At 38.9% G+C, this 70,948-nt stretch overlaps 6 protein-coding genes across 8 annotated transcripts; 4 read left to right on the forward strand and 2 right to left on the reverse strand.

Annotated features, from left to right (window-relative positions):
- Window positions 1–14,203: 14,203 nt before the first annotated feature.
- cplx3b (complexin 3b) lies at window positions 14,204–21,144 on the forward strand. The gene is made up of 3 exons (XM_051869451.1): window positions 14,204–14,923; window positions 17,928–18,015; window positions 19,982–21,144. Exons 1-3 carry the CDS (start codon window positions 14,766–14,768, stop codon window positions 20,204–20,206), a joined length of 471 nt encoding a protein of 156 aa, XP_051725411.1. The 5' UTR covers window positions 14,204–14,765; the 3' UTR covers window positions 20,207–21,144.
- A 34-nt stretch (window positions 21,145–21,178) lies between these two features.
- si:ch1073-459b3.2 (growth arrest-specific protein 1) lies at window positions 21,179–27,122 on the forward strand. Its single transcript, XM_051869449.1, has 2 exons — window positions 21,179–21,283; window positions 23,490–27,122. The coding sequence occupies exon 2, from the start codon at window positions 23,904–23,906 to the stop codon at window positions 24,666–24,668; it is 765 nt and encodes a 254-aa protein (XP_051725409.1). The 5' UTR covers window positions 21,179–21,283; window positions 23,490–23,903; the 3' UTR covers window positions 24,669–27,122.
- ulk3 (unc-51 like kinase 3) lies at window positions 25,205–38,300 on the reverse strand. Its single transcript, XM_051869447.1, has 16 exons — window positions 37,961–38,300; window positions 37,736–37,876; window positions 37,531–37,651; window positions 37,333–37,428; window positions 37,115–37,258; window positions 36,822–36,904; window positions 36,297–36,452; window positions 34,656–34,761; window positions 34,540–34,580; window positions 34,364–34,466; window positions 34,219–34,283; window positions 34,049–34,127; window positions 32,294–32,334; window positions 30,734–30,781; window positions 30,593–30,656; window positions 25,205–29,512 (listed from the first exon to the last, which is right to left on the reverse strand). Exons 1-16 carry the CDS (start codon window positions 38,057–38,059, stop codon window positions 29,496–29,498), a joined length of 1,404 nt encoding a protein of 467 aa, XP_051725407.1. The 5' UTR covers window positions 38,060–38,300; the 3' UTR covers window positions 25,205–29,495.
- Window positions 38,301–39,101: 801 nt separating this feature from the next.
- On the forward strand, window positions 39,102–50,799 carry tars3 (threonyl-tRNA synthetase 3). Of its 2 annotated transcripts, none has more exons than XM_051869445.1 (19): window positions 39,102–39,452; window positions 40,721–40,810; window positions 40,910–41,097; window positions 41,203–41,326; window positions 41,404–41,528; window positions 41,607–41,724; window positions 41,868–41,932; window positions 42,013–42,091; window positions 43,249–43,395; window positions 43,865–43,963; window positions 44,061–44,227; window positions 44,642–44,804; window positions 45,028–45,165; window positions 45,243–45,320; window positions 47,690–47,790; window positions 47,868–47,972; window positions 48,253–48,325; window positions 50,206–50,320; window positions 50,436–50,799. In XM_051869445.1, exons 1-19 carry the CDS (start codon window positions 39,153–39,155, stop codon window positions 50,582–50,584), a joined length of 2,424 nt encoding a protein of 807 aa, XP_051725405.1. In that variant the 5' UTR covers window positions 39,102–39,152; the 3' UTR covers window positions 50,585–50,799. The 2 variants fall into 2 exon arrangements, with proteins under 2 accessions (XP_051725405.1, XP_051725406.1); XM_051869446.1 differs by having other exon boundaries at window positions 39,103–39,452; window positions 40,724–40,810.
- A 452-nt stretch (window positions 50,800–51,251) lies between these two features.
- Window positions 51,252–55,762, forward strand: tm2d3 (TM2 domain containing 3). Its single transcript, XM_051869448.1, has 6 exons — window positions 51,252–51,421; window positions 52,028–52,123; window positions 52,215–52,375; window positions 54,675–54,849; window positions 54,953–55,028; window positions 55,236–55,762. Exons 1-6 carry the CDS (start codon window positions 51,313–51,315, stop codon window positions 55,399–55,401), a joined length of 783 nt encoding a protein of 260 aa, XP_051725408.1. The 5' UTR covers window positions 51,252–51,312; the 3' UTR covers window positions 55,402–55,762.
- A 6,731-nt stretch (window positions 55,763–62,493) lies between these two features.
- On the reverse strand, window positions 62,494–70,364 carry larp6a (La ribonucleoprotein 6, translational regulator a). 2 transcript variants are annotated; one of them, XM_051870685.1, is made up of 3 exons: window positions 69,670–70,364; window positions 67,308–67,506; window positions 62,494–64,199 (listed from the first exon to the last, which is right to left on the reverse strand). In XM_051870685.1, exons 1-3 carry the CDS (start codon window positions 70,260–70,262, stop codon window positions 63,111–63,113), a joined length of 1,881 nt encoding a protein of 626 aa, XP_051726645.1. In that variant the 5' UTR covers window positions 70,263–70,364; the 3' UTR covers window positions 62,494–63,110. The 2 variants fall into 2 exon arrangements, with proteins under 2 accessions (XP_051726645.1, XP_051726647.1); XM_051870687.1 differs by lacking the exon at window positions 69,670–70,364 and adding an exon at window positions 66,394–66,490 and having other exon boundaries at window positions 67,308–67,505.
- Between the last annotated feature and the right edge of the window lie 584 nt (window positions 70,365–70,948).

Here is a 70,948-nt window from a genome sequence, read left to right on the forward strand (position 1 = left end):
GCAATGCTTCATGGGATTGTAGTTCTTTTTTTCTTCAAATTTAAGTTTGTAATGTTATGATTCACGGTTGGCTTATAACACTATTATGAGCAGAAAAATCCCTATGGGAGAAATGAATGGGAAAAAAACCCTTCCGGATCCAACGCTGCTGGAAAAGTGGGCGGGCACTATAGTAATTATAATACATCCATATGCCATTGTTTGGTCTAGAATAGATGATCGTGGAATTGTCATTCAGGAATTGCTGTTTAACATGTGATTGTAGAACATGCTAATTGAGGAGGATTTCAAACGCTCTGTAATTAGCAGTGAAAGGAGTAATTGTTCTACCTGCAGTCAGACTAGCGCTCCACATGAAGGGTTTAGTGATTCGTAGAGCGGTGTGGTTTTCGACAGTGTTGATCGTGTCATCGTGATCTGTGACGAGTGTCTTGCAGATCTCTTCATGTTCGCGAGCACACGCACACTGAGAGAGCGAACGCTTCTGCGAGCCGCCCTAAAAATATGCCGCCATCTCAGCTGACGCTTCCACCACAATTAGCGTCTATTCAGGGCCGCGTGCGCAGACAGCCAAATTTGCATTTCCGTCACGGATGTCTGCCCTGCCCAGCATCAGATAAACCCTTCCTTCTGTTTATATCCGAAAAACACAGCGGAACTCGAGGTGTTGAACTGAGCGGATGAGGCCAGAGGTCTTATTTTGGCTCTGACCTTTGCCCTCAGCCTCGTCCGCTGGCGTCAGTCAGTGTTTCTCGGGTCTTGAGGAGCTTTGATGTCATTTGTAAGGAGCGTGGATGCAGATCTGACTCCCTGCAGTCACATCCTGAGCTCCAGAACGCTGAATTTCATTTGACAGTGGATGTTAATGGTAGCTTTGCTTTGTTCAGCTGTGTGTCATTGGCTTATGTAATGTGGTTGTTTTCTCTGAAGCATAAGACTAATTGCCCTGTTAGTGTCTGCGCAAAATGGGAATCTCCTTGGCTGGGTTTGTGCATTACTAGGGCCTTATGAAATCTGTTTTATTTTTATTTTTTTCCCCAAATTATGTTTTTTTTTTTTTTTATACTTTAGGTATCAAAAAGCATGTCTAATTACGTGAAATCATGAAACTTTTACAATATAGCAACAATTTATTAAAAGAAACTATAGTTATGAACATTTTAGTAATAAAAAAGCATGTCTAATTAAGTGAAATCATGAAACTTTTACAATTTAACAACAATTTATTAGAAGTTTAACAAAAATATATTTTTTAGAGCCCTATGAAATGTTATTATTTATAAATAATTATTATTATTATTATTATTTTAGGAAAATTTGTTTTATTTTTTCACAAATTCCATGTTTTCCTTTTTAATTTTTGTGGATTCCATTTTAATGGTTTAATTAAATTTTAATAATAAAAAGCATGTATTCATAGATCTTTAACAATTGAATATTTTATTATATTTACAATAAGGCCCTATGATTTATGATTTAATATAAATTCATTGTAAAAAAAAAAAAAAAAAAAATGGTGGTCATCAAGCATTAACAATTTAATTAATGTTTTAAAAGGTAATCAAATTCAAATGTAACAGTTTCTTTAATTTTTTAGCAAACAAAATTCTGCACAACAGGGATTTACTGCTTAAATTATAACATGGAAGAAAAATTGTGATATTCCTTAAAAGTGTTTTAATAAACTGTATTAATATTATTATTTTTACTTTAAGAAGCACATTCTACTGTACAATATTAATATATTTGTCATGATTTCTTCAAGTTAAACCAAACTTTTATTTTGGCGGGCTGCGGAGAAGAGCTTTGAGTTTGTGTGTGTATCTGCCGATAGTTTTCTGAACTCTTATTTTGACCGGGAAGAGGTTAAAACAAGCGGTTCATTCATAAATCCATAAGATCTTACCTTCATGCTATGGAAATACAAACCAGAAGACAGAACACAACGAGCGCAGCGCTGAGAAGGGGCGGGGCTACATACGGTCTCTACTGAAAAGGGACGGTGCTATATAAGGTATATAATAAAGGGGGCGGGGCTAGATGCAGATGAGTGTCACGCGATCAAACTGAGACAGACTTCAGATGTACACAGCAGTCTTTAATATTCACACACACTCGTCCATATTGCTGATTCAGTGTACAGCCCTACGTCTGATGTATTCATACAAAATTTGAAGTCTGTGACATTCTGCATTATACTGTAAGTTCTGTTTTTATGACTGGATTCTGCAATTCTATGCATGCATCCTTATGTATATTCTCAGAAGCGCTGTGTTTTGTTGTGTGCAGCTCTCACATTAGCTACTGTTCGTGTCTCTAGGGTCGCAGCGTTGAGATTAGCAGGGTGCTCGACCTTGGAGACAAAAACTCCATCAGCCTGTGAGCAGCTCTCACACACACACACACACAGCGTTCAGCCCTGACATGCGGTATCACACCACTGACGTCAGTGTTTGCGCGCGTTATTAGCCTCCCCTCCCCTCGTGTCATGAAATGAGAAATACACCACACAAACTTCAATCTCGCACACACTCCAGGCGGCGGATTTATCGCAAATCCTCTCGGGGCGAACTGAAGCCATGATCTGTAGGTATGAGATGAACGAAAATAGACCTCACCTTCACTTGTGACCTCTGACCCCTCTCAGTAATATTGGCTGACTCAGTAAATTCATAGAATGATTTCAGAAGGATCATGTGACACTGAAGACTGTATATATATATATATATATATATATATATACACACACATACACATGATTGTACTCCGTTACTGATTACAAATTACACGATGAAAACTGTAGTTAGTAACGTTATCTAGATTACTAATTTTAGGCAATGTATTCTGACTACTTTTTAATTACTTTTAGATTACTTTTGGAGTAATCTAAATTAGGGAGAAGCAAAACATTTATGAATAATTTACTGCCATTGTGTGAATAATATGTAATCATGTAATCCATAAAAAAAGTAACTGTAATCTGAATTAAAATGTAATATAATCTAATTACAAGTACTACATATTTGGAATCTGATTACGTAATACAGATTATTTGTAATCAGTTACTATATAGTATACTATACTATATATATATAAATGTTCATGTATTTGTATATTTCATTAAAAAAAATTAGGTTCCTAGACAAAATGCTAATAATATATGTAGCATTTTACAGTATATAATTGTTCTCATTTGCACTATTATACAAATCGCATCTGTTATTTTGCCCTGTAAAAGCATCACAGCTCGACTCGTCAGTCGCTTCACACTCTCTGCTTGTTTCTGTTACTGTAGATGGTCAATTCTCCTCTCGCGGCTGGAGACGGTCAAAGTGTGTGAGCGTGTGCGAAGAAGGCGCGAACTTCGGGGAGACGCGGCGTGACCCGAGCACCTCGTGATGTAACGCGTGTTCGTGTGTGTAAATAATCCAATCTCAATCTCCCTGGGGCCGGCGGCTGCCTCGTCCCGTTTGACTTTGTGAAATATCAAGGGTCCTGAAGTCAGAGAGAACATGTTTCGTGCACCAGCTGTCATGGTGGATTTGCATATTCTCAGTTGACATTCAGCCTCCGCGTTCAGCCGACCCTCACCCGGCGCCTGCAGAGATCTCACTGTGAGCGGCGCGAGAGGCCCCGGGCTCCTGGGAGCCATTCAACCCCTCACCAGCACAGAGATGCTGTTCTTTTGACCTGCTCTTGTGTTCGAGCAGAATCAGATTTAGATGCTTCATGGACAATCAGACGATATTCAATGAAGGTTTAACGTCGACCCGGTGTAATAATAAAGTAAATAGAGTTGGTTTCGACTTCATGTTGATATTAAACCTTCATTAGCTATGTATGGAAGCTCGCAATTCTGACTTTATATCTCGCAATTCTGACTTTATATCTCGCAATTCTGACTTTATAACTCGCAATTCTGACTTTATATCTCGCAATTCTGAATTTATATCTCGCAATTCTGAATTTATATCTCGCAATTCTGACTTTATATCTCGCAATTCTGAATTTATAACTCGCAATTCTGAATTTATATCTCGCAATTCTGACTTTATAACTCGCAATTCTGACTTTATATCACGCAATTCTGAATTTATAACTCGCAATTCTGAATTTATATCTCGCAATTCTGACTTTATAACTCGCAATTCTGACTTTAGATCTCGCAATTCTGACTTTATATCACGCAATTCTGAATTTATAACTCGCAATTCTGACTTTATAACTCACAATTGTGAGAAAAAAGGTCAGAATTGTGAGAAGAAGTCGCAATTACCTTTTTTATTTTTTTATTTAGTGGTGGAAACAAGCTTCCATAGCTATGTGTATTTTGGGATATCGCATAAAAAACTCTGAAATGTACTGTTAATTTAATTATACCACATTCAACTGAGCATGTGTTTCTCACAGGCAAAATATGTGTACAAACAACAAAATGGTAATGCCATAAATGGCCAAATCCATGACATCCAATCAAATTACCGCATCTTTTGCGGTCACATCTTACCGCATGTCATTTATCGACAGCACATGGTTATAGGTAACAAAACAAAACAAGCTAGTAAGATTAAAATGGATAAGTGCGGCTAGAAAGAACTCGTCCCGCAGCCACAGAGAGAAGATCTACTCTCAGCAGCTCGGCTGATCCACAATCCTCTGACAGCGCTTCAGCAGAAGTGTGAGCATCCGAAGCTAAAACGCCATCTCACCATCACCAGCAATTCAGAGAAAGACCATCAAAGAGGTGCATATATGATGAGAAATACATTTGGTTTGGCTTTACATACGTTGGCAGTGAAGAAAATCCCCGGCTCTCTCATAACTGCATGAAACCAGCATTTTTTGCAGATGAATTTATTTAAAAATATCTTCTGCTTAACATCTCCTTTTATGTTTCACGCAAGGAAGTTTGGAATGACATGAGGAAATGATGACAGAATTTACATTTCGGGTGAACTATTCCTTTAAAAACTAGCCTGAATAAGAGGTCTGAATCACTCGCTGATCCCAGGAGCATTGCTGTGCTGCTGCTTAAAAAAGACCTTATGATCTCACGAAACAAATTCATATGCGTCCACGCCGTCGTGACTCATATTGAGCATTTTACTAAGCAATTGCTTGATTCCTCCTGCTCTTGAGAAAAACTGAAATAACAGGAGGATGTTATATGCATATTTTCTCCATGTTCCTGCTCTTTTGAACAGACGTTCAGCTGCAGGCTTTCATTTGTCAGCCCATATGTTAAAGATCAGCTCTGGGATGAAGATGCTCACTTTAACTCACTCCATGTTATCACACAAAATCATATTTTTCAATAACCTGCATCAGTCTGTAGTGAGAAAATGCATTTCCACATATGTGTGAAGATCTGTAGCAGGACATTTTTGTCAGCAACACTGAATGTTAACCGTCTCGTTAGTGTCAAAAGGGCAGATTATGGTTTCAGATTGCTCTGGAAACACACCAGAAAACTAGATTATATAGTGTGTTTTTTGCATGTAGGTTTCTCATGATAACAAAGTGAGCATTTTATTAAGTTAAGGATGGTAGACGGATCATATTTTGTGCAGCAGTCGCATTCATTCCACCTAAATCGTTTAATAACTTGATGATTCCAGTGAGTCTCGGCACTAAAGCCTGTGAGCGTCGCCTCATTCTGCTGATTCAAAAATCCAGCGTTTTCCTTACATTGCACATACATACAGTATGACCTGCAGACTTGACATGCTTCTGCTTTAACGTGCATCGGTCTGTCTTTTTGATGTTCTTCTGCAGATGATGGCCGTACTGTCACGGACATGTTACTCACTGAGACACTGAGGCTTCCAGACGTGCTTTTTCTCACACACATGTACTCTGGGATCATCTCACGTCCTTCTTATTTTGTTTTTACAAAGCTACAAATTATCACCTTCATTTTGATTAGTTTTGGGCTTTCTAGACCAAAAGCAAGAGTAGTAATGCTATATTTCACGATATAGTTATTTTTGCTACAGATTCAACGTAATTTGAGAGATATTCGAACAACCATGTGACTTATTTTGGATAATCTTGTGAATTTAAACTTGATAGACCCAAACCAGAAGATATTTATTACAAATTTAGGCACCACTTTACAATAAGGTTCCATTTGTTTATTTGTTTAGTAAAATATCTAGCTTCAACCAGACCACAATTTTTTCGTAAGTTGAATACGGAAGGCGGTCTGGTGGAAGCTAGATATTTTACTTCATAACTTATTAAATATGGATATTTTTCTTGCACAAATGCATCACTGCGCTTCAGAAGGCCTTTATTAACCCCCAGAGCCGTGTGGAGTACGTTTATGACGGATGGATGCACTTTCTTGAGCTTCATACTCGTTGGTTCCGTTCACTGTCATTATAAAGATTGGATGCGTCAGGATATTTATAAATATAACTCCGATTGTGTTCATCAGAGAGAAGAAAGTCATATACACCTAGGATGGCTTGAGGGTGACTAAAGCTTGGGCTAATTTACATTTTAAGGTGAACTAATCCTTTAACTCTTTCACTGCCATTGATTGGAATTTTCCAGCAATCCGTGCTTTCACTGTTATGCATCTTCTGAATGAGTACAGTATATCTGGATCAAAACACAGGCGAAGAAGAAGCAAAAAAAGCATTGCTGACGCTCATGTAAAATAACGCTATCATCAGACATATAAATCAAAACTGTTTAATGTTACTGAATGAAATGTTGAACCATGAAGAAAAAACGACTGTGAAGCTTTGATGGACTCGATCTACTCCATCTGTGTTTTGATCATCGTTCTGAATCACATCCGGACAAAGTCTTTGACAAAAACACGATTTCTCAGCTTTTTGTTCAAATTGTTGCTCTTTTATGAAACTTACCCACATTCAAGTGGTGATAATACAGAATGCATGAAGCTAGAATAAAATGTTATTGTTGTTGTCAGATATTCATACAACTAAATATTCTGGGGGGCCATGAAAGTTTTGTGAAAATGATCAAAAATGCTTTCAAAAAGGCAACTTTTTGAAAATACGCAGAGGGAAAGAGTTAATAATGCAAAAACAGCTTCACATTATGTAACAACTTGCATCACAAACAAAAGACTGAAATAAGTGTTTTACGGCATAAAAGGTTGACAGATTTCTTTCTTTCTTCCTTCTATTCTTTTTGGTTCAGCCAAGAACATAATGTGGTCGACGTCGTTCAGAATTGTTATGTTTAAACCTACTCATATAATGTGTGTGCAGAGTATTAATGTGTAGCTGTGAGCACATGATGCTGTTTTGTTAGAGAGCGTGTCAGTGTGGGTGGGCGGGTGTGAATATGAGTAAGATGTGACAAGATTGGTTCTGAAAGCTGTCAGTTATCTTTGCTCCTGTTGTTGCTTTTCTCTGTGCGCTGCTGAAATAGAACCGAAGGCTTTGCGGTGACAGGCAATCCCAAAAAGGCGATTCGCCTCTCTAGAGGACCTGGAGGTGAACATCGCTCCGAGAGTTTCACGATGTTTTCACACAGGTACTAGAGCTGCACAATTCTGTCACGATTCTTTTGTTTAAAATAGAGATCATGATTCTTCCACAAACTAAAAACAATAACAAAAATAAAAAAATAGGCTCTGACAAAATGTTAAAAGCTGCAGTGTATTTTAAAAAAGATTTAATTTGTATTAATTAAAAAAAAAAAAAAAAAAAATCTGTTTGAGTGAATGATTCAATGACTCACTCATAAAGACTTCATTACTGGATGATTCAGCATTTTTCAACAGTCACTTGTCGCCACCTACTGGTGTAATGATGCAATGATACAATCATTATTTGAAGTTACTTTCAAATCTTGATTTACTCTATTTTGATCGCTAACATAGATATCAGTGTTTTCATCTGAACTATAAACTTTTATAAAAAAAAGACTTTTTTCAAACTTTTTCAAAGAGTTGGCGAACAAATTTTGAGCATTGACGCAAAATGGCAGTCGCCAATGGGAGATCATGTGATACAGTTTCATACTTATACACTCTAAAAATGCTGGGTTGTTTCAACCCAAATTTGGGTCAAATATGGACAAACCCAGCTGTTGGGTTAAAAATTTTCCATTTTTGACCCAAATTGGGGTTGTAACAACTCAGCATTTTTAGAATGTACAGAAAAGCAGCGTCTATTAGCAACTAACAGTAAAGCGACTTGGCTGAATACGTAGTTGCATGGTTTGTAATGTGTGAAACTAGAATTAGTGATATATTTATTTTTTTGAAGCTTCCTAGTGTGAAATCCTATTTTCTTGCACATATTTTTATGGGGTCTAAAATAATGATTGCATGAATAAAATCTAGTGCGACTACCTCTTTACAAAGTATTCCTAAAGGCTCCGATATACTTCATATGAAATCGAAGAACAGTCATTTCAAACAAAATCAGGCCAAAACAAAGTTCGTTTGGAGTTTGCCAAAGCAAACGTTCTGGAAAAGTTTGCTCCGACTGGTAAACGCTTTTGAACTCCCATTGGTCCCTGACGATGATGCAATAAGTGGGTGTGGCTCTTAGACTCCGCCTTCTTTTGGATGTAAATCTTTGATTAATTTCTTCTGTTCAGTCCGTCGAGGTCAGACGTGAGTAAAAACATCAATAGTGCTTTATAGTAGAAACTAAATCTGTACTTCGAGTTGAAAGCGACACTGACACTGTGTTTTATGTTTAATGCTGTAAAGCAATCTATTGTATAAAGTGCTGTATAAATAAACATGATCAGATGCTTTCTTCACTGCTGTTTTCTCACCGCCGGCATTTTTATTGTGTTTATTTTGTTACTGAGAGGAAATCGCAGCACATATTCAACTAAATGTGGGATGTTCGCCAACAGTATATCGCTGCAAAGATATTTTAAACCTCTTTTTACCTCTAAGTGAAGAATGAAAAAGAACTTCGCCGTGACTATATTAGGGCCTTAAAACTTGGCTTTGGGGAACGCTCATCTTCATCTACTGGTCTCACTATTGCAGGCCATTGAGTTGGAGCTAAACTGTCTGTGTTTACATAACCAGTGTCTTAGAGTGACGCAGCCATGGCAACAGATACATTTCATGTTGGATAGCAGCTCCTGTAATCTGCGAAGTCAAGAACGACCCAGACGTGAGATTCTGGTCACGTGTGTGAGAGAGGCACTTTGATGTGACTTTCTTCCTACACAACACTAACACCTTTAGGCATCCTGTCAGATAGATGGGCCGGCCTGTCGTACTGCTTCTCTACAGACAGGTCTCTCAGAGGAAAGGAGTTGTGTGGATGTGGTGGAATCAACCGTGATTTTAGTTCAGAGGAAATCCAGTGTCATCAGGCGATTTTATTTGAATAAACGGGAAGGTTTTTGTTTTGGTTAACTATAATAACCCTGCGTTGTGAAATCAATGTTATTTACCTTGTATAATATGTAGATGAGACTGTGTGAACTCCTTAAAGGGTTAGTTCACCAAAAAATGAAAATTCTGTCATTAATCACTCACCCTCATGTCGTTCCACACCCGTAAGACCTTCGTTCATCTTCAGAACACAAATTAAGATATTTTTGATGAAATCTGAGAGGTTTATGACTCGTCCATAGACAGCAATATAATCAACACTTTCAAGGTCCAGAAAGGTACTAAAGACATCGTTAAAACAGTCATGTGACTGCAGTGGTTCAACCTTAATGTTATGAAGAGACGAGAATACTTTTTGTGTGCAAAAACAAAACAAAAATTACCACTTTATTCAACAACTTTTCCTCTTCTCTGTCAGTCTGTTACGCTGTTGGCGCAGTGCTGCTTTTCCGTGTTTACTTCCGAACGCCGGCTCATTATTGGTCGGCTCCTGAGTCAGCATTACATGTATGCGTCGTGCTGATCACGTGACCAGCATCGGGCAATACTGAGCCAGCATTCGGACGTAAACACAGAAGCGCTGCAACAAAAATAGCGTATTATAATGACAGGGGAGAGACAAATTTGTTGAATAAAGTGGTTATTTTTGTTTTGTTTTTGAGCACAAAAAGTATTCTCGTCTCTTCATAACATTAAGGTTGAACCACTGCAGTCACATGACTGTTTTAACGATGTCTTTAGTACCTTTCTGGACCTTGAAAGTGTTGATTATATTGCTGTCTATGGACGAGTCATAAACCTCTCGGATTTCATCAAAAATATCTTAATTTGTGTTCTGAAGATGAACGAAGGTCTTACGGGTGTGGAGTGAGTAACTAATGACAGAAATTTCATTTTTGGGTGAACTAACTCTTTAACGACTAACCCGGGGTAAAGTATGAGCAGTGTGGAACAAGATAACCCGGGATAGATTAAAAATGACCCAAGAGTGTGAAAAGCCCAAGAGAAGTGACACATCTGATCTTCTCCTTCATTAGAGTCCTTCACTTTACCTCCTCTCTGCTTCTTCGCGTCCCTCTCTGTGTCCCTGTGTCACCCAGATTTGCCCTGTCACCGCTCCTACAGGCCCTCGCGCTCGCTCTGTGCCGATTGTCCACAGGAAGTCGGCTGAAAGAGAATTTTCCGCTATTCGCATCCCATTTAGCCACAGCCAGCAGTCCTGCGGTTGCCTCTGATAATAGAAAGAGGTAAGAGAGAGAGAGTAAGGATAGAGCACACATGACAGAAAAAGAAAAGATGAAGGATGCAGGATGGGGAGGGAGAGAGAGAGAGAGAGAGAATGAGATCATCACAGGCTAGTCTAGACCAGTCTTTTTCTGGCTTGCATAACTCGCCTTATGCTGTTCGCAGGATGCTGCATTTATTCACAGGTAATTAATGGGCATCTCCATGGAGACTGAATTGTCCTTTGGGCATCATGTGTGGACCATTTTTTTCCCTCTTGCTGTTACATCTTCCCATTTATAGCACATGAATTTATCCATTACTCATCCACTGGATGAGCCTGTAATGGTAAACAAGTTGTAGAGATGTCAGAGATGTTCCAATCCAGGTTAAAGCTCTAAGATTACAAAATTAAAATTGTGTTACTTGTGCTCCTACATTCCAACATCCCAATGAGCAAAGCGAAGATGATGAGAAATCTGTTCAAACAAAAATGAAAACCATACAGGTTTGGCCCAAATTAATTTTCACTTAGGATGAACTATTGCTTTAATCATCATTTACATCCTCATAAATGTTGTTTACGTCTGTCAGCATCCATTAGGTGAATGAACGGCGTGATGGATTTGTTCTGTCGTGTTTTCAGCACCTGAACAGCTGCTGTTCTTTCGCCGGAGAGCATGTGCACACAGAGGTCACTGCGCTCTTCTGACCACTGAACCGTGCCGAGATCAGTCTGTTTTGTTGTGATGGATTTTCAGATGCAACTCTGCATTGGACTGGTTAACCAGTGGAAGCCTGCTGCATATGCGATATCAGTTATAAAGGGTTAGTTCACCCAAAAATGAAATGTCATTAATTACTCACCCTCATGTCGTTCCACACCCGTAAGACCTTCGTTCATCTTCAGAACACAAATTAAGATATTTTTGATGAAATCCGAGAGGCTTTTTTATCCCCCATTGAAAGGAACAAAATTACCATCATTCAAGGTCCAGAAAGGTACTAAAGACATTGTTAAAACAGTCATGTGACTGCAGTGGTTCAACCTTAATGTTATGAAGAGACGAGAATACTTTTTGTGCGCAAAAACAAAACAAAAATAACATCTTTATTCAACAATCTCTTCTCTTCCCTGTCATTATCTTACGCAGGTGACACAGTGAAGCTTCCATGTTTACGTCAGAATGCTGGCTCAGTATTGGCCGAAGCTAATCATGTGATCAGCACGACACATGCGTGTGACGCTGACGCAGGAACCGGCCAATAATGAGTCGGCGTTCTGACGTAGAACCTGGAAGCGCTGGTTGTGAACAACGTATGAGAATGACACAGAAGAGAAGAGATTGTTGAATAAAGTTATTTTTGTTTTGTTTTTGCGCACAAAAAGTATTCTCCTCTCTTCATAACATTAAGGTTGAACCACTGCAGTCACATGACTGTTTTAACGATGTCTTTAGTACCTTTCTGGACCTTGAAAGTGTTGATTAAATTACTGTCTATGGACGAGTCATAAACCTCTCAGATTTCATCAAAAATATCTTAATTTGTGTTCTGAAGATGAACGAAGGTCTTACGGGTCAACAGCGTTGGAATCATGAATCGAACACCAGCTGACTGATGTTTCTCAAATATTATCCCTAATTATTTAATTAGATGATTATTAATGTTTCACTATTACATATAAATTACTATTTAAAATAAGAAAATACTTTATTCATGTTATGGATAGGCTATATATGACACACTGTCAATAGAATATCTTACCATTGCCAACACATTTTCAAATGATGAATATGTGGGTTCATATTTTGACATCCCAGTCATAATACTCTCATTACAATTCTCCGCCAGATTTCGTCATGCCAACTCAAAAACTTGCATACACGAGTTGAAACCTGACATGAGATTTGATCGTATAACCACTGCTCAAGTCCATATTGAAAAATGCCAAACTTTTGCAGTCATGCGTTTGTTTCGTAAATGAGGGCTAGTGTGTTTTACAGTGTATATGTAATATAATTATAATGTTAAGTATATAATTAAAGGGAAGGAAACTGGTCTAAACTAGTCCCATCTGACTAAGACTTTAGCTCATTTCGATTCAGTGCCATTGACTTCACAAATTAGTGTTTGACTGACCGTCCTCACCCTACTGACCTCATTCATCCTCATATTCAGTGAGGACAAATGGAACACAGACACAGCTGTAGCCGTATTCTGAGGATGCATCCATGTTGTTTTATTATATAATGCATGCTTGCTCACATGTACACAGCACATAGACCATGAGATCTGCAAAATGTTTCATAGTCTGTCCAGCGCTGCTGGCTATTATGTTGATGATGAAGTTTATCGACTTCCTGTGAAGTCATCCATACAGGGTCCAAAATGAACTTTTTAGCACGCTTTCTAATGGCAGGTGAAATTTACCATCCTTAAATGTTTTATATGGGTCATGAAACAGTATTTTGCAAAAAAAAATTTTTGTAATTATATAACCATTTTAAATGAAAAAGTTGCATGCAAGTTGTGACAAATGTACAGTTTTATTAGTTTATCTTGCATCAAAAAGCAAGATAGCTTTATTTTCTTGCCAAAGCCAAATTTTTACTTGCGTTTGGCGAGTGTTAATTCTGGAACCCAAAAATAGACGTTTAATTTGCCTCTAGTGTAAAAAAGCATGCATAATTAGGCCATGTGTCGCCGTATTACTGTAAAAAATAACATTTTTGTCTGTTGACATGCATGCATATCTATCAGAACATTTGGCTGATATGAGAACAAAAATGCTGCACATTGTTTTCCCGGATAAAATTAGAGAGCTTGCCACCAGTAAAAGCCTGAAGCTCCAAACACAGACTTTTCAGGTTCTTACTATGTTATGGAGCACAGATAAATGTGTATGTGTCTTTGCCCTCAGCGAGAGCGACAGAACAGTTTGTTAGTGGAGCAGATCGGGAATGATTCAGTCCCGGGGGAGGGGGGGTGTCAGCGAACGAGAGAGAGAGAGAGAAAGTGAGAAAGAAGCAAAAATAGAGACATTATCACAATGCACAGAGATGTATAATTTGATTTTTTATCATCTTGTGTTGATCATTTTGGCGTAATGGTGGCTGTATTTATATCATTCATTCATGTAATGAGTTTAAACATTTACATGCCATTGGAATATGCATTATCCAAAGTGGCTTACAATGCATTCAAGATAAACATTTTATCATTATTTGTTTGTGCTGTACACAAAGGAAGATATTTGGAAAAATTTTTGCAAAATACTATGGTAGTCAATGGGGGCCGAGATCAGCTTGGTTACAAACATTTTTCCAAATATCTTCCTTTGTGTTCAGCAGAACAAGAAATTTATACAGGTTTGGAACAACTTGAGGGTGAGTAAATGACGACAGAATTTTCATTTTTGGGTGAACTGTCCCTTTAAGGTGTGTAAACATGAGGTTAGTAAACATTTAGACTAGGCAAGCTAGAAAGATTTTAATTAATTTAAGAGTTAAAAACATTACATTTCACTTTATTAATGTAGAATCCATAAATATGTCTCATCTTGCATGATAATCCATGTGGAGGTGATGGTGACAGCTTTATACGCATGGATGGTAATCTCTGGGATTACATTTTTCCCCCTTTCCAAATAAACTAAAATGTTGGCGACAGAACCTTAAAATATAGTTTGATTTCACACATTTACTTTCTCACTTTTTCCTCACAGGATTTACGCACCCTCCAGATGGATGCTGTTTAGACACTCTGAATGCTTTCTGCTTGCTGTCATCCCGTTAACCGACTTGGAGTCACACAGACACACACACGCACGCGCGCACCGAAAACTGAGGCGCGATGCGTTTTGACATGTCACGCGCGCCCGCAAAAAAAAAAAAAAAAAAAGCGCCCGTGACTCAAACGCGCTTAATCCAGCGGTACGTTGGATTGGGCGGGAATAGTCGGGTGAGGAAACACGGGATTGGGCGGATGGAAGAGCCAAACTGCTGCTGTGACTCAGATGAGGAGATGAATCCACATCACTTCACTCCACTTTACCTCAGCTGAGACAACCGGACGGAGTTTCCGTTCGGCGATCACGGAAAAAGAGAGGTTTTATGTCCATATTATTGGAATTAATAACAGTTTTGGACAAATAGAAGATCATTTAAGAACATTGTACTATTTAACTATGGCTTTCATGGTAAAACACGTAGTCGGCGGTCAGCTGAAGAATCTGACAGGAGGTCTGACAGAAGAGAAATCTGAAGGGGACAAATCCGATGCCGCTGCTAAAGGAATGACACAAGAAGAGTTTGAAGAGTACCAACAACAGCTAGAGGAGGAAAAGTAAGACAAACCTTGATTCATACCTCTGATATTAGCGTATTTTTCTGAAATTTGTTGATGTTTTTCGTGAGGTGAACGCTGTTGTAGAGAAGCGGACGTGCAGAGCGGGATTGGAAATGGGCGCGCATTTTTCGCGCTTCGTTGGATATCAAGCGCGCGCGCGCTCGCAGCTGCTCATTTCGCTCAGGGAGATTCCTGCTCAGTCAGATAGGAATAATATTCCACATTACAGTCGAGCGGAATTTTGTTTAATTTAGATTTTTTTTTTCTTTACCTTTTCATCACGAATTCAGTCAGGCGCTTCTGACATTGGGAGGTTTTAGTATTTGTTTATGTATAAGTTGTGTATTCGTAGTGAATCCGCAGATTCGAATTAATTATATCTGTTCTTAAACATGTGAGCACAAATAAAAAAGAACGATGATAAAAACTTATGTACAAAGTACATTGAAATAACCATTGTTTTACAACCTAAAAAACATGGTTACTGTAGTTAAACCATGGTACCCACAAATGATGGTTTTGGTACACTAACCATAGTTTAACCATGGTATTTGTAGTAAAACTGTGGTTATACAAACAGAAATCAATCCGCCCAAAAAAAAAAAAAAAAACGTTACTACACTTTTACTATATTAAAATCATGGTTAATTTTCCTAAGGGTTATATGGTATGAATGATTACCGTATTCATGTACCATGATATTTACATGGTATCCCAAGATACTTACCATGGTTTTTTAGGCATGTACCATGGTATACACAAGGTATACATGTAAAAAAAAACAACATATATTTTACCATTTATTACTCGGCTTCCTTACAAAAATTAACCATGTTTTTTTGGCGTATTGACTACTATTTGTATAACCACAACAAAACAATAGGTAAACTTTGGTTTTTGTAGCAAAACCATGGATATTCGCTACAAGAACCATAGTAAAACCATGGTTATTTTTTGTTAGGGTGTATTAGAATCTGCTCATTCTCTGAGTATGCCTCTGGTAAGTTGATTTTAATTAGTATTTTACTCCAGTTTCATTTAAACCCCAATCAATACATTTAACAGACTTGTGTCAAACACGTCTTGTGATTTGGGAAAACCAAAAAATGAGGCTGTTATAACCATCATATTATGATCAAGCACTGCAGCCAAAAAATTCTGTGTACTTCACATGCTTTGTCTTCAGAAATCATCTCATAAAGCACTGACAGCCAGTGTGGACATGAACAGGTGGCTATGTTGACACGGTTTGCATAACTGCCATATTCTGATTTCACAGACTTCAAATGTCTGTGCCGAGCTCATCCTCATGGTGGTAATCCAACTCATTTCCTCGGAGAGCAGATTTTACATGCCGAGACACCCGCATGAACAGCTAGTTTAAGACTGTTGACTTTGACAGGGAGTCGTGTGTTTAATCTCTTGAATCAGCCAAACCACCTTGATCTTCTCAAAGGTTTTTGCTGCTTATTGATATGGGGATTATTTTAACTACTAGTCGTTTGTTATAGTGAACCGAGTGGATGAGCATCACCCGACTGTCAGTGCGACTCTAAATCCCTGAGATATTTTCCCCTCCTGCTCTCGCTCGTACTCTTCTACTCATTTAGCACATGCTTTTCTTCAAAGAAACTTCATGTACACTTATTATACGGACGATCCCTCTGGAGAAACCATAAAAGGAAGGTTCCAGGTTCAGTACAAACGAAGCTCTATGACCTGGTGAAACTCCTGGTGTGTAATCCGTCGCAAGTGCACAATTTATGTTTGTTTTTGTTAAAAACAGATGCTATTGATACAGCTTGTGTTGAACCTGGAACATTCTGTTATGACCTTTGCTTTAGCCCTGGAGATTTGTATTGACCTTTCACCTCACATGACCTTTAACAATGCTTAACCAATCAGTCGTCGTAATCCATCTTGAGGTTAACTTAAAGTGCCTCCGTTATACTCATTTAAAGGCTCCTAATATTGTTTTAGAGTCTCCTACAACAGATTCGCATTCAAAGTTCAAAAAACACTTTAATTTTCTCATAATATCCACTGCAGCATCAGCTCTTTTCTCTCAGTGTCTGAAACGCTTCGATCAAAGATTCGGTCTCTCTAAACCCCGCCTTTCTGAGAGCTGCTCTGCTCTGATTGGTCGAAAAATGTTTGACCAACTATTTAACTCAACTATTGTTTAAAAATGACTATGTGTCTGGCTTAAATGAACCCTAAATATGTTGGAAATTAAAAATCAGACACATAATGACTAGAGGCAACAATAATAATCAAAAGGTGAACATTTATTAATAAGCAATTTAATAAATGTTTAATTATTATTCATTAAACTTATTAATAAATGTTAATTTCCAACATATTTTGGGTTCATTTTAAGCAAGAAATACAGTAATTTTTACACAATAGTTGAGTTAAATTAAACTACCCAGCAGGTTGAGCAAACATTTAACCCAATCGCTGGGTTTGTCCATTTTCAACCCAACTTGGGTTATTTTTAACCCAGCATCTTTTAGAGTGTAGAAATCCAGTCAGTCTGAAGTGTTGTCTACATTTTGCCATTAATGCTCTCTTTGAAGGTATTTATTCCATGAGATTCCTCGGCGTAAAGCAGTTTAATCCTTGAGAATGACGTTACACGGATCTCTCTCTGTGGACGTAGACTTGTTTTAGTTCATGCTAAAATGAACAGAAATGGCTCGTCATGACAGAGATTGTTTTTTAAGATCCATTTAGACCGTTCCTTCAAATGTCACAAGGATCATTATTCAAATAATCATACCAAAAATATCCTAAAATTAGTCCTAAAACACGTCAACCAACAATCATTTCAATTGCTGTTTAAACTGAAATCTGACAGATGATGCTTATTATCTTGAGATTGACATGGTAGACATGTTGTGTAGGTGTATAAATGATCAAAAGACCCTGAAGAACCCAGTTCATCCTCAGATTACAGTGTTTGTGTGTTTGACATGCTTCTGTTCTCATTTCTCCTCAGGCAGGAGCGAGACGCCAATTTTGCCCAGAAGAAGGCGGAGAGGGCGACGATCAGGACTCACTTCAGAGACAAATACAGGTTGCCAAAGGTAACAGTTAATCTGCCCACACCATTAAAACTTAATATCCCAACACCTCGCTCACACGCTGGACTGAATCTCATTACAGCAGATCATATTTCACCCCCAAATTAGGTATTATATTGTGCGTAAAGATAGTGGTAATAAGGTTCAATATGTTAATATTAGTTAACATGAACTAACAATGAAAAATACTTCTAAAGCATTTATTAATCCTAGTTAATTTCAACATTAACTAATACATGATTAAAATCAAAAGTTGTATCTTTTGACATTATTTAATGGATCTGAGCTGACATGAACAAATAATGAACAGTTGTATTTTTATTAACTAACATTAACAAAGATTATTAAATACTTTAACAAATGTATTGCTGTTAATGTTAGTTAATGCATGAATGAATTTACCTTATTGTAAGATATTGAAGCCGATTTAACCATCATTCTGATTTTTTGCATTGTGAAATCATTTTTTATCATAATTAATAACCCATTCCCCAATACTCAATAGTGTAATGACAAAAAGTTTAATTCTCATTACTGCGATGCAAAAAAAATTAATTGCAAAATGTTTATACGTATTTGATGTACTAAATTTAAACTGGATAAAGAAAGTTCATCAAAACAAACTTTGATGTTGGCTTGAGAAAGCCTGACCAGAAAGTTTTAAAGCTTGAAGTTTGAGGGTTTTGAAGGCCATACGGTCTATAAGTAAAACAGATATTCTAGGAGGTTGCTAGGGTACTTGGGGTGGTTGCTATGCAGTTTCTAGGGTATTCTGGGTGATTGCTAAATTAAAATGCGACAAATTCACTATGCGTTACAATGCATCTGGATCAATGACGTGACGGGTCAATTTTTTATCCAAAGAGCAATAAATAATAAAAAATAATAATAATAAAAAACAAAGATATGACATCCAAAGTATGTCAGGTAGTACAACTAGATCTCTTTTATTGAATCCAAAAGGTTTTAATTATATTTTTCTACATATAAAGGTATTTTAAAGATTTTGAAGTGTCAAAAGGTCATTTGGTTTAACCGTCCAAAGGCCAATACAGCCATTTCATTTGTGATTAAAATATCTTAAAATGTAATAAATGTATATATTTTTTATTCTGGCATGATTTTATATCATCATATATCAACATAGTGCAAAATGGTATTAAAATTATGTGTAGAAGTCGTCGCTTTGCTATGAGAAAGAATGTCCGGAAAAATGAATTTCATTGATGTCATTCGGAGTAACCGATATAAAGGGACCATTTTAGATCAAGTCATGCGGTCAATATCATGTGACAGGATGTGACATCATTCAGACACCTGCAAAGGATCACATGGTCGTGAAGCAAAGTAACTAACTCTCTCTTAACTATTTGAAAAATTAATGTTTTCACTTGATCATACGCATGAAACATCAGGTCATTCAGTACAACCGCTATAAAACATGGAAAATGTTGTAATATTTTAAAAACTTGTACTAAATATAAAATGTTTGATTGTCCTTTTGCTAGCTAGCTAGATATCAGCCTGTTAGCATTGTTTGAAAATATCGTCATTCGGTAAAACCGAAATTTTGGTTAAACCGAATGACTTTTTTGGTGACAAATTTTGTCCATCTTGTAATAAGTGACAAAAGCAGTGTTAATTGATTATAAAAACCACATAATCTCATTAACACTTAATAAAACTTCAAAATTAATTATATTTCCATTATAGGTTTTTACACTTTTAAAAATCTTTTTTGTCAATGACCCAAATACATTTGATCACTGATGATAAGTGATGTATTTTAAAAAGTTAAAACATGTTAAAATGTGAATCCGCAGCTCAGTACTCATTTTAAATAAGCTACTCTTTTACTCTTACTGGAGTAGTTTTTGGGATTTTTTTTACTCTTCTCACACTACGTTATGTAAAGTAATGGTACTTTTATTTAAGTTTGTTTTTGATAATGTTTTTTCACCTGTTTCAGAACGAGTTGGACGAGACTCAGATCCAGGCGGCGCGAGACGATGTCGAGCTCCCCACTGAACTGGCCAAGATGATCGCCGAAGACAACCAGGAAGAGGAGCAGAAGCAGTCCGTCCTGGGTCAGCTGACCAACATCCAGAACGTGGACATGGGTCATCTGAAGGGCAAAGCTCAGGCCACACTGGAGGACCTGAAGAACTCTGCGGAGAAGTGCTGCGTCATGTGATCTCCTCATCTCTGTGTCTCTCCAAACACACGCTGCCGTGTCCGACGACAAACATCCGTATCCATATATCCAGTGTGACGTGTAGCTTTCATGATGCTAATGTAGTTCTAGGAGTTTAAATGTCATCAAATATAGACCCCCCGCTCTGAGAATCTCACGCTCAGGTCGCATTTCACCTCACGGAAAAAAGTATATTTTGCATCAATCATGTTCTCATGAAAATAATGTCACAATGCAAAAAATATGCAAGTATAATTTCTTGACTTTGGGGTGAAATACGACCCTGACCTGCTCCGGTCTGAACGCATTAGCGGCGGGTTTATCACAGCAATAGCGTAACGAGAACGACTCGTCTGTATGAAGGGCTTATGGGAGCAGGAATGGAGGTAGAACCCGGATCATCCACACAAACACCTTGACCTTTCACCTTGACCCCTGATGTCATTGACCTTTCATTGAGTGGTGCTGTTTTGTGCAGGTGGTTTGGTGTCGTCGTTGTTCCCTCTTATGGAGAGTCAAAATAATGATGTGAAATGCTCTGCTGTTGAGGTGAGAGAGTCTGAATGGAGGATCTCATGTTTCGTGTCTTTTGAATGAAGTCATGCTGGGATTGATTTGGGTTTTGAGTGAAGAAGCAATAATCTGCTTCCATCTCGTGATGTTTGCGAATCAACATAAAGCAATATTAGCATCTCTGACCTACAGGACAGAGCTGATAAAAAAGGTTGAATTTTATTTTACCCATAAGATTATTGTATATTTATTTCTTTATTAATGGCAAGAGTGGTGTTTGTTTTACTTATGCCCTCGATAGTTGTTTCCGCTGCATAAGTTACGTAATTACCAATGTAATGCATTCATGTAATTATTCTGCTGTAATTTCCAGACCTGCTGATTTTTGACTGTTGAAAGTGTAATAAATATATTTGTACAAAGATTATGATGCATGTGATGTATCTGTGATGTCTTCGCAGCGCTGCAGTGCCGTATCTGACCGCTAGATGGAGACATCGGACATGAACGTCAGAGTGAACTCTTCACTGACACACTTTCACCTCTCATGAGGAAGCTTTATAGGTGGGTAGTTGACGTAACAAAAGTGTTTTAATCACTTTTTAGCTGTTTTGAAGTTCAATAGTCCTGCAGTGGGACATTTTCTCATTTTAAAAACTGCATGTGCAGCAGTTAACCAACAAATATAAATGTTTAAAACTGTTTCAGATGTTGCACTGCAGGAGCTGTTTGTCATGTCAACTACCCAGCTGTGATTTAGTGTATTTTACCGCACTGATTCTGATCTGTGGTGTTTCATTTACATCTGTTCATTTAGCAGACGCTTTTATCCAAATCACTTTACAAATGAGGAGCACAAGCCGTTCATCATAAAGAGGTGCAGGTAATACTGAGCTCCAGACACTGTTCAGATGGTACAGGCTAGAGCAGGGAGAGATTTTTACAAAAATAGGATGATATTGGGATTTTGATTTGGAGAATTTGGGATTTCCAGACAGAAATTTTAAAATTAACATTATAGAAGCACATTGACACCACATAAGATAAAAAAAAAATCGTGCTTGTAAATCATAATTATGACATAAAATGTTGAAATTATGACAAAAAGTCATAATTTCAATATTTTTATCTCAATTTCAATCTCATAATTTTGACTTTTTGTCATAAATTTGACTTTTTGTCAATTTCGACTTGTCATAATTATGATTTCTTATGTCAATTTTGACTTTTTGTCATAATTTTGATTTTTGTGTCATAGTTATGAGGTCATTATTTCGATTTATGTCATAATTTTGACTTTTTATGACAATTTTGACTTTTTGTCAGTTCTGACTTGTGAATTTTGACTGTCATAATTTAGATTTTTTGTTATAATTATGACTTTATGACATAATTATAACTGTCATAATTTTGATTTGTCATCATTTCGACTTTTTGTCAATTTTGACTTTTCATAATTTTGACTTCTTATGTCATAATTATAATTTCTTATGTCAACTTTGACTGTCATAATTGACTTTTTGTCATAATTTAAATGTTTGTCATAGTTATGACATCATTATTTCGATTTTTGTCATAATTTTGACTTTTTGTCATAATTTAGATTTTTGTTAGTTATGCTGTCATTATTTCGATTTGTTAAATTATGACTTTTTATGTCGTAATTTTGACTTTTTATGACATTTCGACTTTTTGTCAATTCAGACGTCATAATTTTGACATGATTTTGATATTTTGTTATAATTATGACAAGTCAATTTCCTCTTGTCATACTTTCGACTTTTTGTGACATAATTTCAATTTATGTCATAATTTCAACTTGTCATAATTTTGACTGTCATAACTTTGAATTTTTGTTACAATTATGACTTTTTATGTCATAATTTTGACTTTTTATTTCATAATTATGATTTTTTTTATATCAATTTTGATATTTTTGTGTCGTAATTGACATTTTATGTCATAATTTTGATATTTTTGTGTCATCATTTTGACTTTTTATGTTATAATTATGACTTTTAATGTCATTAGTTATGAGTTACCAAAGCATGATTTTTTTTTTAACGTGGCAGAAATGGGCTTCCACACAACAGATAATAATCATGTGTTGTTTTCCGGCTCACAGTTACTTTATCTTTATAGTTATCAGTTTGAAGACTTTGTGACAACTAGCCCCGGTCATTCCTACACGCTCTTCCCTCTATGCCAGCTTTGTTCTGTAACAGACTCCAGGGATGGTTGTGGTTTTGCATAGTTTTTCCACTCCAATCAGAGCGTTTTCCATCTGAATGGCAGAGAATCGCTGATCTCAAGTGCGCTATGAAAGGACAGAGCACTAAAATATATTGTTGTGGAAAGTCTCTCTATTGACGGGCCTCTGGGCTACTGCATGGCCAGTCGGACACAAAGAGGGTGAAACGGTCCAGAAAACACTTTTGTGGCCCTTTTCTTTTCCACCAGGGCGCGATTAAAACACCCCAAAAGAGGCCGAGAGGAACGGGGGCTGAAAACCCACCAGGTTTGCGTCGGTTTATACAGGGGCTTGTTCCTGGGTTCGTGCTAAAGAGAAACAGATTTGTTTTTCTGCGCTTTAAATTGAAGAAGTGGTTTGCAGATGTTGAGCTTCCAACAGAGGAATGTCTCTCTCTCTCTCTCTCTCTCTCTCTCTCTCTCTCCCGAAGGGGTTTTGTAATCTCATGCAGAGAGAGAGAGAGACCACACAGCTCGCCGGCTTCATGAAATTTATAAACATTTTATTTATCCCGTACAGGAGGTGAGCTTTGCCAAAAACAGCGTTACTATGGAATCCCGCGTTTACAACCAATAGAACAACAGAATGCGTAATGAAGAGAGGAGCAGGAGGGAGGTGTAGTTTTGGAGGAGGGGTCGCCGTGTGTAAATGCGCAGCCGAGCGTGAAAGAGCCGGAGGGACAAAGACATGCAGCATGCAGCCGTAGCAGGACTCAGAGAGCAGAAAACACTCCAAACAACATGAAAACCCCAAACAGAGGAGGATCTGTCCGTACACAGAGGACGAAATGCAACAGATCGCACGGATAACTGTCTTCTGGAGTCTTTTCTGTGATGCCTTCTTGCTGAAACCAACCCTGAACTTTTGCAGCGCAATGCTGATTATTTCTCTCACGTTTCTCTGGAAGTGCATGAGCGCTGGACGGACGCTCGCATGCGTGTGAGTTCAGACATGGAGAGCAGCTTCGCACTGATCCTGTCGTTTCTGATGACGCTGGACGCGCAGCTGGTTTGCTGGCAGGCGCTGGTCAGATGTCACGAAGAGCACGACTGTGAGCTCGCGTATAACCAGTACCTGACGGCGTGCGACGGGAACATCCGCGGGACCCGGCGCCAGTGTCCGAGCCACTGCATCAGCGCGCTCATCCGCCTCAACCAGACCGCCGGCGGGGCGCACCTGGAGACCTGCGCCTGCGGGACGGACGCCGAGTGCCTGCGGGCCAAACGGGCCATCGAGCCCTGCCTGCCGCGGACGCATCCCGGCGGCGCCGACGGGATCGGTTGCACCGAGGCGCGCCAGCGCTGTGAGGACGAGCCCAGCTGTCAGTCGGCGCTCACCGCGTACCTGTCCCACTGCGGACAGCTGTTCAACGGGAGGAAGTGTTCGTCCCGCTGCAGATCAACCATAGAGCAGCTGCTGTTCCTGCCGAACGGCGTCCTGCTCAACCAGTGCGTGTGTGACGGTCTGGAGAGGCCGTTCTGTGAGGTGGTCAAACAGAACATGGTCAAACTGTGTTCTATAGGAGACCACGGCGTCTCCTTTGACCACGACGGGACGGATGATTTATACGAGGATGAGGATTATGAGCTGAAGCCGGGGAGCGAGGTGACGGACGCTGACGCGGTGATGTCCAGTGCCTTGACTCTTTCTCAGCAGGTAGTTTTGCTGTTCGCTCTGACTGCGCTTCACACACTTTAAACTGGAGGATGATTGAGTGAAAACATGTAAGGCTGGAATACACTACACGACTTCAAAACACTTATACTGGACAACTTTGCATGTGGTTATGAGAAAAAATGGCATCATGCACTAAAGGATCACTCAGAAAAAAAGGGTTACACTTTATTTTGATTGTCAACTTTAAACATTCTACTAACTTTAAGTAAGTTTGCAACTCCATGTCAACTCACTCTCATTAGAGTATCAGTAGACTGTTATGTTCAGGTTAGAATAAGTGTACATTTAGTTGCAAAGTTACTTATAGTCAGTAGAATGTCTAAAGTGGACCATCAAAATAAAGTGTGACCAAAAAAGGTTCAGTGTGGTTCTATATAAAACTAGTGTTCTCGACTCAATTTTAAAGGAGAAATGTCTTAAATTATTGCATACTTAATTGGTTATTTCATTTTTTCTACCGATAAAGCATGTTTATGAGCTGCTTAATTCATAAAATTTGATTACAATTAAAAATGAATTAACCTTCTGGTGCTCTTCTGTTATTTTTGACCAAAAAATTTTACTTTTTTTTTTTTTAGAATTTTTTACTTCATTGAAATGGTACGAAACTTTTGACACTTGCTATGTGAACACGCACACACACACACACAAAAATCATGGACATGATTCGAAAAGGTTAAATGGTCCTGAAAAAATAGTTACACGTGCTTCTCGTGGTCAAAAATGAATGAATTTAGTGGAAACTTTTGGTACTGCGCCAAAACAAACTCTTACTGAAAGCTCATTTTTTGAGATATCAAACTCAAATTTGGAACACAACTTGTTTAGATTTATGGCTTTGATTTTCTTGTAGTTTTACAGTAAAACGTGTTTTTGAAAATATATATTTTATATATATTTTATAATATAAATATTATATTTATATTTTATACTTTTTTAAAGTTTTTACTTCAGCAATAATCTGTAAAATGTCGTCTTTGAGAAGAGACCAAAATTAAGTTTGTGCTCTAAAGCATTCAAAATTTATGACAGTTTAAGTTGTAAATTTCATTTTCAGGTCTCAAAAAGTGAATAAATGGATTATAACTACAGCGTAAATATAATTTAGTACCATAAAATCCCCTAAAAATACAAAATATTAAATAAAAAACATTATCGAACTGAAATATAGTACCTTAATTTCATTGAAATAAAAAATCAGTTATTTTTGAGCAACACGCGAAGAGCACCAGAGGGTTAAAACAAAATTAATTAATTAATTAATTAATTAAAACTAAATGCATCAAATGATCTCATGATGGAACCCCTCAAAGGTTATACATATGAGGTTCTGTTTTAGGTTCATTTTCTTCTTAGAGCGTAACAGATTTGTAAGTCGTTTTGAACACAAAAACTCTGAAACATGTGCTTCAAGATGCACAACAAATGAAAACAGTGTTTTAAAATCATCTCAAAAATCACTTCAAAGTCTGAGTCCATCCATTTAATCTGCCCAAAATCTTTAGACTGACTCTGACTTTCATCGACTTCAAATCAGGGGCAAAAATCTGGCCAGTCGTGTAGTTTATTTCAGCCTTCAGTCCTTCTTGAAGCAGCAATGTTTGTCCGGTGAACAAGCTCTCATTATCTCAGTCGGATGTTTGGCACATGAACTCTCCGCAGTGTTTATGATTTCAGCGTGACGTTCTCCTCCTTTCCTCCGTATTGTGGCACTTGAAGTGTCTCTTTAGTAAGGCTCAAGACAAACAGTGGACGTGCGTCGAGAGTTTGCGGAGCTCTTACTCTCATTGTTCTCGCAACTTACTTCAAATATTTGCCGAGCGCGGACACAGAAAGGAGCCGGTTTGGGATCAAGTGCTTCATTTAAGTGAAGAGGCCCTTCAAATGCTGTTAAATGGTCTTTCTCTCTCACGCTCACATCTGACTCGAGTATTGTTCATGTATGCTGGAAATCAACACCAAGTGCCTGAACTGTCTGTACTTTCTTGAAGTTCAGCATCAAGCTTGAAACTGTTGAGGTTAATATTTGTTTTCAGTGGTTCTAGTTTTCTTTCTTTGCATATAATGAATTATTAGTAATGTCTGATGAGTTCATGTAAACTCTAAGATCAGAAGCGCACTCTATGCAAGTACGTGAATGCAAATCTCAATGTGGCCACAAGCAGCGCTGTAGCGGACATCAGTCTTCTTCTATGGTCAGTTTTCTCTTTCAGGTCAGTTAATATCGTTGCATTTGACGAGAATCATACAAAGCAACTTAAGTTAAAGATAATTAACTGTTTATAGTGGACGTTAATGCGTCTGATTTGAGCGTTTTCTGTGTACTTGTGTAGAGTTTCTGCTTTAATATTTCTTGAATTCATAAAGGCTATTGAAGTTTCACAAACTTTGTACAGAAAAAGAATTTATTTATGCATTTTGGAATTTTTAAGAAAATAAAAGTCATGCTGAAAATAAAGTAAATTTGTCATCTGATGTCTGAAAGACGTAATATTTATTTCCAAAACCAGTGAACGTAGATGTTATTAAGGCGAAACACTACAGGCAAAAACATTGTGTTTCATGCACTGCTAAATTTTACTTCCATTCACTCTTAAAAATAAAGGGTTTTTTAGCAGCGATGCCATACAAGAACCACTTAGGTTCCCAAAGAACGAGTGAACAGCTCTTAAAACAACCATTTTATTCTTGGTGTGACAAACATTTTATTGATCTAAAGAACCCTTTTCTACAAAAGCTTGTTTCCACCACTGAATAAAACATAAAAAAGGTATAATTGCGACTTTTTATCTTGCAATTGAGTTTATATCTAGCAATTCTGACTTCATACCCAGTCAGCAATATAGTGTCGGCCCAGATCCGGCCCGCATCTGATACATGTGGATTACATGCGGACCAGATCTGGGCCGACACTATATTGCTGTCAGGGTAACATGCAATTGTGAGTTTATATCTCACAATTCCGAGGGAAAAAAAGTCAGAATTGCGAGTTTATATGTATTATAACTCACAATTCTGACTTTATTTCTTGCAATTTTGAGAATAGAAGTGAGAATTGTGAGATAAAAAGTTGCGATTGAGTCATAAATCTCCACTTCAGCAGCTTTACACACACCAAACTTTACATTTTTATTCATATCTATATTCTGAAGGCTTGTTCATATATCATTCACCTGATTTAAACTACATTTTACTCCTAAAAACATGTCTGTTTTCTGTCTGTTTATATCCAAAAATCCCCTCTGGCATTTCTGGAAAACTCGTTTGCGATTCCTAAAGTAATGAGTCAATTACGGTGTTTATTAGTTCAAATGTTTACCATGTAGTGTCTTCCCTTCAGTGTTTTCGTTTGCTTCAACTCTGTTTCTTCAGATTCTCAATCTAACCTTCAGCCGTTGCTCGGTGGAGAACTGTAATGTTTGCACGCTTTATTCTGTGGTTTAATTGGAAACGTCTGTGGAAAGCCGCACCGCAGATGCCGGAGGGTCTGCAGTCGTTCGTTTTTGGCTTTTTCTGTGAAAACAACGAGCAGGAGCCCGACTAACTGAAGGTACGCGGCTCAGCCGAGGCTCTTTCCTCCCTCGTGAACGGCCGGGAACCAAATCAAAATAAACAAAAGCAGGGGAGCTGCTGGAGGGGGAGGAGAGCCGCGGGAGTGACACTGAGCTGGGGTCGTTCCTCATTTATCTGTTTTCAGGACTGACCCAGATTTCAACCCCCACTTCACACACACAGATCGTAGAGCCAGCATTGTGTCCTGTGGGTACAATGTCCTATTCATGACGGCCACGTCAGTGTAAGGAGACGCTGTGTGTGTGTGTGTGTTTCTGAAGGATCACTCCTTTACACACACACACACACACACACACACACACACACACACAGTCCTTCCTCAGTCGATCTGATGTTGAGTTGGCATGACTTCTCCGAGCTGGAGTCACAGACAGAGCTGGCATGAACAACAACAGCATCATTGTGTGTTCGAGAGTCTCGATCAGTAACCAAACTCCAGATCTGATCAGACTAGAGGAGATTCATTCATCCCACTGACCTTTTTTTCCACAGGAACTCTCAGGTTAAGAAGCCTGTAATTAGTGCCATTTGTTAAGTCAATCGTCACTAGTTCTAGTTGAGTGTGTGTGTCGTCCTTTTGGCTCGATCAGTTGAGGTTTATTTGACTGCATTGAAACTATCAGATGAGAATTAAACATGAGAAACAATTGCTGTTCATGTCAGCGCCGGTCCATTAAACCATCAACAGATAAAGCTTTTAATTTCAGGTATTAGTAAATGTTAACATGAACATGAGTGTTTTTCATGTTAACTGACGGAACCTTATTGCAAAGCGTCAGTTGTTGTTGTTCTTCTGATGGTTTCTGCAGGCTGATTTATTCCAGAGAGGAAAGAGGAATGCAGGGGGAGGAATTATATTACTGTAGGAATGTGGAGAGGAAATGACAATTTATGGCCAACAAAAATTCATAAAGCAAGAAAATATTCACCCGGAGAGAGTGAGAAACACAGATGAACGCTTTCATTCAGATCAGACGGTGAATAAATAAATCTCACAATCATCAGGAATCAGAAACACACAAACATCAGTGAGACGTCAGATAAAACTCCCTTCTTTAAGTGTGTGTGTGTGTGTGTGTGACGTGATTTTACAGTCATGAATCTCGTTCTTTCAGGTGTGAAGCTCTTTTTCTCAGTACAATGATCTCAGATCTCGTCCAGATGAAATCAGCGAGACTAACAGCAGTTTGAACGTCTGCCAGGATCCAATCAGATGCTGGGAATTCTCTGGCCATGTGACACGCCGCATCTGTTGCCATGACGAGAACCCGCAGCTCACTGTAAACAACAGGCTGAAAGAGAGAGAGAGAGAGACGTCAGAGACTGTATCTGTGTGTGTGAACATGTTTCTACACGTGTGAGCGAAGCGAGTGTGTTTTACACATATATGCTCAGTATGAATTATTATCACCAGCTATCCAATGAAAAGTGATTCTCAGTTCATTGCAAAGAAATGATGTTCTTCCTCCGTTTTCCAGCACAAAAATCTAAACATTCTTAAATCAAGTTAAAGGGTTCAGCCAAAAATGAAATTTCTGTCATTAATTCCTCACCCTCATGTCGTTCCACACCCGTAAGACCTTCGTTCATCTTCAGAACACAAATTAAGATATATTTGATGAAATCCGAGAGGTTTATGACTCGTCCATAGACAGCAATGTAATCAACACTTTCAAGGTCCAGAAAGGTACTAAAGACATCGTTAAAACAGTCATGTGACTGCAGTGGTTCAACCTTAATGTTATGAAGAGACGAGAATACTTTTTGTGCGCAAAAACAAAACAAAAATAACCACTTTATTCAACAATCTCTTCTCTTCTGTGTCATTATCTTACGCAGGTGACACAGTGAAGCTTCCGTGTTTACGTCCGAATGCCGGCTCAGTATTGGCCAAAGCTGGTCACGTGACGCATGCATGTGATGCTGACGCAGGAGCTGGCCAATAATGAGTCGGCGTTCTGACGTAGAACCTGGAAGCGCTGGACGAAAACAACGTATGAGAATGACACAGAAGAGAAGAGATTGTTGAACAAAGTTGTTATTTTTGTTTTGTTTTTGCGCACAAAAAGTATTCTCATCTCTTCATAACATTAAGGTCGAACCACTGCAGTCACATGACTGTTTTAACGATGTCTGTAGTTCCTTTCTGGACCTTGAAAGTGTTGATTATATTGCTGTCTATGGACGAGTCATAAACCTCTCGGATTTCATCAAAAATATCTTAATTTGTGTTCTGAAGGTGAACGAAGGTCTTACGGGTGTGGAACGACATGAGGGAGAGGAATTAATGACAGTTAGTTCACCCAAAAATGATATTTCTAACTTATTTCCTGTTGAAGGTCATGTGATGTATGAATATCATCTGTACTCACAGGATCTGACAGATTCAGCAACGGCGTCTTTCTTCAGCGATTCATCCGTCTGAGTTTCCCGCATCTGCAAACACACGTGAGCTTTAGACTCTGCGACGACACTGAACATGACAGCGATCATGTGACACTGACGGTGTTTACCTTGATCAGCTCTTTGAGGTATTCAGCTCGACTCATCAGACTCTTGATCTGAAATGAGAAACAGAACTGACATATTCAACTCAGAACTGACAGAAGTGATCATGTGACCGGATGATCTAGAGACTGAGAGATCATCTCTGAACCGGAGTTCAGCACTGGATCATCTGATTCAGAGAGCGAGAGGGTTTGTGAAGGTCTGAGCGTCTGTTTTCTCTCGGAGCAGGAGGTGTTTTTATTAGCTGAGGGCCGAATATCACAGCGGTGACATCATTAAAACAACAGGTCATGTGATCTGGACGAGTTTAGGGAAGAAAGGAAACGTCCAGCACATTGTAAAAGGGTTAGTGTTGCCAGTATCATTTATATACTATTATAGTTTTTATTCATATTTTGAATTATATATATATATATTTTTTTTATTTTACCGTATTCATTTTCTTTTTTAACGTTTTCAGTAATTCTGTTGTTTTTGTCATTTTTTTTGTGCGTTTTTATATATATATATATATATATATATATATAGTTTTTATTAATTCTTATTTTAGTTTTAGTTATTTTAGTATATAGAGTTAAACTAAATGAAAATGAGAAATTCTGCCTTGGCAACTAGCTGAAATCAAAGTTTTATTTTCTTTCAATTAATTCAAGTAACATTTTTTTTATGCTTTTAGTTTTCATTACCAATAATAATCCTTTGGCAAAACACTGATTCCTGATTCAGGGCGGGAATCTTCCCGTGACATCATCATCATCATCTTCTTCATCATCTTCACAGGGCCTAAAACTAACTTTTTGCCAAACCTGCCAATGGCCGGTGACATAAGAAAATTTACTGGCCATAAAATTTCGAAAATTTCGATATACTAGCCTAACTAAAATAAATTTAAAACAATATTAAAGACAAGTAACAGTAGTTTTCAGGTAGAGACACTGAATGAAGTAATCAAACGTATAATAACACTGCATAGTCATCACTGCATAAATTAAACATATATTAATACTTATTAAAGATACAAAAGTTATTCAGTCAAGAGCAGCGAGTGATTTTCTCTTTGTCTTTTGTAGTTTGATTAACATTAAACAGACAGCAGCAGGAATATTAGGCTGCTGTCACTTTAAGAGCGAATGCACGGATCCTATATACTGATGCACATGCGTTTACTTTCTCAACTGTTTACGTTCACTTAAGATGTAACTGACTATGTACTAGGATACTCGATATTTTTTGACAATTTTGCAAGAAGATGTGAAACAGAGCTCAGTTTAGTATTCGCGCACTGTCTGAGATGCAGCTTTCTGGGTGCGCGCTTCAGTTGTGTAACGAAATGAGCTCCCTTTCGCGTCTTCTTGCACTTGAATAATTAAATTGTCGAAGCTTAAACTTTCGTGATGATGCAGCGCTGGCCCGTCAACTGTCCTGAGCATCGTTCACTTTAATGCATTGTTAGAATTCATAAAAAACACTCGCCAACGGCGATTTTTATTCGCATTTGGCAAGTGTTAATTTTTTGTGCTGCATCCAGGGCTTGACCCATCCAGAATGAACACTGATCATCTCACCTCGAGGTGGAGCAGCTCTCTGCGCCGGCCTTGAGCTTCAGCTGGAGGAGACAGAGAGAGAAACACTACAGCACACTTCAGTCCACTACAGTTACACTAAACATCAATAACGCCGATAAAAATTAAACCTTCAAACCCTGTCTATGTGCACACCAAAAGCCAATTTAATTATTTGCATGAATAAATTACATACAAATCTATTCATGAACAATGCAAAGACACGAATAGACGCAAATTCGCACTGGGCGATGTGAATAACATGATGCGATTGCAGTGAATGTGCGATATTCGCCTCAAAAAAGTTCAACTCAAGCGGGAAATTCGCATGACGTGTTGTCGCGCAAACTAATCAATGAAGAGCTTATTGACACGTCCGGTTGTATCAGAAAATGAGGAGAGCATTATTGTATACCCCGAAATTTATGACACAACTTCTTATTCATACAGAGACCGGACAAAAAAAGGAGTTGGAGAAAAGTATGCGAGGAAGTTGGGCCTGGTAAGTGATTAAAGTATGCGTCTGTTAAGCCGGGTGCACACTGTGTGATTTATAACAGTCCTTTACGATTGTTGCTTGTCAGACTGTACGAACATGATCCTCACGTCACACTGTGGGATCTCAGCTGTCATTTCCATCAGACTGTACGACAGTGAAATGGTTAGTCACCACTGAAATTCTCCGTCGAGAATTTCGACGGAGGTAAAATTTGATCGCAACGGTCATTAATCGGCTGTCAAACTAGCGATCAAAGCTTACAGATTTTAGCCTAGGATTATAGGAATCTTTTAGGATTCTCAAAATTTGTCTCAGACGACCAAATCGTGGCCAAAATCGCACAGTGTGAACCCGGATTTACTTGATTCTAGCTATGAGTTTTACATTACTATGATCTGGTCAGCACTGGCATTAGCCAAAGTTAGCACAGCCCGGGATTCCCGGTGAAGACACTCCTCATCGCACGATGTTTTTATTTGCGCGAGTGACGAGAAAATCAAGTAATCCCGTGAGTAATCTAGAGTGAGTAAAGCCAGATTTATACTCGAAGTTTGCTTGGGTGCGCACGTCAAAAGTGACGTAATTGCGGCTTCGGCGGAACCCATTTCGCGTGGCGGTGCGCACGGCATTTTCTGTTACTTTGCGAGATGAGGGCGACGCGAATTACGTGACGCGATTGCCGCAAAAACGAGATATTCGCTTCAAACGCGAATATACTTAGAAAATATACAATGGCAAGCGTGTCAAGTATAAATGCCTTATCCGTTTGGGGAGGAGCGTGCGCTGCGGAGCCAGGCAGATGTATAAATCAGGCTCTACGCGATGCGAATATTCGCTTCACTTTCGGCACACACCATAACACTCTCTGAGCAAGAGTACAAACTGAGAAACGTTTCACAACCAGGCTTATTATGTCTCGCAGATGCCTGAGTCTCGCACACCGAGCCCTAGAGCGGCTGTGTTTTGATTAGGCCGGCGCTGGCGTTAGCAGCGTGACAGATCAACAGCGGGAGCGTAACGGCCAAAAACCCTGCAGTGAAACGTGAATCCAGCAGGGTCTCGCTCTCTGAGCTCACTTCATCCTCCAGCCTTGAGTAGTTTAAGAGATAACAGTTTTCATTTGTTTCAGTATTTAATAACACTGAGAGCTGATCTTGACGAGATCCAGATGGCAGCGAGATCGTACCGCACACGCTGACCTGGCACAGACCCATCGCCACATCTGGACGTTCTGCTGTTTCATGTGTAAGTAACTTTACCCGCCAGCGCCAGCAGCAGCTCGCCCAAACTCTGCTGGTACAGATCCAGCGTGTCGTAGTCCTCCGCACCGCTCTCCTCCTGCACACACAGCCCATCGCAACTCCATTACCCATCATGCAACACTGCAGCTCACATGACACATATGCAAATGAGCCATCATAACAGTTACCCGGGCGACAGCAGTGGACGCTACTTCCAGCGCAGCCAGTAAACGGGGCTGATCTCTGGACATTTCTGTGAAAGACCAAAGATTTGAACGTGACCGGTCACTGCGGGTTTATCGTGTTTGATTACAGTAGTGCGGGACTGGTTACCTATTAATATGTTCCTGGTTGATTTCGCCGCCTCAAAACTGATTTTGTTGTCCAATCTGACCAGAGCTTTGAGCTCCTCGGCTCGAGAAACATACTGATTCACCTGAGAGGAAACAGAGAACACTTAAGAAAGAATTGATTATTATCTCAGAGTTCTCACGGGTGTTTAGAGTCACCTTCTGTCTCAGCGCTTCCTTCCTCAGTCTGTCCGTTTCATCTGAAAGCACAGAGATCGTGAGAACTGAGATCAGCGGACTCATATATCAGAGGAACAGAGGCGTTTGTGTCTTACAGTGAATGGCAGGAACGAAGTGTTCCAGTGCACTACAGTAGAGAGATAACGCAGCCGATCGCTCTCCATCCTGGTCCTTCTGCACCGCCTGCATCACCAGCGCTTTCTACAAGACAAATAATCCACTTCACACATCTGATGTCTGTCATATGAGCTCAGAGACAGAGAGAGAAAATATACATATACACTTTAAGAAAATGTGAGTGGTGCTTGCTGTGGCAGAACTCAGCACTCAGTTGATCAGTTGTTGCTAGGCAGTTTCTAGGGTGGCATGGGTGGTTGCTAGGGTGTTATTAGGCAGTTACTAAGGTATTATGCATGGTTGTTAGGCATTGCTAGAGTGTTTTGGGTAGTTGTTAGGGCGTTGCTAGGTGGTTGCTAGGGCAGTGCTATGGTGTTCTGGGTGGCTTGCCATGATATATATAAAGGTGACTTGACTAGTTGCTGGGGTGTTGTTAGATGGTTGCCATGGTGCTGCTAGGCAGTTGCTAGGGTGTTCTGGGTGGTTGTTGGGATGTTGCTATGTGGTTGTTTGTGTGATTGCTAGGGTGCTAGGGTGTTTGTGTGATTGCTAGGGTATCGCCAGGCAGCTGCTAGGGTGTTGTGGATGGTTGCGAGGGTGTTGTTAGTTGGTTTCTTGTGAGTTGCTATGCTGGAGTGTTGCTAGGGCATTGCTAGGGTGTTCTGGGTGGTTGCTAGGGAGTTGTTAAGATTTTCTGGGAGGTTGCCATGATATAAATAAAGGTAACTTGACTTGACTAGTTGCTGAGGTGTTGCTAGAGTGTTCTGGGTGGTTGTTAGGATGTTGCTATGTAGTTGCAAGGGTGTTTGTGTGATTGCTAGGGTGTCGCCAGGCAGTTGCTAGGAAGTTGTTATGTGGTTGCTAGGATGTTCTGGGTGGTCACTAGGGAGTTGTTAGGCTGGGGTGTTGCTAAGGCATTGCTAGAGTGTTCTAGGTGGTTGCTATGGAGTTGCTAAGGTATTCTGGGCGGTTGCCATGATATAAATTAAGGTGACTTGACTAGTTGCTGGGGTGTTGTTTGGCAGTTGCCATGGTGTTGCTAGGCAGTTGGTAGGGTGTTCTGGGTGGTTGTTAGGATGTTGCTATGTGGTTGTTTGTGTGATTGCTAGGGTGTCACCAGGCAGTTGCTAAGGAGTTGCTAGGGTATTGTAGATAGTTGCGAGGGTGTTGTTAGTCAGTTGTTAGGGTGTTCTGGGCAGTTGCTTAGGTATTCTGAGTGTTTGCCAGGGTATTCTGAGTGGTTGCTAGGCTGTTGCTAGGGTACTCTGGGTGGTTGTTAGGCAGTTGCTAGGGTGTTTAAACTGGGAAGTATGCAAAAGATGATGCTTTGCTTCGTAAGCACCACTAAATAATGAAGGCCTGCTTAAAATCTGAACTGAATCAAGAGCCCATGAATCAATATCTAATTAAATCAGGAAATCAGCGGCAGAAGCAGCTCTAAAATAAACACACAAGCCTGTTAATATAATCCTGTGTTTGCAGAGCAGCATCTGCGTGACACATTTGCTCAGGTTTGGTCTGACACCAGCGACGAGCAGCAGCAGTTTCGCCACTTCAGGACTAAAATAAACATGTGAGTGTTAGTGTGACTTCATCTGCGCTGACTATCTCACACTCACAGCCTTCCCGAGGCTCTCGGCGCTCGGCATGTGCTCCAGATCCACGAAGGGATGCAGGAAGAACTCGTGGAACGTGATGCGGGCGTCCGGGTCTCTCTCGAGCAGCCGCAGCAGCAGGTCTCGACAGTCACGAGAAACTCTGGCTCCGGACGGCAGCTGCACACAGAGAGCAGGGAACGTCACTGTCTAACACAACGGCACCATCTAGTGCTGACAGAGAGAATTGACAGCTCTCATTTTTATGGAATATTTAAGTGTTTATTCTGAACGATTTAACAGTGTTTTAAATTCATGTCCCTGATAATCTTGAATCAGAATATCTTCTCCTCCCTCTTGCAGCATCTCTTCTCTGATGATGAGGGCGGGGCAACCTGTCACTCACATGAGATCCACCAATAGCAAACCACAACCATCCAATCAATTCCCCACAGACAAAATCAAGCCCCACCCTACATTTGTTCTTGTTTGCGAAGCCATTAGTGCAACTTCTCTTTTTAACTGGATCCAGTATTCAGCGAGTCTCACCTCGACGGGTTTCTCACTGCGGATCTTCTCTTCCAGTTCAGCGAACGAGCGCGAGGCAAACGGAGCTCGTCCAAATAAAGCTTCTGCCCTCAGAAACACAAACATACACAAAAGTTTGCAATCATTCAGATTTTCAAATGCTTTTGAGAGAGTCTCTTCTGCTCACCAAGATTCATTTATTTATAGAAACATTTATGATTATTATCAATGTTGAAAACAGTTTTTGTGGAAACCTAGGAAGATATTTAGAGCGCGAACATCGTTGACTTTCACTGAGAGTTGCGTGAGCTCACCGTACAGAATGACCCCGACGGACCACAGATCCACTCGAGCGTCATAATGCCGTCGGCACACCATCTCTGGAGCCATGTAGAGCGGAGAACCTCTCAGAGCGTGCTGCTCATCCCACGGACTCATGTACTGCGCAAAACCAAAGTCTACACACACACACACACTTCAGTCATGCTATTATCCCTGTGGAGATGCAGTTCAAACGACATGCGAGTCTTACCTGCGAGCTTTAACACGTTTCCACTCAGCAGAATGTTCTGAGGCTTGAGGTCCAGATGAGAGATGTTCTTCTCATGGAGAAACTGAAGAGCACATGCTGAAACACACACACACACACCCATCACTTCTACACTGGCCTTTTCTCAGTGTGTATCACTCGTTTGTTTCATGTGTTTCATTTGTTTCATGTGTTTCATACCCATCTGCTGAAGGCAGCGGCGAGCGACTCTTTCCGGGAGGATCCGGCGACTGCGGATAAAAGAGGACAAATCTCCTCCTGAACACCATTCCAGAATCAGATAGATATGATCACTGTCCCACTGACAGACAGAGACAGGGATGAGGATCTGGGATCAGTACATCAACACACACAGAACTGCATGCTGGGAATGTTTGATCTGTACCTGGAAGTCTTTGAGCTGCACTATGTGAGGATGACGGACCGTTTTCAGGATCTCAATCTCGGTCAGCAGATTCTCCATGGAGGTTTTATTGAGACTTTTCTTACTGACCACCTTCACAGCCACCGCCTCCCTGCTGTCCGTCTGCAATCACACGAGCTGTCAATCAAAACATGCAGATCATCTTTAACACACACACAATATAATCAGAGATCGATAATCACTCGCCTTTCTGAACGCTTTATAAACTGTCGCATATGTGCCGCTTCCCAGTTTCTCGGTGAGAATAAAGTCTTTGAGCTTCGGCGGAGCGAAACCCGCAGCCATCCCGAACCGGCATCAATCAATCGATCAATAATCAATGATATTTACAGCACAGCGGTTTCCTCTGCTCTGAATCTGAGCCATTAAAGCGTACGATTCAACCTCGGACTGTTGACTTTAAAATATTAATAATCATAAACGATTTAATATATGATCAGATGATCTTGTACATTTCATAAACGTGTTGACATGAAGCGCAGCGGTCTGTTTACTTCCGCGCATTGACGTCACGCACCAGAAACTAAAGCGCGCTCACATCACTGACACCTGCCGGCCGGATCAGGTACTGCGACAATTGTCATAATTATGACTCTTTATGTCAGAATTTCTATTTTTAAATAACTTAGTATGGCGTAATTGACTTTATGTTTTAATTATGATTTACCAAAGCATGATTTGTTTTCTTATGTGTCATAAATGGGCTTCTATAATTGTACTGTTATTTGGGGGATGAAGTGACTGATGAAATGGGATGAAAGGACTGAAGTGTGTTTATTTCTGTTCTGAGTCACGCGGCTGTTATAAATAGCGTCATGTCGCAGCTGGTCGGCAGGTGGCGCTGTGCGGCGCTTCAGCTCATATTAATAGAATGGAGCAGGTAGAGTGGAAAGCAGCATGAACACTAGAGTGTGAAAATGGGCGGACGTTGTGTCTGATTGGTCGGATACAAGGTGTTTGCATAATAATTCCTCGATTTTTACTCTTCATTTTGTGTTTTTTTTAAATTTATTACTGCAATTATTTAGGCGTAAATTATCGTCCATTTACTTTATTCAGAATCAGCGCGAATATATTTGATAGTGATGAATCATAGTTTTTGTTCGATGTATTTGTTTTATCTCACTTAAATTAGATTTCTGTGAACATGTTTTATCCTAAAAACATTTTTCCAAACAATTACATTTAGCCTTTCCATCAAAAATATTAAATAAAATAAAAAAATCGTGAGATTTACACGCATCTCAATGGAGGACTCTGCAGTCTGGGCCACTGAGCGCCTCCTAGTGGAAGGATCAGTTCGTGTCTCTCCCTGAACTCATATCCAGTCACATTCCGCGTGTATCGGTTCGCATCCCGTCAGCTGTGAGGCGGAAAGATGGCGGAGCGCATGGCTGCACGTTTGTCCGTTCAGGAGGAGCAGATCGAGGCGTTGAGTCGAGAGATCCGCCGCCTGCAGGACGGACTGACGGGCGGATTCGACTTCAGCACCCTGGCCAGCGGCCCGAGCCTGGACGCGCTGCGCACCGAGAACGAGAAGCTGAAGTACCGACTGCTGCACCTCCGCCGGAGCCTCCGAACCGAGCAGGAGCTGGAGGAGCAGAAGCAGAGGACAAAGACCCAGAAGAACCAGAACCAGAACAAGACTGAAGAACCAAAGGAGAAGATCCGTCCAAAGGTGCGTGAGTCCAAAACAGACCTGCAGCTGAGAGAGAGAAAACAATAACAATAACAGATGATCCTGGACCAGACAGATCCATAACAACATACAATATCTATCATTTATCTATCTATCTATCTATCTATCATATGATCCATCCATCCATCCATCCATCAAATGTTCCATCTATCCATCCATCCATGTTCGTTCTATCTATCTATCTATCTATCTATCTATCTATCTATCCATCCTTCCATCATATGTTCCATCCATCCATCATCATATGTTCTGTCCATCCATCCATCCATCCATCATCATATGTTCTGTCCATCCATCCATCCATCCATCCATCCATGTTCTATCTATCCATCCATCCATCAAATGTTCCATCCATCCATCCATTCATGCATGTTCTATCTATCTATACATCCATCATACTGTATGTTCTATCTATCCATCTATCCATCAAATGTTCCATCCATCCATCCATCCATGTTCTATCTATCTATCCATTAAATGTTCTGTCCATCCATCCATCCATCATATGTTCTATCCATCCATCCATCCATCATATGTTCTATCCATCCATCCATCCATCCATGTTCTATCTATCTATACATCCATCATACTGTATGTTCTATCCATCCATCCATCCATCCATCATATGTTCCATCCATCCATCATATTTTCTGTCCATCCATCCGTCCATCCATCATATTTTCTGTCCATCCATCCGTCCATCCATCATATTTTCTGTCCATCCATCCATCCATCATATGTTCCATCCATCCATCATATGTTCTGTCCATCCATCCATCCATCCATCATATTTTCTGTCCATCCATCCATCCATCCGTCCATCCGTCATATGTTCTGTCCATCCATCCATCCATCCATCATATGTTCTGTCCATCCATCCATCCATCCATCATATTTTCTGTCCATCCATCCATCCATCCGTCCATCCATCATATGTTCTGTCCATCCATCCATCCATCCATCCATCCATCATATGTTCTTTCCATCCATCCATCCATCCATCCGTCATATGTTCTGTCCATCCATCCATCCATCCATCCATCCATCCGTCATATGTTCTGTCCATCCATCCATCCATCATATGTTCTTTCCATCCATCCATCCATCCATCCATCCGTCATATGTTCTGTCCATCCATCCATCCATCCGTCATATGTTCTGTCCATCCATCCATCCGTCATATGTTCTGTCTATCCATCCGTAACATGTCCTATCTATCTATCTAAACATGTTTTTGTGTATTTCAGCAGAATGCTGCACCATCTCGATCCAGTGCATCAGATGTTCAAGAGAAGAACAAGAAGAAGGAGAAAGTGAAGGTCGAGACAGCAGGAGAGGTGCAGTAAGAGGTTTCATCAGCGTCACAGATGTCTCTCAGTATCTCACAGCTGCTGTCACTCTGAACTCTGAACTCTTTCTCTCATGCACTGGAGCAGCTGAAGCCGTGGCCTGGTTTCGTCTCTGATCGTCTGGAGCTGTATGAGCGGCTGAGGAAGGAGAGCGATGCTCTTCTGGCCGAGCGGGCGGCGAGCGCTCACTCCATCAGCGTTCAGCTCCCGGATGGACAGACGCTGAAGGCCACAGCCTGGGTCAGCAGCCCGTATCAGCTGGCCTGTGCCATCAGGTGAGGAGCTGCTGCATTCTGGGAGGTTAAACATGTGCGTTTGCTCGTCTGTTGTTGTTGTTCATTTCATGACTGTGTTCATGTTGTTGGTTTGTGCTGATGCAGTCAGGGTCTTGCGGATAACTGTGTGATCGCGCGTGTGAACGGAGAACTGTGGGATCTGGACCGACCGCTGGAGGCCGACTGCAGTCTGGAGCTGCTGCGCTTCGACCATGAGGACGCTCAGGCCGTGAGTTGACTCCTGAATATATCTGAATATATATATATATACACACACACACACTCATTAGTTGTTTTCTGTCTCAGGTGTACTGGCACTCCAGCGCTCACATCCTCGGAGAGGCCATGGAGCGTTTCTATGGCGGGTGTCTCTGCTACGGGCCGCCCATCGAGAACGGCTTCTACTACGACATGTTCCTGGACGGACAGAAGTGAGTTGAAGGTGTTTCAGAGCTGATCTTCATCTCTTCAGAGCTTCTGTAGCGATCAGCGTGTGTTGTTGTTCACAGAGGAGTGTCGAGCACAGAGTTCAGTGATCTGGAGCTCATCTGCAGAGGAATCATGAAGGACAAGCAGCCGTTTGAGAGACTGGAGATCAGTAAGGAAACACTGCTGCAGATGTTCAAGGTGAGATTTACTTCAGTAGTTCATACTTCATCACATGGACCCCACATTAACTAACATTAACAAGGTATTGCTCACTGTTAGTTAATGCATTAACTAATGTTAACAAATGAGCCCTTACCGTAAAGTGTTTCCTCTTTTTCTAGTACAACAAGTTCAAGTGTCGCATCCTGAACGAGAAGGTTTCCACGCCGACCACGACGGTCTACAGGTAACACAGGAAGTGATGTTTCTCCATACGGCTGCTGTAAAGCCTCGTTCCGTCATGAATTTAGCCTCTTCCTGTGGCAGGTGCGGTCCTCTGATCGATCTGTGTCGCGGGCCGCATGTACGACACACGGGCAAGATCAAAGCGCTGAAGATCTATAAGGTACTCAAACAGCTTTTGATATGATCTGAAACAACGTGTGGAATTTAGTTTCTATCAGCGCTGTGATTCATCTAAAACACTGAAGATCCACAGCTGCAGTTCTACAAGAGCTTTACAGTGTGACATCCGGTCCAGTGAGATGGCAGATGGTCTCGAAGTGAAGTGAAGTGAACTGAATTGAATGGAATTAAATTTAATAGAACTGAATGGAATTAAATTAAATGGAATGTAATTAAGAATTACATTTAGTTGAACAGAACAGAATTCAATTTAACTGAATTTAACAGAATTGAATTTAATGGAACAGAATTAAATTGAATTTAATGGAACAGAATTAAATTGAATTAAATTGAACAGAACAGAACAGATTTTAATCAAACAGAACAGAATTTAACAGAAGAGAATTTATTTGAAATTAATTGAATTGAATTGAACAGAATTGAATGGAATTGAATTAATTGGAATTGAACGGAACAAAAAATTGAATTTAATTAAATGAAATGGAACAAAATTAAATTGAATTTAATTGAATGGAATAGAATTCAATTGAATGGAACATGATTCAATCGAATTGAACGAAACAGAATTGAATTGAATGGAACTGAACAGAACTTAATTGAGTTGAATGGATTTGAATTGAATGGAATGGAATTAATTTGAATTGAATAGACTTAAATTAAATGTAATGTAATCGGACAGAACAGAATTAAATTAAATTGAATGGAGTCAGAATTAAATTGAATTGAATGAATTTAATAGAACAGAACAGAATATAACTTAATTAAATGGAATTAATTTGAACAGAATATAATTAAATTGAACGGAACAGAATGTAACTTAATTGAGTTAAATTAATTGGAAATGAACAACTAAATTTAATTGAATTAAGTTGAATGGAATTGAATTGAACAGGATTAAATTTAATTGAACAGAACAGAATTCAATTGAATGAAACAGAATTGAACACGATAGAGCTGAACAGAAATGAATTGAATGGATTTGAATGGAATGGAACTGAATGGAACATAATTGAATTGAACAAAACAGAATGGAGCTGAACAGAATAGAATTGAATTGAATTGAATTTACTTGAATCGAATGGAATTAAATTGAATGGAATGGAATTAAACTGAACTGAATATGTGTCTGTTGTGTAGAATTCCTCCACGTACTGGGAAGGCCGCTCTGATATGGAGACCCTTCAGCGGATCTATGGAATCTCTTTTCCTGACAGCAAAATGCTGAAGGAATGGGAACGTTTCCAGGAGGAAGCTAAAAACAGAGACCATCGCAAGATCGGGAAGGTGCAGTATGAGAGAACATCGGAGCTGATTTACTGATCTCTCACTTTTTCATTAGCTAAAATATTTATTTAAGATTTCAAGTTATATTTCTATAATTTATATATAGATTTGGCATTTTTCATCTCGAAAGGATTTTTCCATGTGTTCTTTCTTCATTTTTAATTTTTCTTAATGACCGTGAGTGAATCTGTAAGGAGCAGTCAGTGTCCGTCTTGTTCTGCTCGGTTCATAATTTCACACAAATGTTTTTTATCCTCATTACTCGAGCTCTCTTGCCTCGTTAAACCTCAGCGCTGCACATGTCGGCCGTGTCACATGACATACAGTGGGTTATCTTGTATATTTTTATACTGTCGCTGGGGCCAGTTTGTCAGATCAGACGTGTCTCTTCACCTCCTGCGGAGGGACGATGTCACTTCCTCCTCATGTGTGAATGAAGGAGGTTGTTAAGATCTGGTGTGATTTACAGGATCAAGAACTTTTCTTCTTCCACGATCTGAGTCCAGGAAGCTGCTTCTTTCTGCCGCGAGGCGCTTTTATCTACAACACACTGACCGAGTTCATCAGGGTACGTCTGAGTAAGAGCGCAAAACAAACCACGGTTCAGCCCTCAATAACACACTAACATTCATCGTGTGTGTGTGTGTGTGTGTGTGTGTGTGCAGGAGGAATACTGCCGACGCGGCTTTCAGGAGGTGGCGTCTCCAAACATCTATAACAGCAAACTGTGGGAGACGTCGGGTCACTGGCAGCATTACAGTGAAAACATGTTCTCCTTCCCTGTGGAGCAGGACGTCTTCGCTCTGAAGCCCATGAACTGCCCTGGACACTGGTGAACACTGACACCGCAAACACTGTCTGTGTTCCAGCAGAAATATCTAAACATTGTTAAATCAAGATACATTCACTGGAGAAACAAAATGGCTGAAGATATTAAGTCTTGTTTACTGAATAATGCGTCAAAAAGAAGTGAGTTTGTGCTTAAAACAAGAACAAATATCTGCCGATGGAGTCAGAAAAATCAACTCAATTCAAACTGAAAACAAGATGATTTTCCTGACCCTATTGTCAGATTATTTTGCTTGTTTTAAGCAAAAACTCACTTAATTTTGACTTATTTTTTCTGAAAACAAGAATTTTTAGATATTTGGACTGGAAACAAGACAAAAAATCTAATTAAGAAAAACATTTTCTCTCTGCACATGCATTTAATCTATAATTATCTCCCGTTTCCTTCCTCCGTCAGTCTGATGTTCAGTCATCGGCCGCGCTCCTGGCGTGAACTTCCTCTCAGACTGGCCGACTTCGGCGTGTTGCACCGTAACGAGCTCTCGGGAACGCTGACGGGTCTGACGAGGGTCCGGCGCTTCCAGCAGGACGACGCTCATATATTCTGCACTATTGATCAGGTGCAGCGAGGCGTTTCGGCCTGTGTTGGGTGTCATGCATTATTAATCATTTTTTCAGTGTGCTCCACAGAAGCTCATGATTTAGGAAAGACCTCACAGCCTTCGACTCACAATTGAACTTTATCTGTCATTTACATAAAGTGTGCAACTTTCTGACGCTCGCTTTACTCCACCAGCACTCATCAACAGATCATTTAGAGATTGTTTGTTCATGTTGTTTCAGATCGAGTCTGAGATGAAGGGCTGTCTGGATTTCTTGCGCTGCGTCTACGATGTCTTCGGCTTCTCCTTCCAGCTGTATCTCTCCACGCGTCCGGAGAAGTTTCTGGGAGATGTTGCCGTGTGGAATCAAGCTGAGAAGGTTCCAGAATGCCATTTATCTGCTGTCTTTGAGATTTGGGGTGTTTTTCTTCAGTATTAACAGGTTTTATTTTATAGCAACTGGAGAACAGCCTGAATGAGTTCGGAGAGCCGTGGAAGCTGAATCCAGGAGACGGGGCTTTTTACGGACCGAAGGTCAGAACTCCTGTGTTCGTAAATCACCTTAACCTATGAAAGCTTGTTTCCACCACAGGACAAAAAAACAAAACATAAAAACTGTCATTGTGATGTTTTATTTTGCAATTCTCACTTTCTCAAAATTGTGAGATATAAACTTGCAATTCTGAGAAAAAAAATAAACTCACAATTTTGACATTTTCTCGCAATTGCGAGTTAATATCACACAACTCTGACTTTTTGCAAGTTATAAAGTCAGAATAGTGAGATACAAACTTGCAATTGTGAGAAAAGTCAGAATTGAGTGTGCTGCGTCACCCTCTGGGTGGTTTCTACCGCGACCACATAACACTATTTTGGTCACGAGCCACTTCCTCTACTCAACTCCTGTAAAAGGTTTACCTTTATAGATTCAGGAGGAGTCAGGTAGGCGTATGATATTTTCTTCTTAGATCATATTATCTCACGGTCTACTCTGATCACTGCCGTACCTCCTAGGCCTACAGGTTCAGATATCAACCAAGCCTACCTGGGTGGGGTGGGTTATCCTTCCGTTCAGTGCACCACAGCTGGCTCTTCAGAGGACAGCTGTGCCTGCTAATGCACTCCCACGGCCCACTCTGTTGCGACTGATTGGCAACCTTGATTGACTTTATAAAGTCCGTTGGGATATCTTTATAAAAATCTATCTTTTTCAGACAGTCAACTTCTGATGAAGGATTCTCACTCTACAACAATAAATAGACTGAGACAACACTGTCAGAGTTTGAGGGCAGTCCTCATTCTCATTTTATTATTTCTTGCAGAAGCAAAAGCTAAATACATCTCTCTATGCCAGCTAAGCTGGAAGTTCCATGGGCCAGATAAATAATTATATTTTAAAGGTTACCCTCTTCTCTACTCAGTATATGTTCTCTCTAAGAAAATCAGGTGTCTTCTCTGATGTTCTGAGGGTTGTGGTCTGGAGATGGCTTCCGCTTGCTGCTTGCTTGTAAGCTCTTTCTTCAACAGATCTTCTACACACCAGAGAGCTCTAAGGGCCCAAGTTTTTAAATTCATTTTGACGCACGTTATCTCTTCATTTATGCACATGTTGCTTATACTTGCATTAGCGTATTACCTGCATGCGTCAATTGCTGTTACTTGCGTCTATCGTCTTTTTTACTTGCATCAATGCATTTCCTGTTTGCGTCAATGGCTTTAGCAATACACACATTTTTTTATTGTACATTTTTATCAGATTTCTACCTTGCTAGACATTTGTTTCCTAACTGTCTTCATTTTTGGCAGTTACACACAACAATGCTTCTGTTCTCCAGAACCCATGTTCACCCACACACATAATGCAACATACGTCATCTTCACAGGATGTGGTATACACTACACTTGAGCGCACAGCATGTGTGTTTTTGTATGTCACCTTATGTAAACTTCATGGCCCCTAGAGATTCTCCAAGATCAACAATTTTCTGCTTTTTATTATATCTTTTCTTAATCTTTATCAAATTGTTTGGAAGAGAACACTCCATTTCTCATGACAAGAGAAATAAACTATGATTGCAAAAAAATAAACTACAATTGCAAAATAAACTATGATTGTGAAAACTTTCAGAATTGTGAGAAATAAACTTGCGACGTACGAGAAAAAGTCATAATTGAGAGAAATAAACTACGATTGTGAAAAAAACTAAGATTGTGAAAAAATAAACTATGATTGCGAAAAATTCTGAATTGCGAGAAATAAACTTGCGATTGCGAGAAAATCATAATTGAGAGAAATAAACTACGATTGTGAAAAACATCAGAATTGCGAGATATAAAATTGCAATTGTGAGAAAAAAGCAATAACCTTTTTTTATTTATTTTTTTTGTTTGTTTATTTTCCATGGCGGAAACAAGTAAAACATAGTAAATAAACTACGATTGTGAAAAAATAAACTATGATTGCGGAAAAACTTCAGAATTGAGAGAAATAAACTTGCAATATATGAGAAAGTCATAATTGAGAGAAATAAACTACGATTGTGAAAAAAAATAAACTACGATTGCGAAAAAATTCAGAATTGTGAGAAATAAACTTGTGATTGCGAAAAAATTATAATTACGTGAAATAAACTTGCGATATACGAGAAAGTCATAATTGAGAGAAATAAACTATGTTTGCGAAAAAATAAACTACGATTGCGGAAAAAGTCATAATTGTGAGAAATAAACTACGATTGTGAAAAAAAATCTGAATTGCGAGATATAAAATTGCAATTGTGAGAAAAAAGCAATAACCTTTTTTATTTTATTTTTTTTTGTTTATTTTCCATGGCGGAAACAAGCTTCCATATCCAGACGTTTCCCAGCAGAAATAATAATTTCTCTGAACTCTTCTGCTCCAGATTGACATCAAGATTAAAGACGCCATCGGCCGTTATCACCAGTGCGCCACGATTCAGCTGGACTTCCAGTTACCCGTCCGCTTCAATCTCACATATGTGGGGTGAGAACAGCTCCGCACTCGCTGTAAACGCTCAGACGGCTTTACAATCTGTGTTTTAACTGTCTGAACCGTTGCAGGAAAGATGGAGATGACAAGGCCCGACCGGTGATCATTCACCGCGCCATTCTGGGCTCCGTGGAGCGAATGATCGCCATCCTCACGGAGAACTACGCCGGGAAATGGTGAGAAACTGTTCTGAATCATTTTAATCAGTGTTGTTATTGTTAGCTAAAACTATTAAAAATAAATAAATCATAATAAATAAAAGCTGTTAAGATCATTTTGGTTACAGTGGTAATCTACATTCAGTGGCATTACAGCTGTTTCTTTGCAAAGCTGCTTCACATTTTGGATGATGTCAGAAAAGTGATTGTACTATGAATAACTGTAGTCTCATAAAACTTGACTTCACATGATTGAGGTCTTCTAAATCTTGTTCTCGTTGCGTCTGTGTTTCCTCAGGCCGCTGTGGTTGTCTCCACGTCAGGTGATGCTGGTGCCGGTTAACCCAACTCTCGAAGAATACGCCAAACAGGTACAACATCGGCTCTGTCATCACTTACTGAAGAACAGAGAATGTTCCTGCTCTTATTATAAACGATTCATGAGTGCGATTATGAGAAAAAAACGTATAATTGCGAGATATAAACTTCTGTAAACATTTGCGAGAAATAAGCTTGCTATTGCGAAAAAATCAGAATTGCGATATAAACTTGCAATTAAGAGAAAAAGTCATAATTGCAAAATATAAACTACGATTGCCAAAAAAAGCCAGAATTGCGAGATATAAACTTGCGATTGCAAGAAAAAGTTAGAATAGCAAAATATAAACTCGCGTTTACTAGAAAAAAATCTGTTGTGAGATGTAAACTTAAGTTTACGAGAAAAAAGTCAGAAATGCGAAATATTAACAGCCGATTGCGAGAAAAAATTAGAATTGCAAAATATAAACTTGCATTTATGAAGTCAGAATTGCGAAATATAAACTTGGGTTTATGAGAGAAAAATCAGAGTTGCAAGATGTAAACTTGCATTTACGAGAAAAAAGTCAGAATTGCAAAACATTAACTGCCGGTTGTGAGAAAGTTAGAATTGCAAAGAAAATTGCGAGAAAAAAGTCAGAATTTTGAGAAATAAACTACAATTGGGTGAAAAAAAGCCAGAATTGCAAGATAAAATCAGAGAAAAATCAGAGTTGCAAGATGTAAACTTGCGTTTACGAGAAAAAAGTCATAACTGCAAAATATAAACTACGATAGCAAAAAAAAGCCAGAATTGCGAGATATAAACTTGCGATTGCGAGAAAAAGTTAGAATAGCAAAATATAAACTCGCATTTACTAGAAAAAAATCTGTTGTGAGATGTAAACTTGCATTTACGAGAAAAAAGTCAGAATTGCGAAATATTAACTGCCGATTGCAAGAAAAAGTTAGAATTGCAAAATATAAACTTGTATTTATGAAGTCAGAATTGCGAGAAAAAAGTCAGAATTTTGAGAAATAAACTACAATTGTGTGAAAAAAAGCCAGAATTGCAAGATAAAATCAGAGAAAAATCAGAGTTGCAAGATGTAAACTTGCGTTTACGAGAAAAAAGTCAGAATTGCGAGATAATCTCGCATTTACTAGAAAAAAATCAGTTGTAAGATGTAAACTTGTTTACGAGAAAAAAGTCGGAATTGCGAGAAAAAGTCAGAATTTTGAAATATAAACTGATTGCGAGAAAAAAGTCAGAATTTTGAGAAATAAATTGGGTGAAAATAAAAGCCAGAATTGCAAGATAAAACTCGCTATTGTGAGAAAAGTTAAAATTGCGAGATAAACTCCGAGAAAAATCAGAGTTGCGAGATGTAAACTTGCGTTTACGAGAAAAAAGTCAGAATTGCGGAATATAAACTGACGATTGCGAGAAAAAGTTAGAATTGCAAAATATAAACTTGCATTTATGAAGTCAGAATTGCGAGAAAAAAGTCAGAATTACGAGAAATAAAGTACGATTGCGAGAAAGTCAGAATTGCAAGTTATAAACTCGCGATTGTGAAAAAACCCTCAGAATCGTGAGAAATAAACTACGATTACAAGATAATCGGTTAATCTTTGTAATCATATAGCCTGTGAACTGTCAGTGTCACTTGGTGTTTTTATTGCCTTTCGTCCCTATCACATATTTTAGTAATCATCATAAATTAGGCGTCATTCAAAAGCTTAAACAATCAAAATTCACTCTATGAAAACTGTTTTGAAAATGGACATTGCGTTACTATGGAAATAGTACTTTAAAAACTTTAAGCGACTCAATTTTTGTGATATCAACTTCAAATTTGGAACACAACATTTGGCTTTGATTTTATAGCAGCCTTAGAGTCCAATAATCAATAATCTTCTTCTACTAAAGTTGATCTTCCTCTCACTCCAGGTCTGTAAACGGTTCGTTGAAGCCGGTTTTATGGCCGATGCTGATTTGGATTCCAGTTGCCTTCTGAACAAGAAAATTCGTAACGCACAGCTGTCGCAGTACAACTTCATCCTGGGTAAGAAATGACCGGCGTCTGCGCTCAGTGTGAATGAGTTTACCCACACTCTCGTGTGAACGCGTGCGCTGATACGCCAGCTGTCCGGCGTGTTTGTCTCTGTTTGTCTTTGCAGTGGTGGGCGAGAAGGAGCGTGTCACTAACAGCGTGAACGTGCGCACGAGAGACAACAAAGTGCACGGAGAGCTGCCGCTGGAGGAGGTGATGGCCAGACTGACGCTCCTCAGACAGTCCAGGTGCCGCAGCGCTGAGGAAGACTTCTGAGCCGCTGAGAGAGTCTTTATCGTCTGAGATGGGAAATCAGTCATATGAAGGAGGAATACTGTACTGTTTACTCTGAGAGATGGCACTGGAGGATGTTCTGTGAACGAGCGGCTTTGTTCGCTGGCCGTGTGAAACGATGTGATGGTTTGGTGTTAAAGTGTTTTGCTGTTTGTGTTCAAGTGCTGAAGGTTTGGAATAAAGACTCAAAGATTCAGCATCATGTTTCTTGTTTGTCTCTGTCACACATATACAGTCGCCTACGATCAGCTTATCAGAATGCACCATGGTAGTTTGCTGTGTTGAGGCATTCAGAATCTTTGTAATTAGTGAATTAAAAAATTAATTAAATATTCCCTTTCAGCCATTTTACTCCATTATAAATCACACATTGCTAGGGTTATTATAGTTAACTGAAACTAAAACTAAAAGGTTTTTGTTACTTGAAATAAAATAAACAATAACTGAAAATAAAATAAACATAAACTTATATTTTAGCACTTTCTCATGGTTACATTAAAAAAATAAAGGAATATATCTTTCTGCGAAAAGTTTAAATGGCGTGTTATTAAATTAGATAAATAACTTAAATCTTCTCCCTAAAAAGATCAAGTAAATTAAGCAAATTTTTCCCCTCAGAAATCGGACTTTTATTTTGAAGTAGCACTAGGACTTTTACGTTAGCGGAAGTCGGTAGTGGAGTCCGTCGGGCAGCAGAAGCAGCGTTCGGGATGACAGCGAACGGACTGAAATGGGTTTTTGAACGCGGACGGAACGTCATGAGCTCGTATATGATGCTGGTTCTGCTGCTGCTGGACATTTACTCGAACTGTGTGATCGGTAAGAGCGCTAACACTGCCTTGGTAACTCTATTAGCGCGGTGTTGTTCCGGAAGCACCGTGTTTTTGGTACAGTACATTAGTAATATCATGGTATTGTTTGAATTACATGAGCATCATGTAAATACTGGGGTATATACACATGGTAGTCACACTTACAAATAAGTAGCAGAGCGTTCCAGGGCACTATGTAGTTGTTGTTTTTAAATACATGTACTTCATGCATAATTATCTTCTCAGATTCGTAATGAACATCGTTTATAAATCTGTTGTCAATAAAAGAGAAGACAACCCAAAAATGAAAATTCTGTCATCATTCACTCACCCTCATGTTGTTCCAAACTTGTATGAATTTCTTTCTTCTGCTGAACACAAAGGACGATATTTTGAAGAATGTGGGTAAACAAACAGTTAATGGACCCCATTGACTTCCATAGTAGGAAAGAAATACTATGGAAGTCAATGGGGTCCATCAACTGAATGCATATTGAATGGGGATTTTTTTTTATTTATTGTTTTGTCCATGGCCTGGAAAGGTTTTTGCACATGCCTGAAACACACAACTCCTCCAGACAGACTGACAGTCTCTCTCTCTCCCTCCTCTCAGGGTATCTGAGCTCGGCTCATGTGGGTCAGGACCCTCTGTACACGGCCCAGCAGAGCCCGGTGATGAGCAGCCCGGCGGCCCTGACCGCGTCCTCAGGTGAGACTCACACACTTCACGTGCCGTCAGACAGTAGTGTGACAGTGAGTCTCCAGCAGCAGAAACAGCTGTTGTGTTTGTGTGTGTCCAGCGTCTCCAGTGGTCAGCGATAACTACACGTCCAGATGTCCCAGCGGTGGCCTCTGCTCCAAACTCCCCGCCGGATGCGTCAGCTGCGCGCTTCATCACAACTGCAGCTACGGCCGACCGGCCAACTTCAGCTGCAGAACACGAGCAGGCGTCCACTGCGTGGTGAGAATCACTGACGTGTGAATTCTGCGGAAATATTCAGTCATTTTACAACATCATAAATCACACATCGCCAGGGTTATTATAGTGAACTTGTGTTACTTAAAAAAAAAAAAACTTTAACTGAAATAAAATATTAAAAAAAAATAATAATAATTTCAGCTAGTTGCCAATGAAACATTTCTCATTTTCATTTAGGTTAATTTGATGTATATTAAAATAAATATGACTTAAAATATTGAAATTATGACGGTTATAAATATGACAAAATAGTGAAATTATGACATACTAAGTTATAAATATTACATAAATGTTGAAATTATAAGTTATAAATATGACAAATATTTAAATTATGTCATACAAAGTTATGAATATGACAAAAAATTGAAATTGTCAGTTATAAATATGATAAAATATTGAAATTATGACATACTAAGTTATAAATATTACATAAAGGTTGAAATTATAAGTTATAAATATGACAAAAATTTGAAATTATAACAGTTATAAATAGGACAAAATATTAAAATTATGACATACTAAGTTATAAATGACAAAGTTGAAATTATGGCAGTTATAAATGACAAAATATTAAAATTTTGACAATTATATGACAAAATATTAAAATTATGACATTATAAATATGACAAAATAGTGAAATTATGACATACTAAGTTATAAATATGACATAAAATATTAAAATTATGAGTTATAAATGACAAAAAGTTGAAATTATGAGTTATAAATGACAAAATATTGAAAATTTGACATACTGTTATAAATATGAAATAAAATATTGAAATTATGACATACTAAGTTGTAAATATGACAAAGTTTACATTATGACAAAATTGTAAATATGACAAAATATTGAAATGATGTTATAAATGACAAAATAGTAACATTATGAAATATACTAAGTTATCAATATGACACAAAATATTAAAATTGACATACTAAGTTATATATGACAAAAAGTTGAAATTATGACTATATATATATATATATGAAAAAATAGTGAAATTGACATACTAAGTTATAAATATGACAAAATATTGAAATTATGACGTTATAAATATGACAAAATAGTGAAATTATGACATACTAAGTTATAAATACTACATAAATGTTGAAATTATAAGTTATAAATATGACAAATATTTAAATTATGACATACAAAGTTATGAATATGACAAAAAATTGAAATTGTCAGTTATAAATATGATAAAATATTGAAATTATGACATACTAAGTTTTAAATATTACATAAAGGTTGAAATTATAAGTTATAAATATGACAAAAATTTGAAATTATAACAGTTATAAATAGGACAAAATATTAAAATTATGACATACTAAGTTATAAATGACAAAGTTGAAATTATGGCAGTTATAAATGACAAAATATTAAAATTATGACATTATAAATATGACAAAATAGTGAAATTATGACATACTAAGTTATAAATATGACATAAAATATTAAAATTATGAGTTATAAATGACAAAATATTGAAAATTTGACATACTGTTATAAATATGAAATAAAATATTGAAATTATGACATACTAAGTTGTAAATATGACAAAGTTTACATTATGACAAAATTGTAAATATGACAAAATATTGAAATGATGTTATAAATGACAAAATAGTAACATTATGAAATATACTAAGTTATCAATATGACACAAAATATTAAAATTGACATACTAAGTTATATATGACAAAAAGTTGAAATTATGACTATATAAATATGACAAAATAGTGAAATTATGACATACTAAAATGATAAATATGACAAAATATTGAAATTATGAGTTATAAATGACAAAATATTGAAATTTTGACATACTGTTATAAATATGAAATAAAATATTGAAATTATGACATACTTAGTTGTAAATATGACAGTTTAAATTATGACAAAATTGTAAATAATGACAAAATATTGAAATGATGTTATAAATGACAAAATAGTGAAATTATAAAATATACTAAGTTATCAATATGACACAAAATATTAAAATTGACATACTAAGTTATATATGACAAAAAGTTGAAATTATGAGTTATAAATGACAAAATATTGAAATTGACACATACTGTTATAAATATGAAACAAAATATTAAAATTATGAATTATACTAAGTTATAAATGACAAAAAGTTGAAATTATGACCAAAATAAGACTTTCTATGACTTGTGTCATAATTACGATTGGCCGGAGCGTGATGATCTTCCTCGTCTGTGGCACGTTCATTAGTCAGAGACTCGTCAGGTGTTCCTCTGTGTGTTTCAGAACGAGCGGAACGTGCCGCAGCAGAACTTCACGCTGACGTTCCCCTGTCGCTTCTGCTGGCAGCTGGACGCGTCTCAGTACCGCTGCTCCAACTCCACCAGCTGCCTGACGGTGTCGTGTCCTCGCAGACGCTACAACGCCTCCTGCGAGGTCCTGGAGCACGTGCACTGCTTGGGTACGCTCCACGCCTGCGTTCTTCAGTCTTGTGTTGTTCACACTTATGATGAGGACAGAACTCTGCGATGTGTGTGTTGAATGTGCTGTCGTGTGTGTCACAGGGAAGCGAGTGTTTCAGAAGCGTCTGTTCTGTAACTGGACGGGAGGATATAAGTGGTCCACGGCTCTGGCCCTCAGGTGATTCACTTCACACTCACTTGATTCCTTTGATTCAATTGAATCTGTGTTAGTATGATAGACAGTTAAACTTTGATAAACTTTCATGGGCACAAACAGAAGAGGTGAGGTTTGATTCTCGGCGGTTCAGATGTGATGTAACCGGACGGTTTCATGTTTGAATCCGCTGTTGTTCTCTTGGTTTGATTGACATGTCCGTGTGTGCAGCATCACTCTGGGCGGCTTCGGTGCGGACCGCTTCTATCTGGGTCAGTGGAGAGAAGGTCTGGGGAAGCTCTTCAGCTTCGGCGGTCTGGGCATCTGGACCCTCATTGACGTGCTGCTGATCGGGGTGGGGTACGTGGGGCCGGCCGACGGATCGCTGTATATCTGAAGGATTCATGACGGTGTTACTGTGACTCCTCCATCCCAGATTTCCAACCCGATTCGCACGCGTCGCCATCCAAACTCCCACTGCGGCAGATTCCCATCTGCTCTGAATGTGTGTTCATGCCTTCAGCAGCTCGTGATCACACACACACACACACACACACACACACACACTGCTCTGGGCCGAGGACGCTTGTACGGTTCGGTCAGAAGATGGTGGAGTCATATATGTACAATATGTATCTAAACTCATCTGTGTCGGTGTTTGTGTATATATGTGTATATATGAGAGTGATTCGCTGTGCTGAATGTGATTTAGACATTTTATTTCACTGTTATTTCTGAATAAACCACTGTCAGGTTGATGATTCTTCTCACCTGTGTTTTGTTTTTATGTCTGTGTAATAATATTCCTCACAGATTCAGCAGGGCGGACGCTGCATGTGAATCGGGTACAAGAATTGCAAAAAAAAATTTTTTTTACGTTGAAATGTTGTGCAAATGAAGTGTTTCTAATTAACCCTTTAATGCATGAATTATTATATCCATAGTCAGGATGTGTTTATTTTGCTCTTAGTGCATGAAAAACAAGATTCGCAGAAGATTTTGCACATATTTTTCAAAGAGATTTTCAGATGTCCACTTGAGTGTACAGTATGCGGTTTGTTTTTAACTGGAGATACTGGAGATTAAACATAATACAGTAATAAAACATTAATACTGTGTGTATTTAACAAACCAATGAATAAAATGATATAAAATCATGTGAAAACAACTAAAATATATACAAAAAATATAATACAGCTTCAATTATTGCAAACGCAATTGAGTTTTACAAGTTGAAATTTGCGTGTCTTTGATATCAGAACGTGAGGACGTGATTCCATCAAAGATCATGTGAAGGTACAACTCTGGAAACCCAACTCAGACTATGTAGAAAAAAGTAATTGGACTACTTTTTTATGTAACGAGTAAAGTAATCTGATTACATAATGCATGTTACTTGTAAGGCGTTACCTTGTTACATCAAAAAGTAATGTGTTACTTTACTCGTAACATCAAAAAGATATGTTTTTGATATGTTTTCCAGTACTAATATAAATGTATGAATGAATGAATGATATTTGTACTGGAAAACTAGTACTAGTACAGCACTAGTTCTAGTTAAACACTTTGAAATAATTGTAGGATGCAAAAATGTAAGAATGTTTTCCTGGATAATTTCTTTGAAAGATCTTTTATAATTATTTGAAGCACAGGATGTTTTGAGATGCAGCATAACTGCTATTGAAATGTCAGTCTCTTTCATCGAGTTCCAGCCTAAACAAACATCTTTCTTTCTCTCAGGAACACAGAATCTCTATGTCATCGTGACTGAATGTAAGTGCTTATTTCTTCTGTTTGTACTTTCAGAAACATTTGTGTTTTTAGTCCGGTACATCCCGAACTCTCACTGCAGCGTCTGTTCCCACTTTCAGTTTCTTTTTTATAAAGCACAAATACTGTTCAGAAAGGAACTCTAGCATACTACATACTCCATAGTATATACTGTATACTGCCAACTGCTTTCTAAACAGCAGTACAGTATGGTAGACATTAAAAGGGATGTAATGAGTAATGCATTACAAGTAATGTGCATTACATAATCAGATTACTTTTTGGTATAACAAATAAAGTAACGCATTACAAGTAACATGCATCATATAATCAGAAACATTTTTTTTTGATGTAATGAGTAAAGTGACGCATTACAAGTAATGTGCATTACATAATCAGATGACTTTTTGGTATAACGAATAAAGTAACGCATTACAAGTAACGTGCATCATATAATCAGAAACATTTTTTGATGTAAGGAGTAACGCATTACAAGGAACATGCATTACATAATTAGATTACTTTTTGATGTAACAAGTAAAGTAACATGTTACAAGTAACATGCATTATGTAATCAGATTACTTTTTTGATGTAACAAGTAAGGTAACGCATTACAAGGAACATGCGTTACATAATCAGATTATTTTTTTGATGTAATGAGTAAAGTGACGCATTACAAGTAACGTGCATTACATAATCAGATGACTTTTGGTATAACAAATAAAGTAACGCATTACAAGTAACGTGCATTATATAATTAGATTACTTTTTGATGTAACAAGTAACATGTTACAAGTAATATGCATTATGTAATCAGATTACTTTTTTGATGTAACAAGTAAAGCATTACAAGTAACGTACATTACGTAATCATTATCATTAATCAGACATTAAAAGGGATCGTTCGCCCAAAAATGTGAATCCTGTCATCAGTGCAGCATGTTAGTGTGAAGTTCATATTCTCTGTTTTCACTGTGTCCTGATCAGCAGATGTATGGGATATGCTGTGATTTGACTTTGCTTACACTGCTCTGCCTCACAGAAACAAGTGCAGAACTTTAGCATAGATGTTTCTGGTGATGATCTGTGTGGTTTTTTTGCACTGGCAGAGCTTCAGTAACGTCAGTTCTGTCTTCAGCTACACAAGCTCTCTCCCACTCGTCCTGCACCCACATGCTGACGGTGATGCAGATCAACAGGCGTCTATCGTTTCTCAGCAAAGCTGCACTTCCTGGAAGAGACGCATTCACAGTGCAGACGACTCCGGTGTGTTACTACTGAGGGGACGAGGTGACATATCAGTACTGTCCTCATTTCAGACACCCTTTGAAATATGTAATTCGAGCTGGATGTCGTCCACAAACAGAGACCAGTTTTAATTGCTCTGTCAATAAGACATTACTGCTCATCTCATACTATTTCTGCACTATATAGTATGCACTAGAAGAAAAGGTTCAGTATGAAACCTTGTAGGGTTCCGTCAGGCGCTTCATATATAGGGGTTCCATCATGAACCATATCAGCTGCAATTTTCAACTTTTTTGTTGTGCCAATGTTAGATTTACATATTATATTTTTGATGTCATTTATTAAATTAAGTATAACATGAGGTGGTGCAACATATGAATTGTTTTGCATTTTAAAACACAAGGCAGTATGCAGTATGTACTGGGTAGTAAAACAATAGAACAATATTCAGTTCTACTAACCATGACTTTCTTGGACACTGTTAAAGTTGGCAGGAAATGAAAAATCAATTTTGTGATCGCACGTTATTGGATTTATTGTGAATGATTCATGCATGTAGCCTATGTTTCATTAGCTCTTTCCTTTCCGGGAAATTCTGTTCACAACTTCTCCGGGCAGCTATTTCAGGCATCTAAGACCAAAGCTGTTTCTCAATATGTGTTCTTGTCTGTACTTGTGCTCCTGTTCCAATTTAAAGTTAACATCTAGCCAAGTACAGTTCGAATCCCTGGATGTGTTCTTGCTCTGCCCCTTTTATTGAGGATGCATCAGGAGGTGACTTGTGCGAACTTGAGACAGCCAGGTATCCCAGAATGTGTCTCGCACCAACAAGCAAATGTGTCAATCATGGAGGACAAAACCTGCATAATTTAAAAAAATATTAGCTACTGCTTTTATGTCATAAAATGTAGTTTTAAAGAGTTTTCAGGTGAGAATGTAGTTGTTTAAAGGTGCAATGTGTAAATTTTAGGAGGATCTATTGACAGAAATGCAATATACATAACTATGTTTTCAGTGGTGTATAAAGACCTTACATAATGAACTGTTATGTTTTTATTACCTTAGAATGAGGCATTTATATGTACATTAACACTGCGGTTCCCTTTACATGTTAAGTCACCATTTTGCGCTGGCATGTTTCTACAGTAGCCCTAAATGGACAAACTGCTCTACAGAGCACGTTTGATTGACTAGCTACTCTCTGCAGTCTCAGACAATGACATATTTGTCTTGTGTTGGCCACCGTAGCTTCTCTATACTGAAATTCACAACCTCACCGCTAGATGCCGCTAAAATTTACACACGGCACCTTTAAAGCTCAAATCTGTGGTTTATTTATAAAGATAGAGCCTTCTTGAAAAAAGTTGCTACTATGATTTTGAACTCCTGAGTCGAACTTGCCAAGTGCGAACTACCAAGGAAGCAAGTCCGAACTTTGCGTACTTGGTACTGAGAAACGCCTCAAGTCCTGTCTACGTGAATGGGGAAATGCTGAAATCATACAATTAAACTCATAAATTAAATAACATTTCCAATCAGCAACAAAATCTGACATGAACTGTCCCATAATTGTTGTTTCTTGCACTCAAATAGAATTAAAAAGCTTATTTTTCAGGCTAGACCAGCCAGTACTAAGCTCGTGTCTTGGAACATGTCAGCATCCAATCAACAACCCAACAGAAACAAGTCCCCGCCCTACATTTTTTCTTTTGCGATGAAGCAGAGTTGCCACGCCCGCCGTTTTCCTGCAGAATTGAGCTAGTTTTTTTATTTTTTATTTTTTTATACATTCTAACAATGATACAACTGTGCTAGATGACGAGTTTTGTGAGGAAGCGCTCAGGTAGGGAGCTCCTTTATGAAAACAGACTGTGTTTATGATTACTACTATTAAAGTCCCTTTAAGACAAGTCATTTCACTCGGCGGCCATCTTAGAAACGCCTCTCGGTCATGCGAGTGCAGCTCCTATCTCTTTGAATGGGGAAACATCAAATTCTCCAAAGCTGTTTGCCAAGCTTTCGATTAAATTTCATATTTGAAATCACCTGACAAAAACTGTTTCATAAATTTTGTTTCTAAACGCTCGAATCATGACAAAAAACGGTATTTATCAGGCTGTATCAAACTAATGCGCATGCGCAGAGCTTCTAACGGCCGCTGCAGTGACGCGAAGACCTTATCAATCGGCGATTGGCTCTTATTTAGAAGGCGGGACTTATTCCGCCATATTGCGCGTTGCATTTTCTCCCATTCAAAACAATACGAGCGACGCGTCTTGTGTTATTCTATAGTCTTTGTTACTATATAATGATTTTCGAGTTGAATTATGTGTAATGCATACAGTGACTGTAAATTTCGTATTTTAAAATTCATAGCACGCAATGGCAAGCAAGTTTAAAGTATAAGCAATTAAAAGAGACAAAATAGCAGGAAGAGAAGACGAAAAGTGACAGAGAACAATATTTTGTATAAACGGGAGTTCTAGTAAGTGTCTTTGTTAATGGCTGTGGATTGGTTAGTTAAGTGTTGTATTTGAGGTGTGTTTTCATGAATGTTGTCGTGATGGTCTCAGTTCAGCTGGAGGAACAGAGAGGGTGAAGGTTCTGGAAAGCGACTTTATACTTTCCCACATGAAAAAATACTATAGTGTTTTTGAACCATACTATAGTAAATTGTAGTATACTGTATATATAGTATTTACAACACTTTGTTAATGAATGCTACAGCATACTGTAGTATTAGCTATAGTGAACTGATAAACTAATAAATACTGTAGTATACTTTAGTTTTTACTACAGTAAACTGTAGTGTATTGTAGTATAATATACCCTGTAGTTGGAGAAAACTTAGTACAGTATTAATTTGTTTATATCAGCCTACTATAGTTATATTACCACAGCAACTATAGAATTACCACAACAAATTAATTCTATAGTATTGTTCAATAGTATTTACTATAAATTACTATAGTATTTTTTCATGTGGGTTATGAACGGGGCGTGTGTGCATGTAGGAGTGTATTTTCCTCCAATTAAATTGGCAACTTATTAATTATGAGTCACATAATTCAGAAAATGGTTTGGCATCATTGCTTTAAAAAGTTGGCGACTGTATGTAATTGTCAAAAATCAAAATATGTAAATGATACAGGCTTTCTACAGAAGCCATTACTGAGATGAAGGATTCATTTGGTTCTCTGCTACATGGACAATCTGGCCTAAAGATGATGTTGCCAATATAATTGGAAATGCAGATATATCTCATTCTATCAGAAAATGAACTATAATTGACAAAATGCTTATTGAGCCCAGTATGATTCAGGTGAACATGCAGATAAAAGCACACTCATTTACTGATATTAACGCAAATTATCATAGAATACTGCAGATACATCAACGGTCCGGTTTCAGGATGCAAATGAAGCGCCGCCGATGCCAAACAGCATTTTGAATAGAGACTCCATTCAGGTATAATTTAGCTCAGGATTGAACTCAGATGACCTGCAGAATTTCATCCGACTGAACTAGATGCTTTCCCGTGGGGATCAGACGGTTGCTAAGAAACATTACGACGTCATGCTGTCAAATAAAATTATCTTCGAGGCAATGGGACCAAATGATCACCTTTCCTGCAGATTAAAACACTTTGGTTGCAATCTAGTGAAGTGAAACTATCAGTTCTGACATGATCATTAAGTCAAACATCACATTACTATTAGAAGAGCAATGCACCTTTTCAGTGAAAGACCAGCCATTATCTAGATCTCAACAGGGGTAAAATTGCATGGAATGGATAAAATGCATTGGTGTAACAGGAGGAAATGCTTCTGAGAGCGTTTGTTTGATGTCAGACTCTAGGCACAAATTAATCTGTCACTTGGTAATATGGCTAATTCAAATACAATATGTAGCCCAGTGTTTGTTCAATGTGTTAGTCTGGTAAATCACACTTCTGCTGCTAATGCATTTACATAACTGTCAGTATCATTTTTCCTCTTTCAGTCTAGTTGAGTTAATACCTATGCATATTGTCAGGGCTGTGTGGTTCATTGTAATACCAAGCCTTTATATATAATGCATTCTAAAGAATTTGAATGCATTAATTATACTTTGTAATGCACCTTATTGTATGATCTCATGAATAATTGTAACCACAGTTATAAAACATTCATTGAACATCATTAGAAAGTACAATGCATTAAATGCAACAAGGAATCTACAAATATAATAATGCATTTTAACTTTGGTTACAATTATTTATGAAAAGATATAACATACATTATGAATAGCTTTATGCATTAGGCTTTAAGTGAATATTTTTGTCCCACCAATGTTCAGTGTTAAATCAAAGCAGTAGAGAACCACTGATTTACATGAAAACCGAACACTAGGGCGAATTGAAATGCAAAGCAAAACTGCCAAAAGCAAGAGAATATTGGATCTGAAGAAATGAGCAATACCCCAGATAGCTGCGATTGTAGTGATTTATTTGTACAGTAAGGAAGCAGACCGTGCGACGCCTTCACTCAGATGAAGGCAGATACGAGGCATTTGTGCTCAGGACAGAAACCTCAAACACTCTTTCACTGTGAGGAAGCAGAGAGGACTCGAACCCAAGAACAGAGATAAAACAAACAAAAAAAAAAAAAACAGATCCCAGCTGATCCGCAAGTCACTAAAATAAGAAGCATGTTTAAAGGCAGAAACAAAAGTTAAAGCAAATAAAACAACATATTCCTTCAGGGATTTCCAGTGGCACAGCATCGTCAGAAAGGCATATGGTGGTGTTACTGAGATCAGAACCAAACGCCTGACATTTACAACGGGATTCAGACACCGGGAGAATCTCCTTCACAGCGACGCCAACAGAAAAAAAAAAAAACACGGCGGCGATTTAAAACTTAAATACTTTCGGAACAGCTTCCCTCGTTGTGATGCCATCACTCAATGAGAAATCAGTTAAATTAAGATGTATAAAACGTTAACAAAAATAGCATATAGAAAAAAGTATTACAAAAGACAGGCCAGTCCTACAGAGATGGTCACGACTGCATTGAGAGAGTGTGCGAGGGCGACGGCGGGAGTCTTTAGAGACAAGTTTGCGTGGACGCAGTCTTTCCGGGGGGAGGACAGTGAAAGCCGCGAGTGCCGTCCGGGCCTCTCGGGAGCCGCACCACTCCTGGAGGAAGCCCGTCTGCGTTCTGGATCTTTCGGCCGAGCATTGGGCTTCCCACCGGGCTGCTCTCCTGACTCGCCACCTGCTTCCGCCGCTGGACCCACGGACTGCCCGACGGCGTCAAGCTGCTGTCCGAAGAATAGTCCGCCCAACGCCGTCCCGGTTCTGGGCTCAAACGGCCCTCGCTGGCCAGGGGAGACTTCCCCGAGTGGTGCGTCTTGCGCTGGGAGCAGGGACTGGCGCGTGGGCTGCTCCACGGGCTGGAGCGTGGCGAAACAACCGGGCTGAGATGGTTGGGACCTGCACTGGTGGGGCTGAGCTTGTTGCAGGAGCGCGACTTGCGGGACAAGCGAGGAGACGTGGGATTGCTTTCGGTTTCCGAAGAACTGGCGGCAGAGTCGTCGCCTCCGTGATACTGCAGCTCCCGCACGCGGCTGTTGAGCGAGCGACTCTTGCGCATGCCGCCTTCGTCCCGCTGCCGGTCTTTTGGGACCTTTTTCTTGGGAGGCTTGGTGCCGATCAGAACCACCTTCAATCCCATTGGTCCTCGACCACCTCCGTCCCCGCCGACCGCCTCGTGGGCTTTCATTGCCGCCTCCACTTCTTCAAACTCTACGATGGCACACTCCTCAGTGCCCAGCTGAGAGTATCTCCCGCTCAGCTTCTTCAGATCGGCCGGCAAGTCCTTCCCGGGTTTGAGAACCCGTACGGAGGCGATCGGCCCGTAGTTTCCGAATGCCTTCAGGAGAAACTCCATCAGCCGCTCCTGCTGGGTCGGACCACCGCCTCCGTTACCGCCATCTCCCCCGAGTGCGACGCCCAGCTCCGGCCAGCGCTTCAGTTCGCTGAGCAGCAGCATCCGACTCGGCAAAGACTCGCTGGCGAAAACCGGCACGGTTGACCTGCGTCGCACCTTCCGGCCCTCTTCATTCAGCTCCAGCAGGTTGGAGTGACGCAAGGCGTACGCCGTGGTTCTCCAGTCCCGTGTCAAGTGCTTGACCTGAGGGAGAGACAGAACGCATTAAACCTTCAGGTATGACCATCAATCATGTTAAGATTCGCATAGACCCTTTTCACATTTGTGTGCTTCTCAGAAGGCGTCATAATTGGGGTAACTTCTATAGTGGTGAATGGAAACAAATAATTTGTGTTCCCATTTGCCTCAATAGCAAAAGAAAGAAAAAAAAAAAAAATCCATGATGGCATTTCTAAGACTTTATAAAAGAGGAACAAATACAGAAAGATTGATTACATTGGTCAGAAAAGAAAAAGATGTAAAATTCACCGTCACTTCCTCAGCTGTTTTATTAGAAACACTCATGCAGCAGCGTTAACTAGTTCTCTGCAAGTAGAGCTGCACGATTAATTGTTTAAAGGTCTTGATCTTGATTCAAACACCCACACGATTTTATTCCTAAATGACAGCGATTCGGCTATTAAACCTTTGACAAGTACGATCACAGCGAACATTCAGATCTGCGTTCTAATCTAGAAAGAGCCGTTGTCATGTTTAGCTCTGAAACAGCTTCACAAACAGTCTTTTCAGCCACACAGAATAATTATTTTGGTCTTAGGATAATTCAAATTATCACAATGGGAAAAATGTTATAGTTCGGATATAAACACTGATGTTTATGATAGTGATCAAAATAGAGTCAGGGGCCGTTTACACGACACCGTTTTCAACTAAAAAATTATGTGTTAAGCAGCATTTGGGGGCCTGAAAACTCAAACTTTGGAAACGGGATTCAAAGTGCATGTTTTGAAAAAGATACTGTTATCATTTTAGTGTAAACTACAAAAACTCGAATTTGTGAAAACTGAAGTCATGCATGTACATTAACGTGCTCAGTCTATAGGCGTGTAGTGATTCTTTACAAAATGACATCGCCATCTACTGGCCTGACATGAATACAGCGTTTTTAGTTTTTGCAGATCCGTGTGAACGGGGACAATGGTATCGTCTGTACGCAAAAAAAAAGCAAAGGAAAACTTTTGTTTTTAGTAGATTGTTGCCATGTAAACATGCCCTTAATCACCTTGTGAAAGTAACTTGACACTTCAAATAAAGATCGTATCATTATATTGTTACACCAGTAGGTGGCGACAATTGACTGATAAAAATGTATTTGTTATTGAATCAATCATTCAAATCAATTGTTTTTAAAGACTACAGCAATTAAAATTTTGTCAGAACCTCTAGTAAATTACATGTTATTTTGTTTGGTTTTCTCAAGGAAGAATCATGATCTCTATTTTAAACAAAAAGATTGTGATTCTCAGTTTATCCAGATTCATGCAGCTCTAATACCAAGGTAAAACAACAACCAAACTTACAGTGTTTTATATTTTCATTTTAAAAATGAAAAACCCAACTTTGCTAGATTAATGATGAATAATAATTGTGAAAAGCCATCACAGTCTGTGAAAAAGGTCCATTAATCTACAATGTGATTCTTGATTGTAGGCCGTTCAGTATCAATGTCTTCACAGAAAAAAATTAATTTCATGTTTCATTCACATTGCACATCTAAGTACAGATTTAATTGAGATTGATAAAGTACCAAAAAGGCAATGAAAGACAAATTAGTGTCAGACTTTCTCAGAATGTGCATAAATTTGTGAAAACAGCATTGATTCAGTGCTCTCAAAGACCTCATCAAGTGGTTTAACAAATGCATTTTTTTCCTGTGCTGACATTTCATATTGAAGCAGGAAGTTTGAGTGGAACATTTTGAAAAGCCTGTTCCTTTTTTAATAGCTGGCAGTCTTTCACAGCCCAACAAAACCATCATTTATTTGCGTTCATCGGAGGATGTATTATTCTCATTCACTTTCTTCATAGGTGTTTCAAAACATTCTTTTGAAAGAGATCTGAGTCATGAGTCAAACCCGCTCTCAGATGAATCACAAACTTAGAAGCATAAAGGATATGAAAATAGAGAGAAAACAAGTACAACAGCATACTAAAACTGTTTGACAAGGGAATTAAGGAATCCCATGAAGCACTGAGAATGACAATCCAATCAGAAACATCAGTACAGTATAAAACTGCTGCTTTTTAGTCACGGATTATGAAGCACAAAAACAATAGACTCTGATTTACGCAAATAGAAGCAGTTTAAGGGTGTACAGGGACCAATGCGATTACATCATTCGCAATGCTTCATGGGAGTGGGCGGTCACTGCTTAACTCTTGCCAAGATTTTCATTTCCATGGTAACGGTGACTTCTGATTGGCGGATCTCTCGTCAGGATTATGGGTAGTTCAGTTCCTCACCAGGAATGTGGCTATTAAACAATTTTATGAAAATGTTGAAGAAAAAAGTTAAATTCATATTGACTCGTGCATTCTTATTCTACAATTTGTCAATTACTTTATTGGTTCTTTTATAAATTCTTATATATAAAAATTAAAAAAAATATTTAATTATATGTAATTACTATATATATATATAAATTTAAAATAACATTTTATATTATATTTAATGTATATAAAATTAAAAAGATATTTAATTATATATATATATATAATTACAATAATTTATTATTGAACAATAATAAAAAAACAATAAAATAATAAAAACAATTTATATATTAAACTAAATTATATAAATTAAAAAGATATTTTTATTATATACACACACACACATATATATATATATATATATATATATATATATTTTATGTTAAATTAAAATTTTTTTTTAAATGTATTTATATATAAAAATTTTAAATTTATATGGTAAAATAAAAATACAAATAAGTTTAAAATTTATATATATATATATATAAAATATATATTTATTTTTATTTATATATAAAATGTATTATATATAAAACTCATTTTTTATTTTTATTTCAACATTTTTATATTTTATATATTATAGATACAAACATTAATATCATACATTATTTTGAGGTGTACAATTTTCAGATTTACACGTGTTTCATCAATGTTTGGTTTGTAGACTGTAAATTTTAAACTGTATCTGTCATCTTTGAGTACACTAGAATAGAGACGAGCACAAAGTGAACAGATGTGACATCTGAACAGTATCTGAACAGTGTCTCTCAGGTCATGAGGTCTTTGAGAACTTGATCTTACCTTCTTGAAGGAGGTGAGCAGCTTCACGCTGACGAAGCCGAGCTTGTTGCGCCGAACGTGTTTGAGCAGGAAGGCGTCGTGCTCCAGGTTCTCATCCGACAGATAATATTCAATCTGCGCCACCAGTTTGTGGATCAGCTCTGGGTCTGGAGGTTGCCAGCTCTCCTCCTCCAGCTCTCCACCGCTGGTCCCGGCGCCACTGAAACACACACACACGTCCATCATCAGCACCAGGTAGAGACCGAGTGTTTGGCAGCATGACCGCGCAGCAGGGAGCCCGTCTGTTTCCTCTCGTCCCCCTGAAATCTCAGATTCCCCCACAATCCAACAGCCTGTGCAAAAACACGAGCATCACAACTCGCTGCCCACGACCACCAACACACGAGCAGCGCGGAAGCCGAGACCTCTCCATCTGACCGCAGAACACATGGTGATCGCACACGCTCTCCAGAGAGAACGACGGGAAACGCAACTGTGCTTCCTGGAGGAAAACAAACTGTGTAATCTTTTCTACTAAACTGACAAAGCTGCAGCGAGATTCCACGGCTTACCTACCCGTCTGCTGCGAATAACCTTCAGAAACAAATTAAACTGATGACTCACCGCCTTCCCGCCCACACCGTTTAAAAATGCGCGACCACTCGGGCGGAACCGGCTGCACGTAAACTCCTAAAGAGAGAGGCATTTAGAGCTGCACTTCAGCAGGGCGGGGAAACCCTTCAAGCACAAAAAGCGGCCCGTCATGATCCGCCCACTGCCGCTGATGTACAATAGCAGCATCAGCGAGACTCATTAGCGCTTTACAACAATGCACACGCGCGGCCGTGGGCTGAGCCGCTCACAGAGTGGGAAAACTGCTCAATAGGTCATGTGGGACAGATTTAATTGCATGTCAACAGTGTAGAGTTCAGAGAGATCGGGAACGTCCGGAGGGCCGGCGTTTGCTGCGGTCACTGAGTGCGTTCGTGATCCAGACCAGAGGTTTTCAAGGAAAAACAGTGTATAAATAAATAATACATTAAAATAAATAAAATTATGCTATAAAAAATTTAAATCAATAAAATAAACCGGGGGGCCACAAGGAAGTGCTGGGGGTCCGTGGAAAACCTTAGAGAAAAACTATGTGTAAAAAAAAAAAAAAAAAAAAAAAAAATTTTTTTTTTTTTTTTTAACTATTTTTATACTTTTTCTGTAAGGTTTTTAATGGACCCCCAGCACTTTCTTGTGGCCCCCCTGAATTATTTTATTTATTTTAAGATTTTTTTTGTATACATAATTTGTATTTATTATAATTGTTTAGGTATACAATTAAAAAAAAATATATATTAAAATGAATAAACCAGGGGGCCGCAAGGAAGTGCTGGGGGTCCGTGGAAATATTCTGAGAAAAACAGTGTAAAAAATTATATATATATATATATATATATATATATATATATATATATATATATATATATATATATATATATATAAATAAATAAATACATACACAATTAAAAACAAAAACAAATACAAACTAAAATTAAGTATACAATAAAAAATTAACTAAAATAAATTAATAAACAAGGGGCCGCAAGGAAGTGCTGGGGGTTTGTGGAAATGTCTAGAGAAAATAAATAATACAAATTAAGTATAAAATAAATAAATAAAATAAAATAAAATAAAATAAGTGCCGGAGGAAAGTTGTGGGAAAGTTAAGAAACTAAAAAATTATGAAAGGGATTGAAAAAAAGAAGAAAAAAAAAGAAAGAAAGATCAATACAAATTAAAACAAGTATATAATATAAAATAAATTAAACTTAAAAAAAAAAAAAAAAAAAAAAAAAAAACACTCTTTAAAAGTACAGTACTATAGTGAATAGGGGAAGTACACATAATAGATACTAAATATTTTCTTGCATTGGTATAGCATATAGTATATCTATTTAAATGTGTATAAATTGCATGAGGATTATTATATTTGAGGGTTTGTGACGTCTAAAAGATTGAAAACCCCTGATCTAGATGGATTCATAATCCAATATTTATTATAGGATGTGTAAGTATTATGTGACATTATATGAGCATTATATCAGAACTGTGTGTTTTTCTGGAGTGGACCGCCCTGGATCATGTGTGGAACTAGAAGAGCAACAGGTCTGGTGCCATTCTTACCTGATGAGCTGACAGGTCTCACACACACACACACACACACACACGATCAGATTTAGAAACTGGCACTTTTATGGGGTCAAGCATTGTGAGCATGTCTATTTATAGCCCTGGAAGTGCGGCTGGTGTGTGTTTGTGTGTACGTGGATGGGAAGATGAAGAAATCAATAAATCAATGACTTGAATACATGAGATAAATATGTATTTCTACCTGGACTTATCATGTATCCCGAGCTCGTCTTCGCTGCCGCTGCCCGTCTGGAGCTCGATGGTGTTGCACGAAGCCTCCTCGTCGGGCTCCTCGTCCTCCGCAGCCTGGATCGCCACAGTGATGGTCACCGGAGCGCTGATCTCCCGCAGGTGCGTGTCCGGCGGCGGCTGCTGCTGCTCGGCGCTGGAGCTCATGATCGCAGCCGTGAACGCCTCCTCTTCCGCGGCTCCGCTGGCGTCTGCGCTGGATGAGGAACCGACCGCGACGCGGAAAGGCGAGCACAAACTTGCCAAGCGCTTGTGGAGATCAAAGGCAGCCGAAAGGAAGCGCTCCACGGCGGAGCAGAGCGTCCGAAATGTGCGCCACGGAGACGGATCCGGAGGCAGCGGCGCGGGGCTGTCAGAGGAGGAAGAGGGGACGCGTTTGGCTTCGTCTTGAACAGCTACTTCCTCATATGTAAGAGGCTTTGTGTGTTTGAATCGAGCCCTGGGATTGGGCCATGACGCCTCCCCAACCCACCAGCAAAACTGAAGCCAAGAGGGCGGCAGCAGGAACGCGACGCAGCGCAGGAACGCGTTGAGCACGGCGGACATTTCTTCGCTTCTCTTTTCTCATTACTTTAGAGAGGCCGCGAGCGCCTCATCGATACATTTATATTGAGAAACGATGATCGCATCACGTGAGGGCAATTAGGAAAAGAAAGAAGCGGCGTTCAATCAAACCGCGCGACCCACTTTAGGCGCGCAAATGAGATAATAGGCTTTACAGCAGCGGATTTACTGTTCGGAAGGACGAAAGAAACGTCCTATAAACAAACACACTGATGTTATTTCATGAATTTAATATTAGTTATTAAATGGAAAAAAAAAGTCTTAACATTTTTTTGTTTTAAAGTGAATATATAAACAAACTAATATATATATATATACACACACACACACACAGTGCAACTCAGTCCACTAGAGTTGTTTAAGGTGAGTGTGTGACGTCACGTGTGTGTGAGTCATCGCTGTGATTGATGTCCAGTCGTGAGTGAGGTGATGCTGCTGCATGACGTCACAGTCGTGTCCCGCATACTGATGATGACAGACACTGACACTGCAGTCTGTCCCGCACTAAAGCACAGACACAAACACGCTTCAGGTGCTGCTCTTCACTGGAAAGCAGTTGTGCATTATGGATTCTCAGGAACAATGCCTGAATGAAGCATGAAGCTGTCTCGTCCTTTCAGGGAGAGATAGAACGCATTTTCATTCTGCACTGAGCATCAGTCGTAATG

Source organism: Ctenopharyngodon idella, chromosome 18, assembly GCF_019924925.1.
Source record: "Ctenopharyngodon idella isolate HZGC_01 chromosome 18, HZGC01, whole genome shotgun sequence".
NCBI lineage: Eukaryota > Metazoa > Chordata > Actinopteri > Cypriniformes > Xenocyprididae > Ctenopharyngodon > Ctenopharyngodon idella.

Coding starts and splice junctions, on each gene's coding strand:
- cplx3b (XM_051869451.1), top strand. CDS start 14,766: ATGGCTTTCATGGTAAAACACGTAGTCGGCGGTCAGCTGAAGAATCTG. Junction 14,924..17,927: donor CAACAGCTAGAGGAGGAAAA/GTAAGACAAACC, acceptor ATTTCTCCTCAG/GCAGGAGCGAGACGCCAATT. Junction 18,016..19,981: donor ACAAATACAGGTTGCCAAAG/GTAACAGTTAAT, acceptor CACCTGTTTCAG/AACGAGTTGGACGAGACTCA.
- si:ch1073-459b3.2 (XM_051869449.1), top strand. CDS start 23,904: ATGCGTGTGAGTTCAGACATGGAGAGCAGCTTCGCACTGATCCTGTCG.
- ulk3 (XM_051869447.1), bottom strand. CDS start 38,059: ATGGCTGCGGGTTTCGCTCCGCCGAAGCTCAAAGACTTTATTCTCACC. Junction 37,259..37,332: donor AAACGTGTTAAAGCTCGCAG/GTAAGACTCGCA, acceptor GTGTGTGTGTAG/ACTTTGGTTTTGCGCAGTAC. Junction 36,905..37,114: donor CGTCGGGGTCATTCTGTACG/GTGAGCTCACGC, acceptor TTCTGAGGGCAG/AAGCTTTATTTGGACGAGCT.
- tars3 (XM_051869445.1), top strand. CDS start 39,153: ATGGCGGAGCGCATGGCTGCACGTTTGTCCGTTCAGGAGGAGCAGATC. Junction 40,811..40,909: donor AGGTCGAGACAGCAGGAGAG/GTGCAGTAAGAG, acceptor GCACTGGAGCAG/CTGAAGCCGTGGCCTGGTTT. Junction 45,166..45,242: donor TGTGGAATCAAGCTGAGAAG/GTTCCAGAATGC, acceptor TTTATTTTATAG/CAACTGGAGAACAGCCTGAA.
- tm2d3 (XM_051869448.1), top strand. CDS start 51,313: ATGACAGCGAACGGACTGAAATGGGTTTTTGAACGCGGACGGAACGTC. Junction 51,422..52,027: donor TTACTCGAACTGTGTGATCG/GTAAGAGCGCTA, acceptor CCCTCCTCTCAG/GGTATCTGAGCTCGGCTCAT. Junction 54,850..54,952: donor GGAGCACGTGCACTGCTTGG/GTACGCTCCACG, acceptor TGTGTGTCACAG/GGAAGCGAGTGTTTCAGAAG.
- larp6a (XM_051870685.1), bottom strand. CDS start 70,262: ATGTCCGCCGTGCTCAACGCGTTCCTGCGCTGCGTCGCGTTCCTGCTG. Junction 67,507..69,669: donor GGGATACATGATAAGTCCAG/GTAGAAATACAT, acceptor TGTGTGTTTCAG/TGGCGCCGGGACCAGCGGTG. Junction 64,200..67,307: donor TGCTCACCTCCTTCAAGAAG/GTAAGATCAAGT, acceptor TCTCTCCCTCAG/GTCAAGCACTTGACACGGGA.